This window comes from Schistocerca americana, chromosome 2 (genome assembly GCF_021461395.2).
Source record: "Schistocerca americana isolate TAMUIC-IGC-003095 chromosome 2, iqSchAmer2.1, whole genome shotgun sequence".
NCBI classification, from domain to species: Eukaryota; Metazoa; Arthropoda; class Insecta; order Orthoptera; family Acrididae; genus Schistocerca; species Schistocerca americana.
Window position 1 is genome coordinate 778,567,393 of NC_060120.1, and position 72,089 is coordinate 778,639,481.

The 72,089-nt window shown below is 43.0% G+C and overlaps 1 pseudogene; it reads left to right on the forward strand.

Annotated features, from left to right (window-relative positions):
- The first annotated feature begins 28,666 nt into the window (after positions 1 to 28,666).
- LOC124596921 lies at positions 28,667 to 28,784 on the forward strand (annotated as a pseudogene).
- Positions 28,785 to 72,089: the final 43,305 nt, after the last annotated feature.

Genomic DNA, 72,089 nt, shown 5'->3' on the forward strand with positions numbered 1-72,089 from the left:
ACTCTGATGCATGAAGAGAGTCTCATCAAGCATCGGCAGTTTCAGATCTTCAATGAAGAAAGCAAAAGAAACGTACACCCTGTTGTATTTATCCGTAATTTAAAATGTGTTCTCCAAAAATCATGATCGGATGAACAAAAGATACAATTTGTGGTATCACATATCTCTGGTGATGCGTCATTATGGGCACTAAACACCGCAGAAACTTTTAAAATCTTTCATGACTTTGAAAAGGCGTTTTTAGACCAACTTTGGCCGGCGTCTATTCAAGAGCGACTTCGTAAAATAGTATACAATGCCGTAATCCATAATCCGAAATCAGATTCATTAAGGAAATATTTTGAAAAATATGTTAACATGACCAGATACTGGGATGAGCCAGTTACCACTAGCGATTTGTTACGAGTACTAAAAGCCAGACTACCAATCCACATTAGAGAGAAACTTTCAATGTTACAGACACCGACTTAAAAGAATTTCTGTCTCTAATTGATTCCTTGGATCTTGTGCAGGAGGACGCCAGAAAAACTTCTGATGTCACCAGCAATACAAACAGTCCGAACAGAAGGAATTCATGGAATTCAAACAAGGGAAATAGGGGCGAAGCTAGTCCTAAACAAAATAAAAATAAATCTTATGGAAACAACAATTACAACAATAACAGTAATAGAAACCAATACAACCAAGACTGTGGTTACAACGATAATAATAACAAGGATTATAGGAAAGCCGAAGAATGCCAACAGCCGATTGGTAATCCAAGGCAGCACCACAATCAGAATTCAAATTTTCATAGTGACATTAATAACCGAGAAAGACGGAATGACCACAGACCAAACAGTCCGTACAAAGATAAGCCAAAGAATATGCGCGGAGATAACGAATATTAGCGGCAACCAGGACCAAGCCACTGGCAACCGTCGCAAGGTTCTTTTAGTACAGTATGTCCAAGCTATTCCGATGTCAAACAGCCAATATCCACCGTGGTGGGATACAAGCAGGCCACCTACAACTACAACAGAAAATTCACAAAATGTGAAAATAACAGAGATATTTCTGACACCGAACAAAACTCACAGAAGCCGACAAACTAATTGCGGTCCCTGTAGGCCTTCGCCAGGCGACCGAGGGCAACAAGGAAGGCAATAGGTCGAAGAAGCACAATACCAACATGATTCGATATCAGGATGGAAATAAATTAGAAGATGAGCTATATCAAGAACCTGGTATTTCTGATAAGATAGAAAAGGCAATAATTCAAGCAAGTGTCACCGGGAGTATAAATGGGATACCAACTACAATTCTGCTCGATACAGGTGCAAATGTATCCGTAATGAATATGCAATTTTTCAAGAAGGTTTCGCAACTAGGAAAATTACCGATCTTACCCGTCGCAAATTGCATGGTTATTGGAGCATTGGGAAATAAGACACAAACAGTAAAATTCCAGACACATGCAGAAGTTGCCTTATGAAATGATTGCTTGCAGGCACCTTCCTATTGATAGATAACTTATCCGTACCAGTGCTACTTGGACTTGAATTCCCTTGGGTAAAGGAAGGTATACTTAATCTCGCCCAGGGGACGTGAGATCTTAATCACCAACAGCGACCGATAACTTTGATGTTGAATCGTGAGTTCGGTGCAAACCTTCTATTAATGCAAAAGGTACACCTTTCTGTCAGAAAACAGAAGATGTTAATGTTGAACCAAGAGCACCTGCAGATATGTAGTCAAAATCGAAATAACGATGTACCCAGTAATGCGAATGACATCGCGGCAACAATAAAAGAAATAATAAAGGGGACAACTTGCATTAATACTTCTGAAGCTAAGCAATTGACCGAATTGTTGTCTGAATATCATGAAGTATTCGTTGAACAACATGGTATCATAAAAGATTATCAATATAAAATGAATGTATTCCCGCACAAGACCTATTGTAGAGCAGCTTACTCGGTTCCCTGGACTAGGGGCTATATTGCCATAAAGACATGAAAAAATATTTACAATAAAATGTTTGTATTTAGAAAGGACTAATAAGAGGTGCTAATGTACCGAACATTAATAAATGTGATGTTTAGGTTAGTAATGCAATATTATATGTTTGTTAGTTTGTAGATTTACACCTCAATATTCTTGAATTATTTGTGAAAGGAATAAAGAATCTCCATGATAAACGCATTTTAATAAAAGAAATCAGTATCTGCATAAAAGTTCACTTAAATATTATTGTATTAGATGTAGTAAATTTTATTATTTTTTAATGTAGCATACATATCAATGAAATTCATAAAATATTTTAAATGAAATTGAGTCATATACTACCATAAATGCAACGAGCGTTGGTCATGTGTGAGCTGTGTGATCATGTCAGCCACCTCTCGAATAGTATCTGACTATGAAATAATTAATGTACACATTTCAGTATGAATTTATATAAAATGACTTATCAGGGACATTCCGGTAAAAAGAAGTCAAACATGGATCTCTGTCCCAAGAAATAATAAAATATGTGTATTTGCCATGAACATGGAAATTTACTGTTATCTCGATTGTTCGAGAATGGTTTAATGATCACAACAATGTAGCAGATTCCTAAAGTTTTATACTGTATTATGTTTACGTAACTGGATAAAATTTTGATCTTGTTATTCAGTTACTGTAATGCGAAAATATGTGCAAATGTACCGGATCTCTTTTCATGAAAGATGTCGTTCGCATATAGACTGTGTGTAGGTACTATGGACATGTATTCACAGCAATCAGAAAGTTGATCTGTGTCTTACAAGAACTGCACAAAAGTCTAGTGGACACTGATTTATTTAGCGAAAAATGTGAACACTGATAAACTGAGATCAAGAAACCTTAAGAACACTCATGTAGTGCCGAAGGTAACAGCAACGCTATGGACGTTAAGTTCTGTTGCCAATATTAGCAGTTAAAAGGAACTCGTGACCTCTAATAATTCGATTCGGAGCGTCTTTGCGGGTAAAATACACTCCTGGAAATTGAAATAAGAACACCGTGAATTCATTGTCCCAGGAAGGGGAAGCTTTATTGACACATTACTGGGGTCAGATACATCACATGATCACACTGACAGAACCACAGGCACATAGACACAGGCAACAGAGCATGCACAATGTCGGCACTAGTACAGTGTATATCCACCTTTCGCAGCAATGCAGGCTGCTATTCTCCCATGGAGACGATCGTAGAGATGCTGGATGTAGTCCTGTGGAACGGCTTGCCATGCCATTTCCACCTGGCGCCTCAGTTGGACCAGCGTTCGTGCTGGACGTGCAGACCGCGTGAGACGACGCTTCATCCAGTCCCAAACATGCTCAATGGGGGACAGATCCGGAGATCTTGCTGGCCAGGGTAGTTGACTTACACCTTCTAGAGCACGTTGGATGGCACGGGATACATGCGGACGTGCATTGTCCTGTTGGAACAGCAAGTTCCCTTGCCGGTCTAGGAATGGTAGAACGATGGGTTCGATGACGGTTTGGATGTACCGTGCACTATTCAGTGTCCCCTCGACGATCACCAGTCGTGTACGGCCAGTGTAGGAGATCGCTCCCCACACCATGATGTCGGGTGTTGGCCCTGTGTGCCTCGGTCGTGTGCAGTCCTGATTGTGGCGCTCCCCTGCACGGCGCCAAACACGCATACGACCATCATTGGCACCAAGGCAGAAGCGACTCTCATCGCTGAAGACGACACGTCTCCATTCGTCCCTCCATTCACGCCTGTCGCGACACCACTGGAGGCGGGCTGCACGATGTTGTGGCGTGAGCGGAAGACGGCCTAACGGTGTGCGGGACCGTAGCCCAGCTTCATGGAGACGGTTGCGAATGGTCCTCGCCGATACCCCAGGAGCAACAGTGTCCCTAATTTGCTGGGAAGTGGCGGTGCGGTCCCCTACGGCACTGCGTAGGATCCTACGGTCTTGGCGTGCATCCGTGCGTCGCTGCGGTCCGGTCCCAGGTCGACGGGCACGTGCACCTTCCGCCGACCACTGGCGACAACATCGATGTACTGTGGAGACCTCACGCCCCACGTGTTGAGCAATTCGGCAGTACGTCCACCCGGCCTCCCGCATGCCCACTATACGCCCTCGCTCAAAGTCCGTCAACTGCACATACGGTTCACGTCCACGCTGTCGCGGCATGCTACCAGTGTTAAAGACTGCGATGGAGCTCCGTATGCCACGGCAAACTGGCTGACACTGACGGCGGCGGTGCACAAATGCTGCGCAGCTAGCGCCATTCGACGGCCAACACCGCGGTTCCTGGTGTGTCCGCTGTGCCGTGCGTGTGATCATTGCTTGTACAGCCCTCTGGCAGTGTCCGGAGCAAGTATGGTGGGTCTGACACACCGGTGTCAATGTGTTCTTTTTTCCATTTCCAGGAGTGTATTATGTGAATGACTGTAGAGCCAGCCGCGCCGCCCAAAAGAAATGCAACGTTGGCTTCGCAGCGCGTCGCGAGAGAGAGAGTGTAATCGCATTCTCCGAGTATACACCAAGCACGCTACGGACACGTGTGCGATTAACAGTGCCGTGATTGAAATGTGCATATTGTGATGAATTCCTAAATGAATCACTACATTGTATTGAACAGTGTCAAGATACAGGACAAAATTGATTCCTTCTGTGTGAATGCGAGTGATATGGACACAAACAAATTTTCTCCACAGGATGGTTGTAAGTAGGCTGTTTATGTTTTCTTATTGGCATCGTTACGTAGCGCTCTGTATGAAAATCACTGCTGGATGTGAACAGCGCGTAGCGTTGCGCAGTTGGAGGTGAGCCGCCAGCAGTGGTGGATGTGGGGAGAGAAATGGCGGAGTTTTGAAATTTGTAAGACTGGATGTCATGAACTGCTATGTATGTTATGATTTTTCAACACTATTAAGGTAAATACATTGTTTGTTCTCTATTAAAATCTTTTATTTGTTAACTACGCCTATCAGTAGTTAGTGCCTTCCGTAGTTTGAATCTTTTATTTAGCTGGCAGTAGTGGCGCTCGCTGTATTGCAGTAGTTCGAGTAACAGAGATTTTTGTGAGGTGAGTGATTTGTGAAAGGTATAGGTTAATGTTATTCAGGGCCATTCTTTTGTAGGGATTATTGAAAGTCAGATTGCGTTGCGCTAAAAAATATTGTGTGTCAGTTTAAGCACAGTCATGTATAATTGATCTAAGGGGACGTTGCATGTGTCGACCCCTAGCCGAGGATACCTCACTGGAGTCCTCTTATGGTAAGAGTGTTTATCTTGTCACTCACACATGTATTTTGACATTTCATGTACACGTCTTGAACTGAATGACGAGGCACAAGAGAATCCGGAGCTGCAGCAGGGGTAGTTCCGGCCGGCAGCAGATCGCAATCACGACGCAGCCGACGGCAGTTGACGCTACGCCGACGCGGCCAGGGGCGGACCGGCGGCAGTCACTACCTGACTGCGTTCCGACCAGTCGACGTGGAAGAAATTTCTGTCATACACAAAAAATATATTAAAACTGTTAAAAAAATCATAAAACTTCAATGTGTTTCGCACATACGACAGAAACATAAATTCGGTGAGTGTATTGTCTTGAAGCCCCTTGGACGGTTTTGATCCCGGTTTTCCGATTCCAGCTAACCCGAATGGGGGGGAATAAGATAATCCGGGAAGTATCCGAAGCAATTTCCGAGGCAATACAGTCACGGAGATTTTTTTTTTCATTGCTCAATTCAAATACAAATCAAATATTCGGACATTAAAAACAATGAATCTTCGTGGATTATGTGGACTGATAAAAAAAAGGGCGACAAGAAATAAACATTGTGAATAAAGTATTTTTTTTTTCAGCCCAAGGGGCAATATAACGTCCATGATTAGTAATTGCACTATCCCGTTCGTTTAAAGTTTGATTGATCTGGCGGACAATTTCCTCATCTCTTTTAAGAAATATGTTGTTGATACGTTCAACTAATTTCCTTTCCATTTCTTGGTCTTTAATTTCTTGTTCCTGTCTCTCTCTAGCCCTTTCTACCCTCTGCTGGATGGTAAATTTTTCGATTAATGCTGTTAACATATCCTGTAACGGCATATCTTGTGCGTTGTGCACTTGTACCCCTGGGCCGGTACAAATGATGTCTCTATTTTCTGATTGACTGGTGGAGTGCCAGTTTGCTTCGGCAGCTCTTCAGTCTCACTACCTGTCGGAACATCATCTACAAAATTGTCGTCGGTAATTACGTTCTCTAATGACTGAGTAGGGGTGTGAACAGATTGTTCTACTAGAGGACCTGATACCATTTCTACCTCCGTATCCTCACTAGGTTTAACCAGTTTCCTTGGCCTAAACATTTTATACTCAATATGACACAATAAGTCTATATGTATCACTGACACATATACATCAACACAAAATAATCTTATAATTGTAAACTCTTTAGATCCGTGTAGAGAATCATTTGCAAATTTTTAACATTTAGCAGTAACTTTCTCGCAGCCGTTTATTGGATTTGTACTATTTAACACTGCTGGTGATGAATCTATTGAGTGCATCTATGAGGTTCATTTAAATGAACAAATGTGCATTGCTGGTCTCTGTTCGGGCGCCAATGTGGCGGTTTGAAATTTATCATCAACATGGACAAATACAATGGATATAGATGATACTCTATGGTATTCTGCGGTTTGAATTCACTCTTTTTTTACCAGTTTCATTGATTTGATTTTGTTAATGATACTAACAATATTAAACACACGTATAATGCATTATTCGTACTTCAAATTCTTCCGGATAATTATTTTGTTCAAATTGCTCAAGAATTTCACCTGACGTAGTGTAATAATGTTGACTGTAAGTTGTGTTCATATCACTAAAATTACAGATCGTACATCAGAGCTTTTATAATTTTTGTCTTCGATGGATTTAATTATTCTTAGCAAATTGATCATGAAAAGGAACCACAGAATACCATCCACACACAACACTGATGTATGCTACCAGAAAAAATTTTCTCCGTGATTTGTGCGTATTTTAATTTTGGTCTCATACATCTGCAATGAAATCTTGTTCAACAATAAATACCATCAGCATTGTTCTTAGAAAATCCAGTCTGATTCGATTAATTTTTTCTTTTATAAATAGAGTTCAGTACCACCGGTGCACATTTATTTCTTACACATTGCAATATTGTTTGCAGTTTCAAATAATTTAAATTTGCCACTGTGATAAAAGTTAAGATGATGGCCATCAAAGGATAGAGGATTTCCTCTTTAATTAAGATTTTCCTTTGCTCAAAAAATAATTAATTATTTAAATTGAAGCCACCAATAAAAAAATTATTTAATTGTTTTGCAAATTAGTTTAACACAAACCCACGTTATTTTCAACTAGAAGTACAGACGAAGTTGCTATATAATCGCAACTAACAATGGCTGCACTTCTTGCAGCTATGATAAAACAATTAACACAAAATTATAATTAAAAGAGGAAGTGTTTTTTTAATAATTAATCATAAATAGTTTTAACGGATTTGGCTCTATTTGTTTCTTACCAGCAAATGAACATAAAAGTACAACAATTTTACAATAAATGTTTTTCATTGAACAGACCTCAAATCGATTAGCGTCTTGGTTCAGCTACGTACATCAGAAGATGATGACAAAAGGGTACAAAGCAAAAGAAAAGAATGACATAGATTAACAAAGAATGTGACACAAATATTATCTCTGTTTTACATAATTATCATCTTTTTAAGGAATAATTACATAACTGAGTGAATATTATTGATTTGCGTAATTTTCCACACGTTCATATTCCACTCGTAATAAAAAAATATATATATCGTGGATGTTATACCCTGTCTGCTGACGATTTAGGAGAGACAGGGGATCCAGAATTAGAATTCAGAATTTAAAAGAGCTTTGGAAGGCTAAAGATCAAATAAGACAGAAAGGATAGTTAACATTCCATCACAATTTCTAAAAATCATTGGGGGAAATGGCAACAAAATGACTATTCACGAAGGTGTGTCTAATGTGTGTGTGGCAATGTACCAACAGACTTTCGGAGAAACTTCATCCACACGAACCTTACAAGAGCTGAAAACTGCGAGAATTATTGCACAATCAGCTTGATAGCCCGTGCTTCAAAGTTGCTGACAAGAATAATATGCAAAAGAATCGAAAAGAAAACTTACGATGTGTTAAATAATAATCGGTTTGGCTTTAGGAAAGGTAAAGGCACCATAGAGGTAATTCTGACGTTGCGGTTAATAATGGAGGCAAGACTAAACGAAAATAAAGAAACGTTTGTAAGATTTTTCGAACGGGAGAAAGCGTCGGACAGCGTAAAATGGTGCAAAATGTTCGAAATTCTGAGAAAAATAGTGGTAAGCTGTAAGGAAAGAGAGATAATTTACAATTTGTACAAGAGCCAAGAAGGAACAATAAGAGTGGAAGAGCAAGAACGAATTGCTCGAATTAAAATGGGTGTAAGGCAGAGATGTAGTCTTTCGCGCCTACTGTTCAATCTATATGTGGTAGAAGCAAAATAAATGAAATATGTAAGAGTGGGATTAAAATTCAAGGCGAAAGGATAACAGCGACAAGATTCACTGATATTTCTATCATTAGTGAAAGTGAAGAAGAATTACAGGATCTGCTCAACAGAATAAACTATCTCATAAATATGAAATGTGGATTGATAGTAAATGTAAGAAAGACAGAAGTAATGAGAAGTAGCTGATCACAAAGGAGATGAAGAATTCTGCTACCCAGGCAGCAAAATAACCAATGATGGACGGAGCAAGGAGGGCGTCAAAAGCAGACCTGTGGTAGAAAGGGCATTCCTTGCCAAGAGAAGTCTGCTAGTATCGAACATAAGCTTTAATTTGAGGAAGAAATTTCTGAGAATGTACGTTTGGAGCCCTCCATTGTATGGTAGTGTGGGAAAATCGAAACAGAAGATAATACAAGCATTTGAGATGAGGTGCTACAGAAGGATGTTGAAACTAGATGGACGGACAAAGTACGGAATGAGGTGGTTTTCGACAGAATCGGCTAGGAAAGAAATATATGGAAAACGCTGACAAGGAAAAGGGGCAGGAGTGTAGGACGTCTGTTAAGACGTCACGGAATAACTTCCGTAGTACTAGAGGGAGCTGTAGAGCGTAAAAACTGTAGACGAAGACATAGATTGAAATACATCCAGCAAGTAATTGAGACGGAGGTTACAAGCTCTACTCTGAATTCTGAGATGAAGAGGTTGGCACAGGAAAGGAATTCGTGGCGGGCCACATCAAATAAGTGAGAAGACGACTAAAAAATGCTCTCAGACCCATTGACTTATTGTGGTGCGGTGCTGAATTCTTCGGAAGCTTTTTAGTATTTCCCTTGTACGACTAAAAGGAAGTATGTTTACGTCAGTGAAAAGAATGCGCAGGTCAGACAGGTGGCCGTTCAGCAGAGCGAAATGTGTTCCTTTCTTTAGCGCCATAACTCAGAGTTTTTCTCCTTCTGCCCATTCCACTAGCTTCTCTCCGTGTCTGTCACTGTTTTTATAACCCCAGGTTATGTGATGCCTGTTGAAGTTACCTGAGCACATATCCGGCTGAAATACAGGTGGTGAGACTAGAGCAAGCAACATTCCGTTCGGTATTCTGTAGTCTATAGTCTGAAACATCACTTAAGCTATCCAGCTCCTGAGGGATCACTTCTTTGCCGCGGGTTCGTGACGACACATTCCCCTATTATCAGAGAGGCTATTGCTTACATATACACTGTCATCCAAAATTAAAGCAACAATCCGCTATTTCTCTGTGATGCGTCTAATTCACGATATAATTACACAGCCTGTTAACAGAGTCCGTACGATCACGCTCTGCACGGAAGATGCTTCCCGTCAACGGACAACAATCCTAACGGCGACGTCAAGGCACCTGTCAAACGCGGTAGGGTTTACCGGATCGTTCTACCGGAACAGAGAAGACGTCTACCAGACTCTCTGCGGTGAAGGACCATAGAAAGCATGGAAGCATGACAGTCGCAAAGTGATGTGGCCCATTGGCTTACTCTGAATGGTTCTCTTGTTTTTCTGACGTTGCGACAGTTTATAGAAACCGAAACTGTATCCCGGAGACCAGAGTAGGGTCGGACAGAATGTGACATCAGAAAGACAGGACCGTTATTTGTCTGTAAGTGCACGATGATACCGCCTTAGTATTGTACAGCGACTGCCATATGACCCCCGCAGCATACACTGGGCGTGTTTTAACGAGGAAAACGGTGTCCAGAAGGCTTCAGCAGAGTGGACTGCTGTATGTGCATCTCTGACGCATCTTCACAGAAGGGAACGCGTAGATAGGAGCCGAATTGTGCGACAATGTTCTTTACACAGATGAGCCCCAATTTGGTCTGGAGGTGGTGTATTCGTATCTGGAACACGATTTCGGGACCCAAACATTGTGGATAGTAACCGATATGGAGGAGGATCCCCAATGGCGTGGGCAAGGATTACGTTGACCACACGAACACACCCCGATGCAATTGTACCGGTGAACCGATAAGTTTCAACTGCTTTCAAGTATCGCGACGAGCTTTTGGGACCTCGTGTGCAGCTGTTGCGAGTTGCTGTGGGCCCAGACTTCGTATTAGTGGACGAAAATTCTCGACCTCATAGAACACGGATTGTTGATGTTTTCTTGGAAAATGAAGATATGGCGTGAATGGCACGGCCTGCTTGCTCTTCCGACTTGAATCTTATTGAGCATGTCTGGGATACACTAGGGAGACGGCTTGCATCACGTCAGCATCCACCAATCACTCTCCAAGACTTGCGAGCAGCTTTGCATGACGAATGGTCGTTATTGCCTCCCATGAACCATGGACCTTGCCGTTGGTGGGGAGGCTTGCGTGCCTCAACGATACAGATAGCCGTACCGTAGGTGCAACCACAACGAAGGGGTATCTGTTGAGAGGCCAGACAAACGTGTTGTTCCTGAAGAGGGGCAGCAGCCTTTTCAGTAGTTGCAGGGGCAACAGTCTGGATGATTGACTGATCTGGCCTTGTAACACTAACCAAAACGACCTTGCTGTTGTGGTACTGCGAACGGCTGGAAGCAAGGGGAAACTACAGTCGTAATTTTTCCCGAGGGCATGCAGCTTTACTGTATGGTTAAATGATGATGGCGTCCTCTTGGGTAAAATATTCCGGGGGTAAAATAGTCCCCCATTCGGATCTCCGGGCGGGGACTACTCAGGAGGACGTCGTTATCAGGAGATGTAAACTGGCATTCTATGGATCAGAGTGTGGAATGTCAGATCCCTTAAACGGGCAGGTAGGTTAGAAAATTTAAAAAGGGAAATGGATAGGTTACAGTTAGATATAGTGGGAATTAGTGAAGTTCGGTGGCAGGAGGAACAAGACTTCTGGTCAGGTGAATACAGGATTATAATTACAAACTCAAATAGGGGTAATGCAGGAGTAGGTTAAATAATGAATAAAAAAATAGGAGTGCGGGTAAGCTACTACAAACAGCATAGTGAACGTATTATAGTGGCCAAGATAGACGCGAAGCCCATGCCTACTACAGTAGTACAAGTTTATATGCCAACTAGCTCTGCAGATGAAGAAATTGAAGAAATGTATGATGAGATAAAAGAAACTATTCAGGTAGTGAAGGGAGACGAAAATTTAATAGTCGTGGGTGACTGGAATTCGAGAGTAGGAAAATGGAGAGAAGGAAACATAGTAGGTGAATATGGATTGAGGCTAAGAAATGAAAGAGGAAGCCGTCTGGTGGAATTTTGCACAGAGCATAACTTAATCATAGGTAACACTTGGTTCAAGAATCATAAAAGAAGGTTGTATACATGGAAGAATCCTGGAGATACTAAAAGGTATCAGGTAGATTATATAATGGTAAGACAGAGATTTAGGAACCAGGTTTTAAGTTGTAGGACATTTCCAGGGGCAGATGTGGACTCTGACCACAATCTATTGGTTATGAACTATAGATTAATACTGAAGAAATTGCAAAAAGGTGGAAATTTAAGGAGATGGAACATGGATAAACTGACTAAACCAGGGAAAGCATAAGCGAACAATTGACAGGAATGGGGGAAAGAAATACAGTAGAAGACAAATGGGTAGCTCTGAGGGATGAAGTAGTGAAGGCAGCAGAGGATTAAGTAGGTAAAAAGACGAGGGCTAGTAGAAATCCTTGGGTAACAGAAGAAATATTGAATTTAATTGATAAAAGGAGAAATTATAAAAATGAAGTAAATGAAGCAGGCAAAAAGGAATACAAACGTCTCAAAAATGAGATCGACAGAAAGTGCAAAATGGCTAAGCAGGCATGGCTAGAGGACAAATGTAAGGATGTAGAGGCTTATCTCACTAGGGGTAAGATAGATACAGCCTACAGGAAAATTAAAGAGACCTTTGGAGAAAAAAGAGCCACTTGTATGAATATCAAGAGCTCAGATGGAAACCCAGTTCTAAGCAAAGAAGGGAAAGCAGAAAAGTGGAAGGAGTTTATAGAGGGTCTATACAAGGGCGATGTACTTGAGGACAATATTATGGAAATGGAAGAGGGTGTAGATGAAGATGAAATGGGAGATACGATACTGCGTGAAGAGTTTGACAGAGCACTGAAAGACCTGAGTCGAAACAAGGCCCCAGGAGCAGACAACATTCCATTAGAACGACAGCCTTGGGAGAGCCAGTCCTGACAAAACTCTACCATCTGGTGAGCAAGATGTACGAGACAGGCGCAATACCTAACTAACCTAAGGACATCACACACATCCATGCCCGAGGCAGGATTCGAACCTGCGACCGTAGCAGTCACGCGGCTCCAGACTGAAGTGCTTAGAACCGCTCGGCCACTCCGGCCGGCTAGACAGGAAACGTGTCCAGGCTCTACAGTACGGGACGTTCACAGCGTACAATACCACAAGAAGACCGATATCTCACCATCAGTGCCCGCAGACTGCCACGGAGTACTGCAGGTAGCCTTGCTCGGGACATTACCACAGCCACTGGAACGGTTGTCTCCAGACACACAGTCTACAGACGATTGAACAGACATGGTTTATTCGCCCAGAGACCTGCAAGGTGCATTCCACTGAACCCTGGTCACAGGAGAGCCCGTAAAGCCTGGTGTCAAGAACACAGTACATGGTCATTGGAACAGTGGTCCCACGTTATGTTCATGGACGGGTCCACATATAGTCTGAACAGTGATTCTCGTCGGGTTTTCATCTGGCGTGTACCAGGAACCAGATACTAACCCCTAAATGTCCTTGAAAGGGACCTGTATGGAGGTCGTAGTTTGATGGTGTGGTGTGGGATTATGATTGGTGCACGTACACCCATGCATGTCTTTGACAGATAAATTGTAACAGGTCAGGTGTATCGGAACGTCTTTTTGTACCAGTATGACAACCTTTTCAGGGGTGCAATTGGTCCCACCTTCCTCCTGATGGAGGCCCCACCGAGCTGCCATCGCGGAGGAGTACCTTAAAACAGAAGATATTAGGCGAATGGAGTGGCCTGCCTGTTCTCAGATCTAAACCCAATAGAGCACGTCCGGGATGCTCTCGATCGACGTATCGCTGCACGCCTTCAAACCCCTACGACACTTCAGGAGCTCAGACAGGCACTGGTGCAAAAATGGGAGGATATACCTCAGCAGCTGCTCGACCACCTGATCCAGAGTATGCCTACCCGTTGTGCGGCCTGTGTACGTGTGCACATGGTGATTATATCTATTATTGATGTCGGGGTACATGAGTAGGAAACAGTGTCATTTTGTAGCACATGTGTTTCGGGACGGTTTTCCCAACTTATCACCAATACTGTGGACTCAAAGATCTGTGTCGTCTGTGTTCCATATCTGCCTACACTGTTAATGCCAGTTCTGTGTAGTGCCTCGTTGAGTGGCACCACATTCTGCAGTTAACCTTAATTTATGAGCATGAGTGTAGTACGGCTGCCGGTAGTACAGACTTCTCGTAGTCCTGCCTTAGCAGTCCTCCATCGTGGAGGTTCTCTATACTTCACATCCCCATCCACCATTTTAAGCGATCTTAAGCTCCTGCCGAGTACACGAAGTTGTTATCAACGTACCGGTCTCTGGGTTGTCTTACCGGGACTTGCTTGGGCCATTCTTCTTTGACGGCACAGTTACCTGTGAGGTGTACCTTCAGAAGCTTCAGTCACCATTTTACCTGCCATCCGAGACTTGTATGGAGACTGAAGAGTTTACTTTCAACAAGATGGTGCCCCAGCCCACTACCAAAACCGTGTTAAGGCGTATCTCGACGAAAATCTACCAGGAAGATGGATAGGCCGTAGAGGTGCTGTCGAGTATCCACCACGTTCGACAGACCTAGCTCCTATGGACTTTTATCTGTGGGGAACACCAAAGGACGTCGTTTATCGACAAACGCCACGCACATTGGATGAACTTCGAGAATCCATCGTACACTGATGTGCAAATATCCAACTGAACACGTGGCAGTCAGTAATTCGTGCTGCAGTTCGGCAGCATCGTTTGTGTGTGGGTTTTAATGGTGATCATGGTGAACACCTACAGTGATATCTTTAAGTTGGACTTTAAGCTACACTTTCACCAAACATGAGACAACTCCGTCAACTAGTTTGTAAGTTATGGACGAACTACTGACTGTCACGTGTTCAGTTGGATATTTGCACATCAATGTACGAAGTTCATCCAATGTCACAAAGAAACTGGCTGGCACATCCTGTGGTGCTGAAGCATGCAGTCTACGGACTGCAGCTTTGACACTGGAGTGACGAGTAGGTGAATGTGTGCTCCAGTATAGCAGCCCAGGAAAGTAGACGTACACCTGAATGAATCAATGAGAGGGCAGTTATACTAAAATCCGCATCGATGCCTTGGCTGCACGCCATCAGTAACATTTCAGCAACTGAATTGCGAGGCCAAGAAGCAACCAGTCGAGAATGGAGGAAGTTGCGTCACCCCGAAGACTTTCCAATTCAAACAGCCTTAATTGACACTCCTCCAGATCGCTCGATATCATGCGCTCCACTACGCCATAATGAAAGAAACAACAGGAAGTCTGACATTAAAGAAGCGTGGTGCAAGAGAAGCAATGCTGTAACAATAAAACATCAAGGCATTCAAGATCCATCTGCCAGCCTACCCGGATTTGATCTGAAGATAAGTGAGTGGACAAGACAGAGAAGGATAAGGACGAGTAATGCCAGGTGCAGTGCTATGATGCTCATGTGGGGACTCCGAAGCTGTCCAGCTTGCGAGTATGGGGTCCAAGAACAAACTGTTCAGCATGTTGTTAGAGATTGCCAACTGAGAAAGTATGCAGGGCCATACAGTGACTTCATTAATGATGCTCCGCCTGCTGTCAATTTGCTTCATTCACTAGAAATTAAAACTGTGATTAATATTTTATCACTGTGTTTTATTGTTATTTTAATAACAGTCCTTATTTTACAGTTTAAATGTTCCCCTTGTTAGCGTTATTGAATTATTAATTTTTCAGAACCAACTGACAACTCTCTCTCTCTCTCTCTCTCTCTCTCTCTCTCTCTCTCTATATATATATATATATATATATATATATATATATATATATATATATATATATATATATATATGTTGCCGTCGCCTTACGATAACTAATAACTAAATAAATAAACAGTGGATGCGTATGAGGCAAATTCTCGGAAGTATAATATACTGTAACCAAATTAACGATGTTGAATTTGTATTGGAGGTGCGACAATTAATGTTTTCAGCATGTAATTCATTACTTGAGAGACATATTGGTAATTGCAACTTAGGTACAAGGGTTTACGTTGCTGAATGATTGGTGCCGTGGTATGTCAAGTAAAAGGTCCATGAATGTTGCGAGAGGAATTCAGACTCAGGGTGTGAGTGTTAAAGCCAATCCCTCGCACTGTTCGTCCTGTATATAAGAAAAGCGGTAGACATCGGCACCCAGGTTGATGCTGTGTTTATTCACTTCTGGATGGCGTTTGACACAATTCCGGTCTGCTGCCCAATGAACGAAATACAAGGGTTCGAAACGTCTCGTTCTTTTTTTTCCTCAGGACGCCTGACGTCCACCCGTGGATAATAGCCTGATGAACCAAAATCAGTCGTGAGTTCTAATCTAAAAGGAAACGTGCAACTGGTGCGTACTACATCTGGGGAACCTGCATCAAGATGCTCCGCATGTTTGGACAAGAGATTGAAATCTACAAATGATTTAAATCTATAAATGATCTTGTGATAACGTCTGAAGTTCGGTGAGACTTTTTGCGGATGACGCTGTTGTATACAGAGAAGTCACTGTGCTAGAAAATACAGGAAGACCTGCAGAAGGTAGACGCTTGGTGCAGGCAGTGAAAATGGACCCTCAACATAAACAAATGTAAGATACTGAGCATGACTCATTACTGTATGATTACACGATTGCAGAACAATCACAGGAATTAGTTAATCCTATAAAATACCTAAGGTGCGGAGCGATTTCAGCAAACTTATAAAACTAAACTCTGGCAAGATAAATTTCCGACTGAGGTTCATTGGAAGAATCCTCAACAAAAGTAAACCATCCGCAAACAAGGTAGCTTACAAAATTTTCGTTTATTAAATAGCTGAATATTGCTCGTCAGTGTCGGATCCCTACCAGACAAGACTGACAGAGAGAATCGAAAGAAGAGCAGCGTATTTAGTTGCAGATTCATGTAGCAAGCACGAAAACGTTACGGAAAACTCCAGTGGTAGGCACTACAATAGAGGAGTTTTTCAGTACGGTGTGGTGTAGGGATCAAATTGTGAGAGTGTACGTTTCTAGAAGAGTCAACCAATATATTGCTTCCTCCTGCATGTATCTCGCGAGAGGGCCACAACGACATTCGAATTCACAATGAAGCTTACCAGCATGCGTTCTTACAAGAAAATTGGGAAGGCACAGTAGTAATGAAAAGTGCCCTTTGCCCTATATTGTAAGATGGCTCTCAGAGTACAGATGCAGATACAGAACTAGGCGTAGAACCGAATAAATTTCCAGTGTTTCGGTTACTATCAAAAGCTCTATCCTGCAACAATACTATTTACCTAAATTTAGTGAGAATATATATATTTTTTAATTGGCTTCCGTAGTGTGTGCTCTCTTTAGCCATCTGAAACACATGGCTACATTGTGCAATGAATGTTATGAAAAGAATACGTAACTCCATATCTACAGGTATGAGAACTAAAGCTGTCAGAATTTTTACTACCATAAATTGATAACAAATACGTTACGCAATACAATTATTAGGTCACTATTTTTAAAACCCGCAAATGCCTCCAATCGCGATCCAGAAGTGTCAAATTTAGCTCAAAGGTGCTGAATCGAAACAAGCGCTGTATAGTGTGTGAGATACAGTGGCGGGCGAGTGTGCCGGCAACTACCCTGGTTCACTGCTAGTAGAGCCACGTCGCCTTAACGCGTCTGCGTGTAGCGCAGAAGCAATGCACCATAATTAAGTATAAAATTAAAAGCCAACATTTCATATTCAAACATTGTCAATATACATTTTATTGTAATAAAGTTTTAAATATCGAGGCCGGCCGCTGTGGCCGAGCAGTTCTAGGCACTTCAGTCGGGCACCACGCTGCTGCTACGGTCGCAGCTTCGAATCCTGCCTCGGGCATGTATGTGTGTGATGTCCTTAGGTTAGTAGGGTTGAAGTAGTTCTAAGTCTAGGGGACTTATGACCTCAGATCTTAAGTCCCATAGTGCTTAGAGCCATTTGAACCATTAAATATCAATTCTTAATGTAATTAAACCAATAGTTTTCGTAAAAATGCAGTTTTAAGAAAAAAACAAGTGGCGCTAAATAATAAAGCTAGAAAGCCAGAATTTGGTCAGAATGTGCTTATGGAGGTCAGAAATAAGTGGTGCAAGTTTCAAAGTAAAAGAACGAAAATTACAACCGGAATCCAAGTTTTTAAGAAAAATTAAGGGCGCTAAATATTGGACTTTGCAATGTAAAAATTTGTTTTCTCTTCAGTTCACACTAAAAATAATAACTGAAAGACCACGTTATGCTACCTCTTATAGTTTTTGAGTAATTTAATGAAAACCAAATTTGTAACTAAAATATACCCATTTGTAGTAGATTAAGTACCTGTAATTTTAATGATAGAAAATTTTGGTTACAGCACATGATAAAACCTAGTAAATAACAAAACTGTACCAAATTTTAGAACCGTAATAGTAATAACGTCCAATACAAGATTAGTAAAGGTATGCTTCAGAGGTAACGATCTACACTCAGTTCCACTATAAAAGTTCTAGAAGGCAAGTGAGCTGAAACTTTTTATGTGCTTTCAAACAACTTACCTAGATACATGTAGGAATTAAGAAGATTCTAAATTAATTCATAACTTTGTTATTAAAGACTGTGTCCGAGAAAGTGGTCGTTCAGAGGCTGCTGCCGTATACATAAGACAGATGAAAACAGATGCTCCCTCAGCCGTCCGCTGCGGCACATATATAAATATTGCCCGAGAAGCAGGAAGAACGTCCCCGTGCGCGCCGACGACGGGACGTCGACAGAGTGTCCCACTGCAGCTGCGGTACCGCAAGGGTCCGTCATCGGCCCCTTGCGCTACTCGTTATACATCGCCGCGTCCCGAAGAGACACGGCGTGTTTGTTGCGCTCTACGCGGACGATACGGTGCTATACGGAAGAAGCATCAACTCCAGGCTGATGCGTCACCGCCTGCAATCAGCTTGCGACGTCCTTGGAGCTAGGGCCGCCAAATGGCGGCTCAAGTTAAACGCAGCCAAAAGTCAGTCGGTGATCTTCACAAGGAAGAAGATTCCTGCCGACCTGCAGCCACTCAGCATCATGGGAAGCTCCATCCCTTGGTCGAACACCGGACGCTATCTAGGCGTCACTATGGACTGGCGCCTGACGTGAAAGGCGCACATCAGGGAAGTAAGGGTTAAAGCGCTTGGCAGATTGCGCTTGTTATACCCCTTACTCAACCCAGCGACGACCCCGCCCCCACACTGCGGCATTACCCTGTACCTGACACTAGTCAGGCCAGTGTTAGAGTACGCTGCTGTGGTGTGGGGCAACGCGGCAGACACGCCAATTGAAAAGCTGCAGATGCTCCAGAACAAGGCGCTTGGGTTAGCGCTTCACCTGCCAAGAGACTTCAGCACCGGAGAAGTCTACAGATTAGCAGGAGTACCGATGCTGAAACACCGATTCCGACAAGTGGCGCAGCGTTTTTATGCAGCCACGCGGACGTCGGTGAACGCCCTCGTCCGAGACTTGGGCAACCAAGTGCACTGGCGCCCGACCACGAGATGACCAGACCTGTTGCTTGTGCAACGGAACGCCGCAACACGAGCAAATAAGACCTACTAGCAGCCAGGCAACCGTGAAGAGAAGACCACATTTCAACACCCCCAGGGAGAAGTAGGAAAGGCGTGATCCGCCCATCCCACAACTCACCGGAGCCTGAAGCTCCGTGAATTTGCGAAGCGAAGCGAAGCAGGAAGGATGTTTACTCCGGACTCACTATACGATCCACGTCTGTTAAACCTCGGATTGTACCCTGTCTCGGATGACATGATACCGGACTGTGACAAATTGCGTATTTGAGATAAAAACTGATAGTGGACTCGCGAAAACTGTACACCGTCCTGGATCGCTTAGATTTTGCGGAAGTAACTGTTAGTGTGTCGTCCGTGATAATCACAAATCCGCGTGACAAGTGCTGAATATTATTTCCACTTTTGCGGCTAGCAATTATTTCAACATTTATTTGACTATTATTAGTCAGGGCGAAAGGCAATTTGGTAGGAACGTACCGTAGAGGTAGCCTCTGAGTTCATAAAGGTGCTGTTTAAGGTAGAAAGATTTACTGTCAGAGGAACGTGGTTACTTTCAAAGTGTTGTACGTGAAATATTTTACTCAATATATGTTTGAACTAAAGCTTTATACCGTCATTTATAATCATAGTCCTGATTCCGCTAAACAGAGAGAGAATAGATATATTTCTTTCAATGGGTTGAACCAAAATGTGGCCGCGCAGACTGGAAACTAAGGTCAGTACGTTTTCCATCGCATCCTGGCTGACCACCAAAATGGTTGCCAGGCTCGCGTGATAAAGACGGCGTGCTAAACAACCATCTCTAATCATAAATAAACCTGCCACCCCACAGTGCCTACAGCCTTCCTTTGTAATGGTACAAAAGCGTAGCACCCTGACACGTCACTTTCGGCCTCGGCGACGCTTCAGATGTCGACACACGCGAGAAAATGGCACAGCTCGGTGCTTCATGTCAGATGTAAGGTAGGTCTAATGATACTTCCTGGAATACTCAAACTTTGTGCCGGACCGAGACCAGAACTCGGGATCTTTGACTTTCGCAAGTAAGTGCTGTACCGTCTAAGCTGCCTAAGCACGGCTCACGACACATACTCACAACTTTACTTCCGCCATTACCTCGTCTGGAAACATCTCTCAAACGTGCTTAAGTACTAGGTGATCAAAAAGTCAGTATAAATTTGATAACTTAATAAACCACGGAATAATGTAGATAGAGAGGTAAAAATTGACACATATGCTTGGAATGACATGGGGTTTTATTAGAACAAAAAAAAAAAAAAAGTTCACAAAATGTCCGACAGATGGCGCTGGACAGCAAAACGGCAGTGACAGCGCATGACTATCGTGTATAAAAGGAGCTGTAATGAGAGAGAGAATCAGATGCGCCAGCAGTCGCAGCATGTTGACGTTACCTGAAAAGGCGCTTTTAGTGACGCTGTATTATCAGAATGGGGAATGTGTTAGTTCAGCGTTACGATCCTATCGCCATAGGAATGGGATTCGAATGGGTAAAGGTCCGTTGGCAAATGCAGTTGTGGCGAGAATAATTTCGAAGTTCGAAGCCACGGGTTGTTTAGACGATAGACCCCATAGTGGCCGACCGAGCACAAGGCGTAATGCTGCTGAGACAGTTCAGGAAGAAATGGCGACTGTAGTGGGTTCGTCTATGCACGGGGAAGTCAGCGCTCGTACAGTCGCACGTCGCACCGGCATTCCATACACTACTCTTTCGTTGGCACTGAGGCGTACCCTCCGATGCTACCCGTACAAAATCCATCGGCATCATGAACTGTTACCTGGCGATTTAGTGAAGTGGAGGGCATTTGCGGTGTGGGCGTTTCAAAAGATGGCAGAAGATGACGATTGGTTGAGTAACGTGTTGTGGACCGACGAAGCTCATTTCACGCTCCGAGGGTCTGTCAATGCCTACAACTGCAGAATTTGGGCTACCGAAAACCCTAGATCTGTCGTGGAAACTCCACTGCACGACGAGAAAGTCACGGTATGGGTTGGATCTACCACATCTACCGTTATTGGGCCTTTTTTCTTCGAGGAAATGCGTGATTCTGGTTTTGTAACTGCTACCGTGACGGGTGAGAGGTACGCCGATATGTTACAGAATCGCATCATCCCCAGCCTGGCTGATAAATACCTGCTGAAACGTACGATGTTTATGCAGGATGGCGCTCCACCCCATATTGCTAGACGCATGAAAGATCTCTTGCGCGCGTCGTTTGGTGATGATCGTGTGCTCAGCCGCCACTTTCGTCATGCTTGGCCTCCCAGGTCCCCAGACCTCAGTCCGTGCGATTGTTGGCTTTCGGGTTACCTGAAGTCGCAAGTGTATCGTGATCGACCGACATCTCTAGGGATGCCGAAAGACAACATCCGAAGCCAATGCCTCACCATAACTCCGGACATGCTTTGCAGTGCTGTTCACAACATTATTCCTCGACTGCAGCTATTGTTGGTGAATGATGGTGGACATATTGAGCATTTCCTGTGAAGAACATCATCTTTGCTTTGTCTTACTTTCTTATGCTAATTATTGCTATGCTGATCAGATGAAGCGCCATCTGTCGGACATTTTTGAACTTTTGTATTTTTTGGTTCTAATAAAACACCATGTCATTCCAAGCATGTGTGTCAATTTGTACCTCTCTATCTACATTATTCCGTGATTTATTCAGTTGTCAAATTTATACTGACTTTTTGATCACCCGGTAGCTTAGTCGATAGAGCACCAGGACAAGAAAAGCACAGTTCCCTAGGTCGGGTCTCGGTCCGGCACACAAATTAAGACTTGCAAGAAGTTTCATATCAGCGCACACTCTGTGGCAGAGTGAAATTTTCATTCTGGAAACATCCCACAGGTTGTGGCTAAGCCCTATCTCCGCGATATCCTATCTTCCTGGAGTGCTAGTTCAGTAAGGTTCGCTGAAGAGCTTCGGTGAAGTTTGGAAGGTAGGAGACAAGGTACCGCTGGACGTAAAGCTAGGAGGAGTAGTCGCGAATCGTGCTTGGGTACCTCAGTCGGTAGAGTACCTGTCCGCGAAAGGCAAAGTTCCTGTATTCGAGTCTCCGTCCGGAACACAGTTTTAATGTGCCAGGCAGTTTCGCATCAGCTCATGGTCCGCTGCAGAGTGAAATTTTCTTGCTGGGTTAATGTTACTACATTGGCACCTCAGTTCACTGCAGTTCTGCCAAAACCTACCGTGGACGACTAGCACGATGAGAAAATCGTCACACTTCTTGTTATCCACATTTCATCTTTCAATTTGTCGCCTCTGCGATTGAGGTCAGAATCCCGATGCCCTGGGTAGATGTTAAGCGATTTTCTTATGGATAGCCAAGGAAAACGTTTCAGATACACCGCCGCTTACTATCGACATGAAGAATCCTTGCCAGGTGGCATAAAATGCGCCAATGAAATAACCCCTTCCCTTGCAGTGTTGATTTCCACACATTTTGTGGTCGAAATCGACAATACGCAATGCGATGAGCGACAAGACGACAATCTTGACAACCTTTGACACTGCTGATACCCCTGATCGACTAAACACTTCACTAAGGACACTGTGCGCTTGCTGAACGTAGTCGCACCCCTTTTGATTGTAGGGCGACCATAATTTTTGCTCTAGTATAAAGTGTAGAACCACTAGGGATCGTTCAAACTATTCGACGAAATTTGAATGTGATAGGAAGCAGCACAGGAAGCTTATGCATTATCAGGCCTCCTGTTTGATGCCCTTCTGTGGTGGCGTGCGCTAGTATAACAACAAAGGATCCCACTAAGATCCCCCCCTCCCATTTTTCCATACAGGCCGAAGTTACGGTCGCACTGGCAGTATCCCTGAACTTAAAATAACACAAACTCACCCAACGTCACTCACCTAGTATTGCCATCTTAAACTGCTGGTCTGTACCCTCCTTTTAGTGGCGAAATATTGCTTCTAGTGTCTGGTGGATTGTATAATGCTTTAGTAGAATTCAGATTAAGTTACTATCTCTCAACCACTAATCTATTTATATGTTTCGAAATATGTTATATCTACTTTATTTTATTTCAGGAATATTTAACTTTTACTGCGAAGACAACACTGATGCTTTAGAATGTGACATCAAACAACCATCACACTCAATAGACTACATGCGGGGATTTCCTGTAGAATGAACAGTAATTAGTTCAATTTACAAGCGAAGGTTTGCGCTGGTGCTGGCAGTGCATCATTCGGTTTCAAACAATGGGTTCTCACTTATTTCATTGTCGCTTCGAACAACCACTGATCGCTTGTTGGCTCATGCAGGGTGCTTAATGTCAGATGCGCAGAAAATGTAACTCGACTGTCGTCGCTCGTGGTGTGCGCTATACAATTGTGATTCTCAGTGTATGCTATTATTTCACGACTTCATACGTAAATAACTGTACCGAAACCACAATATACGCAAAAGTTTCGAGATTCTTGGCTTCAAGACCCACACTTAAAAGATTAGCTTCAAGTTATTGAAAGTACTACAGGTCAGGTAGCGAAGTGCAAATTTTGTGGTGCAGTTTTAAGGAGTCACTATGGAGATTTGAAGTCTCATGGGAGGTCAAAGAAGCATCAACAAAATAAAAAGGTAAAGGACCTTTTTTAATTGATTAGTCATTCATTGATCAGTTTTGTATTTTTGATAACTCTTTGACTAAGTGAATTGTTGCACGTTGTAACTCTGCAGTCTAAAATTGTTTTTAAGTCAGAGCCCATTGGGAAAAAAAAGGAAGAAGCAAGACTTCCATTATTCACAGCCATGCATACTAGTAGACCTGTAGTAGAACATTTGGGAGAGGTAATTAATTACAGCCAAGAAAAGAGATCGAGAATGTTCAGGTGCACCGAACTAAGTGCACCTCAGTTGCAAAAATCGTGTTATCACCGCATTTCACTGACGTTCTAAAACATGACTGCAAAGATCAACCATTTGTCTTTTTAACTGATGAATCTGCTGCTATTTCTGTACTTAAATACTTGGGATTGATTACAATTTATTACAGTAAATTACACCAAAAAAACAGTATCTACATACCTTGACCTTGCTGAACTGCAAGAGTGTAATGCTCAAGTCGTTATCCCTGCTATAAAGAAGTCACTTCAGCGATCCGATTAGTGACTCAGAAATTTAATGGGCATTGGTACAGATAATGCGTCTGTCACGGTTGGAATAAATAACGGAGTACTTACGAAATTGGAAGACGAGGTACCACACCTGGTTTTAGTACCTTGCTTGTGCCATTTCTTGCAACTGTTTCAGCTGCTGCAAAAGAATTTTTACCGAGAAATTTTGAGATTTTAATTAAAGAGAGATATGATTGGTTTAGTCGCTCCTCTTCCAGACAATCTCTAATAAGGAGCTATACAAAACTATCGATGGACACAAACCTTTAAAAATAGTTCAGGCGTGCCAGATAAGGTGGTATCAATAGAATATACATGCAATTTTCAGAGCTAAAAACACGTTTTCTCGTAGATAAAGTGCGAGAAAGGTATCACATGGCAGAGTTATTGCCGCTATGTACACGAACTAGATTAATTACGCATATATTTCGTTTTCATATCCAATGTTAATTGAAATAAACAGAGTCAATAAAATGTTCGAGTCGAAAGATATAGATCACAAGAAACCCTTTGATGATTTGACTAACCTTATAGATACGTTTGCCAGAAAAGGTACGTTACCTGCAAATAAAGTTAGTATTTTTCTCAAAATATTCATGATTCCTTCGACAGAAGATGTTGCTTCGGAATCCGCTTTGAAAATCAGTTACTTGAAATGGGAAAAAAAGATTACCACGGGAAGACGAAGAAATGTTGTGTAATCGGTGCATAACATTTATAATAAGTCTGACTGAAGAAAAAAAACAGGGTATCAGAAAATTTGACGTTGGTGCAAAAATTTTCCAGAACAAGTGTTGAACAAGCACTTAAACATAACAAAGAAAATCTGATTGATATAAGGGCTCAGTTCAATAAAAGTGTCGAATTTATAGCAAAAGTGGATACTCAGTGGTGACTGATTCATTTGTTGAACTGGAACGAAACCAAAGATTAAAAAAAAAAATTGAATGATGTACTGCATTTCAATGATGCTCAAGGGGAATCCAGATTTGAAGAATTAGCGACTTTTGCGACTACTCTCCTGATACTGCCTCATTCCAATTCCAATGGTGAGAGACTATTTATCAGTAAGGCTGTAAAAAAAAAAAAAACAAGCAGAGGAATAGAATGAAGTTAAATCTTTTAACTGCTCTATTAAGAATATGCTGTGGTTTAAAATTGGAAAGAAAATGCTACAACGAATATGAAATTCCAATAAACGTTGTAAAACGAATCGGTACCAAAGAATCATAACAATGTGAAACCGACGATGATGATGATGATGATGATGATGCAGACAAAAATTATTCATCTGAAGAAGACGAATTCATTTAAATAATTAGCTGTTGTTACAGAACTTTTGGTTTGTTCCCATCCTTGATTTTGCGATTCATTTATTGTATGTTAATTTAATGACTATGAATATTTTATTATTCAATAATAATGGAAACTAATTACTTATATACTTATTTTCTTTCATAATAATTAAAAAATTAGTGGAAATTGTAGCGATTATGGGTGTAGAAGCATTTTTCTCAGTGGTTTTCTGGTGGTTTTTGCACTTGAAACTGGTGGGGAGCTCACTTTAACTGTTGGCAACACTGCACTCAACTCTCCAGGTAATCAGTGCGCCGAAAAGTTTGGCACACTTCGAAAAGCAGTCGAAAGGAAGGAGATTACTATCGTAGCTTGCTCCTTAAGCCTACATTGAGAAGTAAATTAGTCTTACGATCGACTTTTCATGAGGATTGTGGTGAATTACTCAGCTAAGTTTATCAAATGGGTAGGAACATAATAATATGTTCTTCAGTTTAAAATAATAAAATTTTTAATATATATGGGCTTCTGCGAATTGTATACGGTTAAAAATTTTTTGACGAAGAGTAATGAGTATATAGAATTACGAAACTTTGGTAAACGGTGTGAAACGCACTGGAATGGTGACGAAAAATAATTAAGGCCACAGTGTGAGTTAATAAGAGAAAAATTACCCTGTTCAGAACTGAATCAGACGTAAACAGTCGTGGCCCTTTAATGGCTGCCCATGCGGAAAATAGAACAAGAAGAGAGAGAAAATAGCAATTCCACAAGGTAAAACGGTAATTAATAAAATCTGTAAGACGTTAAAAATTTTATAGTATTGACAATGAATTATTGTTGAGTGGGTGCAAAAGGAAGACAAGAATATCACAGAATTTCAGCTAGGCTGGAAGAAATCTGTGAACAGAAGTTTACGTTATTCGTAATACATTTCAATCTGTGAGAAGTTTAGATCATAGAGGACAACGACGTAGACAGAAAAGAGAAACAGGGATTAGAAGGTGTTCGCTGGACTATAACACGATATTAAATACATGTATAAATGATTTTGGAATATAAACAGTAACGAGAAGGTGATACAAATTCACGGCAGAAACTAGGAAATTAGAAATCTGAAATCTATTTGAATGGTAACATGAAATGTTTTATTACTTCTATTTCCATGTTTCAATAGTTCTGAGTGTGTTCATTTCGTGGATAAGCATTCGTCGCCAATATGGTCTCTGGCTGTCTTTTCCGGCACATATAGCATGATTCCAAGCAGACCCCTCAAAAGAGCACGAAACTCACCTGTTCCACAAGTCTTTGTCTTTAACTACATCTCCACAAATGCATCAGAACGCACTAGGTTCTTTACTAGGTGTCAATGCGCTAGTAAATGTTTGTCTCAATAATCCTTCCTACGACTTCGACGTTTCTTCCTCACTTATGGTTGTGTCACTCTTTTTTTTATGGCTTCTCGGTAAAGCACCGAAGCACAGCTTTACCACTCTTGTTCTTCCATCCACTCTGTTGTTTGATTTCATTAAGTACTTTTTTCTTCATTTCAGCTTCTTTTCTCGCTGTTGCAGACATGTTCGCTCTCAGCGAAGCAGTCTAAGGAGCTGCAGTCATGGACTGTGCGGCTGGTCCTGGCGGAGGTTTGAGTCCTCCCTCGGGCATGGGTGTGTGTGTGTGTGTTTGTCCTTAGGATAATTTAGGTTACGTAGTGTGTAAGCTTAGGGACTGATGACCTTAGCAGTTAAGTCCCAAAAGATTTCACACACATTTGAGCATTTTTTTTTGTTCGCTCTAAGCGCATCATAACTTCAGTCTGCTACCACATACTAACGCTATCAGATTCTGTCTGCTAAACTGGTCTATTTAAAATGGAAATCCGTACAACAATGCAAAGAACAGCAGGTTTTAATAACATAAACTGACAGGAAAATTTCAGTACCATGAAGGACATGTGCGGTATAAACGAAAGTTAGTAGACGTATTTCTACATTGAAAGATGATGTCTATTCAAATTTCGCTCCAGTCGAACAAGGGTGGCGCTGGTAACCACACTGTGAGGATGAAAATCAGGTTTGTTTTAAATACATCCAGCCATTGTGTCCGAATGGTTCTAGGCGCTTCTGTCTGGAACCGCGCGACCGCTACGGTTGCAGGTTCGAATCCTGCCTCGAGCATGGATGTGTATGCTGTCCTTACGTTAGTTAGATTTAAGTAGTTCTAAGTTCTAGGGGACTGATGTGTTTGTCTTTAGGATAATTTAGGTTACGTAGTGCGTAAGCTTAGGGACTGATGACCTTAGCAGTTAAGTCCCAAAAGATTACACACACATTTGAGCATTTTTCTTTGTTCGCTCTAAGCGCATCATAACTTCAGTCTGCTGCCACATACTAACGCTATCAGATTCTGTCTGCTAAACTGGTGTATTTAAAAAGCAAATCCGTACAACGATGCAAAGAACAGCCGGTTTTAATAACATAAACTGACAGAAAAATTTCAGTACCATGAAGGACACGTGCGGCATAAACGAAAGTTAGTTGACGCATTTCTACATTGAAAGATGATGTCTATTCAAATTTCGCTCCAGTCGAACAAGAGTGGCGCTGGTAACCACACTATGAGGATGCAAATCAGGTTTGTTTTAAATACATCCAGCCATTGTGTCCGAGCGGTTCTAGGCGCTTCAGTCTGGAACCGCGTGACCGTTACGGTGGCAGGTTCGAATCCTGCCTCGGACATTGATGTGTGTGGTGTCCTTAGGTTAGTTATGTTTAAGTAGTCCTAAGTGCTAGGGGGCAACGACTTTGCCACAGTGGATACACCGGTTCCCGTGAGATCACCGAAGTTAATTGCTGTCGGGCGTGGTCAGCACTTGAATGGGTGACCATCCGGGCCGCCATGTGCTGTTGCCAGTTTTCGGGGTGCACTCAGCCTCGTGATGCCAATTGAGGAGCTACTCGACCGAATAGTAGCGGCTTCGGGCAAGAATACTATCATAACGACCGGGAGAGCGGTGTGCTGATCAGACGCCCCTCCTATCCGCATCCTCGACTGAGCATGACAACGCGGTCGGATGGTCCCGATGGGCCACTTGTGGCCTGAAGACGGAGTGCTTTTTTTAAGTTCAAGGGGACTGATGACCTCAGATGTTAAGTCCCTTAGTGCTCAGAGCCATTTCAACAATTCTTTTTAATACACGCTGCAATGGTCGTGAGCGTTACATGCCTTTGATCCTGGACATGGTGAGTTGATGTAGGTCAAGAATGCATTTAAGACGACAAAGACGGCATTATTACCACCTCACTGAGTGCGAACGACGTTGTGTGATAATTCTACGAGAAGCTGACTTCAAACAACCCCCATAAGGCAAGCGAGAGCTCATTGGAGGGCAGAGTGGAAGTCTATTGTGGTTTCTGATGAAAACTGGGTCTGCCTTGGTGTCAGTGATGGTCCTGTTTTGATCAGAGGGAGGCCAGTTGAGGGTCTGAAAACGTCCTGTCTGCCTGATAGACACACTGAATCTGCGCCTAAAGTTAAGATCTGGGGTGTAATTTCGAACAACTGTAGGAGCACTTCCGTAATTATCCCACGCAATTTTCCTGCAAATTTGTGCGTCCGTCCGGTGATTCGGCCTGTTGTACTGCCATTCATGAACAACATTCCAGTGTGTGTTTCCCCATAGGATGAAGCTCACCCACATACTGCTGTTGCGACCCAGCATGCCGTGCAGAGTGTCGACGTGTTGCCTTGGCCTGCTCTAATCGAGCACATGTGGGACATTATCGCACGAAAACTCCAGCGTCATTCACAAACAGCGTTAATTGTCCCTGTATTGACCGACCAAGTGTAATAGACATGGAGCTCCATCCCGCGAACTGACATCCGACCTATACAACACAATTTATTCAATATTATGTCGGTTACACCGCGTATTAATGTACCACTGTTTTACATTTGCAAAGATTTATATTGTGCTCTTATTAACCTGTGATCTTGCAGTGTTAGTCACTTAAATATGTTACCTAGACAAATATATTCCCGAAATTTCATTACTCTAGCTATTTTTTGATGTTGCTACTTTTTTCTCGTCAATATCATTAGATAAATGTATTTTAATAATAATTAAAAAAAACCTTCTTATTTTCTGTCAGCTGAAAGTAATAAGAAAGTGGCCAGTTGTAGTTGTCTCATATTCGAGCATTCGACACCTCAAACGGTGCCTGTCTCCTTATTCTCGATTGTTACTTGCAGTTATTACAATAGGACAATGTAGTAGGAAGCCGTTGCTTACTATAAACTTCAAATACGAAATCGTACGATTACCCACTGCACGCAGTTACCCAACTGTTTTTACACGAAACATAACTAATAGAAAAATGTGGACAAACTACAATAAAAATAGTTGGTAAGCTGATACATGTACCATTGAACCAATGATTTTTAAAATGTTCATTTGACACAACAAACGGATGTCAAGCCACAGTCACTAAAGCAATGAACTTTTAAAAAGGTTGCGTAACTAGTTTCAAAGCTCTGAGTCGTCATTTTCAGTGCGTCGTAACTAATTACGTAAGCTTTATAAAGTTTCATTTTTTTTAGTGACTGGCTTGACAACCATTTTTGGTGTCAAATAAACATTTTGAATTTCATTCATTCACACTCCTTGATCATGTCAGAATAAACAACCAATGATGTTAGACACTAATCATTGGAAGTTACCAAAACTTTGACAGGGTTGACATTCGTAGATCAACTAAATCGTCAGTTAGTGCAACAGATTTTCTCACTAACACGTAAGAATAGCGCCGCATTCTTTACATGGTGTTTGGAACATGCGAGTTCTAAAAACCCTGTCCAGCACACTATACATCGCATGGAGATATAAAGATAACAAATGACTAGCACATTGAATAAAAGTAATGTGTAAATCACCCGGAAAATTTCTTCACAGTAGGACCTCATCGCTACCATCCTTCCCTTCGACTATAATAAGGGTGGAGGAGTAATGGAAAACAAAGGACTATACGCAGTTACACAAAAGTAAAAAAAAACAATGACTGTAGTAGAGGGCAGTTAAGGGCCTTATGGACGTGGCAGCTAGTACTCACTTTGTACAATTACAATGCAAATCACAGATTACGGCAGGTGTGCTATCCCCGTGTTGAGGTGCGCAAATCCACGGCACTCATTCACGTTGGCCAGTTTATTTGCCCCTGTCTAACACGGACCGATACTGTGTTTGCAAACTGTATAACCGTAATTAAATTTCTGCATGTGTCAGCTTAATTCGCCGTTAAATCCCTTCATGCACCCCGTTTAACCTGCATGCATCGAGAAAGTCGTTTTGGATTTCACAGCTACCTCCATGCATGCGAGTAATTAGATCGCGCTGTTCGATATTTGCACAACATCGAAATTAAATTCCGACGCCCGCCATTTTGAATTTAAGCTGCTAATACTGGTTTCCATAACCGAATCAAATCAAGTGCTGAGGAGTATGAATGCTGATGCTGGCCGAGGGAGCAAAAGTAGGTGTATTTAAACGTACGAATTTCTGCCTGCTTAAGGACATATATTTCGAATTTTAGTTTTATTTAAATCGTGATGTTTCCGACTGCAAAATTGTATTAGCAAATAATCTATTCACTGTAATGATATCGTATCTATCTTTCATATATGGAGTGATCCATCTGCTTTATCGAGCGCTTAGAAGAGGGCAACCTTCTGTAAGACATGATGTATCATTTATCTGCGGACGGTAAGCGTGCTAATTTAATTGGTACCTCGGAGACAGCGGACTGAGGTTGGCGAAAAGGAAGCCCATGTGCAAATGTTAACCAGGTACCTGAAAGCGAGTGTTCCTCGAAGGACAGCTAGCATAGCTGAACGTAAGCTAACACCCAAAACTCCAGATGTCAGACACTCAGGTTTGTATGTCGATAGAGTATCGACCAAAAAGAGTATCAATTTAGTTTGCGCTGTGTGCTGTCATCCAGTAGAAGATGCGTAAATGCTAATTCAAAGTAACACCAGAACTATGAAGTATAAGCAAACTATATCTGTGAGAGATGAATGTGAATACCTATGGTAGATGAGTTTGTAGAGCGAAAGATGATCGTGCTAAAGGTGCCGAGTTCGAAACCCACTGATTGTGTGTGTGTTTTTTAAACAGATTACGTGTGAAATTGTTAAATGGGAGAACATTATTCTTCCTTTAGTTGAAAGTAGGAAACCTATAAAGAACATTTGTATAGATAACGCCACACCTAGCTATACAAATGTACCCTGCTACTTTCAACTAACGAAGGCAAAGCAGACTGCCAAAAGAACATTGCTACAAATTCTAGAACGTCCCTATTTACGAAAGAAAAATGTTCTCTCATAAAACAATTTCACGCGTAATCTGTTAAAATAATTGGCAATTAGTGTTTTTTTTGTGGGTTTGGAACTTGTGACCTTTTGTACAATGATCCGATGCTCCACCAGCTCACCTACCACAGATTTTCAGATTCAGAGCTCACAGATACAGTTTGCCGAACCTCCATAGTTCCCGTCTTACTTTTAATTACCGTTTATGCATCTTATACTGGACGACAGCACACAGCACGAAGTAAATAGGTTAAACTTCTTGGCAGATTAAAACTATGTGCCAGCGCGAGACTCGAACTCGGGACCTTTGCCTTTCCCGGGCAAGTGCTCTACCGTCTGAGCTACCCAAGCACGACTCAAGCCCCGTCCTCACAGCTTTACTTCCGCCAGTACCTCGTCTCCTACCTTCCAGACTTTACAGAAGCTCTCCTGCGAAACCTTGCAGGACTAGCACTCTAGAAAGAAAAAATATAGCGGAGACATGGCTTAGCCACAGCCTGGGGGATATTTCCAGAATGTGTAACTTACTTCCTGAAGTGCCTAAGTAAATCATCATATCAGCTGGCGATTAAAAATGCTTTTATTTTCTCTACTGTTTGCGTCCAAAAGGCAGCTTAACGTAAGACGTACCTTGGAATTTGTGGAATGATTTGGCAGATATCCATACTGCTCAGTAGCATGAAGTCTCATACCTGGCTTCGTGATAAGTGGAGATTTCGATATAACACAATGAAATGGCAGCGCAGCGGATGAGGGGAGTGGTAAGTTGCTGGCAGGAAAAAACACTGAACACCAAAACAAAAATATTTTTATTCAGACAACTTCCCAAAAATTTTTAAATCTTCCTTTTGTATTAATTCTTCTTCGGTATAACCAGTTTTTATGAAATCATTAAAAGTTCTCTTTAACCAAAACATTAGTCGTACTAGCCCAGATCACTGGCCTAAAACCCATCAAACTTTACTATACAAAAGTATTCCAAAACTTAGACGGACAAGCACATCCCTTAAACTAAATGGGCATTTACTCTACCAGCATCAAAGCCCTTAAACAAAATGTGCGTTTACTTTAACAGAATAAAAGTACAATTTATGAAGACGTGACATGTGTCACCTTGTAGAAAGGCAAGATTTCACCTAAACGAATCGAAGATACCAAATAGCCAAATGTGAGATATGTCAGTCTTAAGAGACAGGAATTGCTTAAATAGGACCAAAGAGAGACAACTTGACTAGGCATAACGCATGTCACTTTTAAAAAAAACAGAAATTTACTTAAACAGTATTAAAAGGTATAATATGGCTTAAAGGTGACGTACATCAGCTAAAGATATAAAGAAACACAGCATCTTTAATTAAAATGACCTCAAGTTACACATTAACTGGCCGTGAGGTGCGATGCCATTAAAGGGATTAAGCCCTCCCTGCTTACTCATATTCAAACAATATATACCCGTGCCAGTCGAGGAAAATAACATGACGTCGCCCGCGCTTCAATAGGAAAGAGCGAGCAATATTTAACAGCCAAGGCTATCTGTGAGACATGCAACGCTAAATGTAAAATACAGAGCCAACATTAAAGCAGTCTGTCAAAATTTTGGAATAATCACCATTCCACGCAAGAGCTTTAGCAATAAAGGGTTATTGCCAGGTACTTCAGTGGGGTGATAAAATATTAGAAGAAGTTTTGGTTAAGGCATAAGTTTTAACTGAACTGGTACAACGCCTAGTGCTGAAGTAAGATGTTAAAGAATATATTAAATCCTGAAGATAGTCCTGTTCAAGGAAGTAAATTACTCACCGGGTCAACTGTATCCGAGCCTCAATATGGCTATACACAAGCACCTTAATTGCAGCTGTTAATTCCAGGGATGAGGGAGCACGTTGCACTGCAAGGCAGAATGGCACTGATGATACACAAATTTGGACTGAGCCAAGGATCAGCTGCAGCCTGGTCTCAACTGTCCCTTGTTAACTTACAACCGTGCTTTGTCAAGTAACTGCCGGTCGGAGTGGCCGAGCGTTTCTAGGTGCTTCAGTTTGGAACCGCGCGACCGCTACGGTCGCAGGTTCGAATCCTGCCTCGCGCATGGATGTGTGTGATGTCCTCAGGTTAGTTAGGTTTAAGTAGTTCTAAGTTCTAGGGGACTGATGACCTCAGACGTTAAGTCCCATAGTGCTCAGAGCCATTTGTCAAGTAACTCGGTGTACACAACAAATTACTGTAATGAAGTAAAATACAAAGAACAGATCACAATCACCTTAGCACAAAGTACTGACTCCAGTGGACACAGTTCTGCGTTAATACGGTCGCTGCAAGTGCGTCTGAACATTAACAACCTTCATGGCAACAACAGGTACGTAAATCTTGTACAGATGAGTGACTCGTGTGCTTTCGGACCAAATTAAACAGAAGTCACGTGAAATTTACAACTACAGTTAAACACAGCACAAAATATTTTAACAGTAAACATGACATAACACGCTGATAACGGACTTAGACTCTGCAGGCACCAGCAGGAGTGGCTTATCCCGGACGCGCGCTGTAGTCTAATTAGCAGCGCGCTCCGTTAGTGCGTCCGGGCCCTGGCGCCGAGCCCAGTCGGGCGGGTTGCGTCACCGACTCGCTAGGCGCTCAGCGGGCAGTGCGGCACTATGTCTTGGAATTTTTTCAAACTGTTGCATCCTTGAGCCCCCCGTTCGCGATGTACGCTCCCCAGTTACAGGGGTCAAGGATCACACTTAATTAATAATTATAGTACAAAGTAATATCTCCAGTAACAGTTACATTTTCTGCAAGTACATCAAGTCCTTTCATCCATACATGTATTTTTTCAATACCACAATGCCACATCTTGTATGCGATGACATCTCTATCGGCGAAAGATTCAAGTCCAGGAAGGGAGGCATTTTCACAACGAACGATGGCTAGGGTAAACCAACCACTGCAAGAATTTCCAGTAGCGACAGTAGGACTTTGTGTACTTGCAGAAAATGTAACTGTTAGAATGAAATATTCACAATACAGCGGAGTGTGCGCTGATATGAAACTGCCGGCCGCAGTGGCCGAGTTGTTCTAGGCACTACAGTCTGGAACCGCGCGACTTCTACGGTCGCAGGTTCAAATCCTGCCTCGGGCATGGATGTGTGTGATGTCCTTAGGTTAGTTAGGTTTAAGTAGTTGTAAGTTCTAGGGGACTGATGACCACAGCAGGTAGGAGACGAGGTACTGGCGGAATTAAAGGTGTGAGGACGGGGCGTGAGTCGTGCTTGGGTAGATCAGTCGGTAGAGCACTTGCCGGTGAAAGGCAAAGGTCCCGAGTTCGAGTCTCGGTCCGGCACACAGTTTTAATCTGCCAGGAAGTTTCGCTGTAACTGTTACTGGAGACATTACTTTGTACTATAATTATTAATAAAGTGTTATCCTTGACCCCTGAAGCCAGGGAGCGTACATCGCGAACCGGGGGCTCAAGGTTGCAACAGTTTGAAAAAATTCCGAGACATAGTGCCGCTCTGCCCGCTGAGCGCCTAGCGAGTCGGTGACGCAACCCGCCCGACTGGGCTCGGCGCCAGGGCCCGGACGCACTAACGGATCGCGCTGCTAATTAGACTACAGCGCGCGTCCGGGATAAGCCACTCCTGCTGGTGCCTGCAGAGTCTAAGTCCGTTATCAGCGCGTTACGTAATCAAGGTCACTCGTCTTCTATACAAGCGGGCAGTGCACGCCAGCGGAACCATTCCGCTGTGACTTCTATCTGCAACAGCATTGAAGCACTATACCTCGTCGACGTGTGTATCGTCAACGCCGCCGTCGCATGCCTGTCTACAAACATGTTATTAGCCTCGAGAATAACCTTGGAGGAAATGGAACAGCCCAAGCGGTCATGTTTGCCCCAAGGGGCAACATTAAATACAGCTTTTTGAGATGCTGGAAGTGACTGATGTTAAGCACTAGATAAGATTCACTTATCTTAGTTAACGAGCACTACTTGCACATAATCGTGTTTCAGAATATCTGACCATACATACTTCAAGCAATAAACTGGCAGGCAGTCCGCGCTAGTGTGGCACTGGCAGTGAACAGGAAGGCGAGCGAAATCTACGGGGCTGACTCTTGGGTATTTCTAAAAGTGAGCTTTTCGTTAGACTGGTAACTTCACAACTGCAGTATTGATTAGCCCGGACTTGCCCTATGTCTCTACTAACAGAACTAAGCGTGCCTCCGCTACGTGCAGCCCAAACATCGGCTGCCGCCACCAGCACTCACTAGTCCACACTGAAACGCTCACGAACGACGTGTGATTCATACTGGTTATAGCAAATGGCTAGATGGCGCTTTCAGGAAAAAAATATTCACGATAAAGAGATATAAAAAATATTTTTCCCAAATGGGAACAGAATCTGTTTTGATTGTAGTGGTTCCAGAATACGCATGAGAGACAACTGAAAATTACAACTTAGAAGAAACTATTCGGGACGAGTTTTCGGAAAGATCGTGGAATGCATGGATGTGGGAGGAGCTCTACGAGAAGCAGCGAAAGAAGGCTCTAGCGGCAGCGCTGGAGCAACTGGAAAGATGCCTGGAGTATGTTAATAAGTAAGAAGTGCCTGATAGTTCGTTTATTGTACGGAACGAGACAGAATGTTGCTGTGAGTTGTAATAATGGAGTGGACGTGAGAATAGAGTATATCAGTGGGAGATGTTTACAGCTTCGATGTTGTTGTTCTTTTGGTCTTCAGTCCTGAGACTGGTTTGATGCAGCTCTCCATGCTACTCTATCCTGTGCAAGCTTCTTCAGCTCCCAGTACTTACTGCAACCTACATCCCTCTGCCGGCCGAAGTGGCCGTGCGGTTAAAGGCGCTGCAGTCTGGAACCGCAAGACCGCTACGGTCGCAGGTTCGAATCCTGCCTCGGGCATGGATGTTTGTGATGTCCTTAGGTTAGTTAGGTTTAACTAGTTCTAAGTTCTAGGGGACTAATGACCTCAGCAGTTGAGTCCCATAGTGCTCAGAGCCATTTGAACCATTTGAACCTACATCCCTCTGAATCCGCTTAGTGTATTCATCTCTTGGTCTCCCTCTACGATTTTTACCCTCCACGGCGCCCTCCAGTGCTAAATTTGTGATCCCTTGATGCCTCAGAACATGTCCTACCAACCTGTCCCTTCTTCTTGTCAAGTTGTGCCACAAATTTCTCTTTTCTCCAATTCTATTCAATACCTCCTTATTAGTTATGTGATCTACCCATCTAATCTTCAGCATTATTCTGCAGCACCACATTTCGAAAGCTTCTATTCTCTTCTTGTCCAAACTATTTACCGTCCATGTTTCACTTCCATACATGGCTACACTCCATACAAATACTTTCAGAAACGACTTCCTGACACTTTAATCTATACTCGATGTGAACAAATTTCTCTTCTTCAGAAACGCTTTTCTTGCCATTGCCAGTCTACGTTTTATATCCTCTCTACCTCGACCATCATGTTATTTTGCTCCCCAAATAGCAAAACTCTTTTACTACTTTAAGTGTCTCATTTCCTGATCTAATTCCCTCAGCATCACCCAACTTAATTCGACTACATTCCATTATCCTCGTTTTACTTTTGTTGACGGTCATCTTATATCCTCCTTTCAAGACACTGTCCATTCCATTCAACTGCTCTTCCAAGTCCTTTGCTGCCTCTGAACAGAATTACAATGTCATCGGCGAACCTCAAAGTTTTTATTTCTTCTCCATGGATTTTAATACCTACTCCGAATGGGACTGTAAAGGCAGGATTTCAAATGTGTTTCCAGAACTAACATAGTGATGCGAGAGATGACTGGAAACCGAGACAAATCATCAAACATTCGCGATAGTCTACTCATAATCCTAAAATTTTTGTATGCTGAGGGAAAAAATAGCAATACCAAAAAGTAATTAATGTGGATAAGCAAATTTCGGAAGTAGATTTTTATAGGTAACATATTTAACTTATTGACACTAGAAGATCTCTGGTTAATTTAAGAACGAGATAAGCCATTGCAAATGTGAGATGCTGGTACGTTGCAAGTGGCCTGTTCGTATGTTGACAGCGCTAGAGTTTGTATTCATATCACTGACTGCGCTCTGCGCCCTCTGTAAGAGACTCTGTGGTTGGACCTTCTAATGCATTGTTACTGCAGTTAATTCAAAAATTTGATCAAACAGAGAAATAAACACAGCAACAAATGGAACAAAATCACGAACGAATACAGCAACAGCTTCAAAAGCTAGACACAATGGAACAAAACCAGAAACGAACGCAGCAACAACTGGAACAAAATATGGAACGTATACAGCAACAAATGGAACATAATCAGGAACGAATACGGCAACAAATGGAACAAAATCAGAAAGAAAGACAGCAACAACTTCAAAAGGTGACGAAATTAAAGAAACACTCGAACAAACACGTGAAGATTTAACAGCTGAGATACTCAAAATCCAGTCGAACTATCAAAAAATTTCTTAAGATGTAAAAACACAAATTTGTGAGCATTTTCAGCCTATTATTTCTCGACATGAAAACACATTACAGAATAATCAAGCAGCCATGAAAGAACTGCAGACCACTGTACACGAAAATCACGACACCTTGCAGGCTCAAATTGGCTCAGTTGCATGTACCGAAACAGTCACGCAACTTGTAAAAAATCCGGAAAACTTTAAGGACACAGTAGATACGATTACGACACAAATGGGCGCTCTAAACCTTGGTTCAGAAAAACACACAGAGGCAATCAGCACATTATTGGAAAAAGTTGCCGTAGTTTCAGATCAGTTAACAAATTTATCTACGAAGGTAGATGATGATTTGAATGATACAAGACCGGTAGCCCTTACTGACACAGAGGATTACGAGGAAACTAGGAAATTCAAACATAGTCAGAAAAAAAATCATAACGCAGCACAAAAGAGATAGGTGGGAAGTACAAGATCAGTTGGCACTGGTGATACAAGAATTACATATTTCAGAGGATACTCACGCTCCAACACGGGAAGAAGGATTCAGAAATACGGAAAAGCCACAAAGTAATAACACATGGTAATTCGGAGATTTTGAAAGGAGTTGGCAAGGTGCACCGAGGCTTGACATGGAACCTCTGCCACGACGTAAGAATAATCGATTTGCGACTCTAGTCACGACGACTTTAACTATAAGCTCTTAATTGGAAAAATGGAAATAAAGTCCCTTGCTTCTTTATAGAGCGTAGGGGAACGATGCGGGAGACCCGCACCTTCTTACTAGGGTGAAGATAATTTGCCATTGCTTTCCTCTGACCGTAATGGGGATAAATGATGATGACGAAGACGACACAACAACACCCAATCATCTCGAGACTGACCCCGCCGGGAATCGAACCCGGGACCCCGTGCTCGGCAAGCGATAACGTTACCGCGAGACCACGAGCAGCGCACAAGCTCTTCACTACAAGGCGTAAATTTAAAACATTCAAGAATTTCAGTAATGACATACATCCACAAGCTTGGCTTCATCAATTTTCCACTGTTTTCCTCCTAATAGGTCATTAGAGCATAGATTAAAATTTATGTGTGGCTATTTAGAAAATGAGCCAGCGGTATGAATGCGATAGATTATTCGCGAATGTCACAGTGAAGGAGATTTTTATCATGCATATCTGCATATTGGTCTCAGGTACTCAAGATCGAGTAAAATACAATATTAAAATGATGAAACATTTCGAACAGTCTGAATTGTACAGCCCTGTAAAATATTTTGAAGATATGTTGCACAAGAATCAGTTTTTGTCAAACCCATACATCCCCTCGGAACTTATGCGCATTTGCTTAATTAAATTGACTGAACACTTTTAAGACATATTATTTTGGCTGGAGGTTGTAAAGTTGATGTCGAAACTTTTCAGGGACATTTGCAAGAATTGGAAAACGAAAGGAAAACAATAACAGGACACGACAAGGCTAATAACGCAAATCTTGACCAAAACAGATATCACCTGTACGACAAACGTTGACAGAATAACAATACTTACAGAGAAAGATAACATTTCTGTGGTAATGACTATGACAGAGACAACCGTAGAAATAAACAATATGGGAACCAGAATCATAATTATCAAGGGAAACAAAATAACGTCAGATGCAACAGTCCACGTCGTAATTACGATTCCGCGAGAAATTCTCCACCACTTAATCGACAAGAAATAAATTACAGAAATTACCGACAAGATGACAGACGCTATAGTCATGGCAACAGACATGAATTTAATCAGAACTGGCGGAATTCAAATAGGGCAGGGCCCTCTAGACAAGATGATATTGTAGAAATTACACCTCCAAATGCCAGGAACGACGCGCGACAACAAAGAGATAATAGACAATGACTCGCACCGCAGGCAGCAACAACACGTACTTGTGAAGTGGACGCCGTAGCTGCCATGACTATCAATTACGTGAAAATGGAAGACATTAGGGACATTTTACTCCAGGAACATGACATGAAATAGAACAATACTGCGCATCCTGTAATTCACATCACAACAAATGACAGAAAATTTGCCACAGTACTTGACTCCGGCAGTCCTATTTTGGTAATTAGTGAAGCAGCTTTCAGTAAATGTAACAAATCGAACGATTGCCCCACATGTACTTTATGTAAGATAAAATTACAAGGTGCAATTTTTGAAAAAAAGTGTAGATGTACGCCAACACACTAGCTTAGAATTCATTTGTCAAAGCCACTGGTTTATTATGAATTTTCTTATTGTTCCATTGTTGTCGACATAGATTATATTAGGTGTAGAGTTTTTGAATTTGAATGAGTGTAAAGCAATTTTAAACTTTCACGACGCTGAAATAAATTTAGGCAACGAATGTAAGTCAATATCTTCTGGTAAACCTTCCAGGATGTAAGGTCGTGGTCCATGAAACTCTTCAGCTCCTAACGTTTCGTCCAGAGCTTCGCTGGACATCTTCAGAGGGGTGATTCTCCTCCGGTGAGTCTTGCCGAGTCTTAGCTCACCGAGATCTGTCACAAGACTTTTGCCTTAGCGTAGAATCTTCTAAAGTTGGTCTTGGTGCTCATTTATCTCAGTAAGCCATAGAAAATGACATTACTGTTCAGAAAACTATCGCTTTTGCTAGCCGCGTGCTAACAAAATATGAGAAAAATTATTCCGTCACTGTTTAGGAAGCTCTAGCTATCGTTTGAGCATTTGACAAATTTAGTTTCTTTCTTTCTGGCAAACATGTAAAAGTTTATAGTGATCATCGAGTATCACAATTTCTAATGTCATCAAAATTAAATCATGAGAGATTGAAAAGTTGGGCACAGTTTCTGCAAGAATTCCGCTTCACAATAATCTACATTCCTGCTACGGAAAACTTCGTTGCGGACGCACTATCACTTGCACCGGCTGGCCTTAAGAAAAGCAACACAAAAGCTAACCTTGAGAAAAATTTCAGTATTCTTTGCATTCAAAAAATAGCCTTTGAAAATTTCCTCACTGCATCTTTAAAGGACATTGCTCATGAGCAAGACAAGGATCCGGTTTGGAAAGATATTAAAAGTAAATGGCATGAGAAGACACACACGCAGATTCGTCATTATTATCTGGTTAGAAATAACATACTCTCCAAACGTTGCACTGTTGATGACAGGATGTGGGTATTTTGTATTCCGGACGATTTTGTCAATAAGCTTGTCTGGTAAATTTATTTCAGCTACGCACATTCTGGTACACGAAAATGTTATCATCTTCTTCGGGCGACTTGTTATTTTAACAATATGGAAAAGAAAATTAGGACAGTATTGTCTGTTTGTAAACTTTGCCAAAAAGCTAAACCACCTTCCATCTCACATCGTGCTCCATTGTTTCCTATTTGGCCTGCTACATTAAAAGAAATAGCTGCTCCTGATCTTCTGAGACCCCTTGTCAAAAGACTTAATGGATTTTCGTACGTTCTCGTCGCTGTTGAACTCACATCAAAATTTGTTTCTTTCACACCGTTACGCAACGCCACTAGACGGTCTGTATCCAACGCCTTTGTTAAAAATTTCTGACATGAAGTTGGACACGTTGCCAAGGTCATTTCAGATGCAGGATACACGATTATATTACGACGCTACTGAAGAGTGACACAATTTTCATTATTGCTTTTACACTGTATCTGTTTTTCGTTGGCACAGTCTCACATCAATACCTTAGAGTACTGTCTTCTCAAGGTCACGACAATGAACGTAATAACTACGATATTTATACGTTTATACGCATAGCACTTTATTTTTGTATATGACAAGGTAAGTACATGGATTTTTTGAGAACTTTCCTTATGGACGACGATAACTACGACACTTGGCGCATTTTTACCGCAAAGCAATGACAGAAATTTTCTTACAGCAAGAAGCATAGTTTAGCGCTAATGACAGTTATTTGAGGTTTTTGGTGATACATTTCATTCCGCAGGTTTAATCTGTTAAATCTGAGGTATAATTACATTTTCCCTCACAGGGGTGCACCTACTTTGTGTTACATGAGTGTGGCATGCGCAAGGAGCCCTAGCTAATACGGTATTTGCTTATACAGTTTTATATATCAAATGGTTCAAATGGCTCTGAGCGCTATGGGACTTAACATCTGAAGTCATCAGTCCCCTAGAACTTAGAACTACTTAAACCTAACTAATCTAAGGACAGCACACACATCCATGCCCGAGGCAGGATTCGAACCTGCGACCGTAGCGGTCGCGCGGTTCCAGACTGTAGCGCCTAGAAACGCTCAGCCACAACGGCCGGCTTTTATATATCGGTACCATGTTCTACAACACAGAATTACACAGCTGTCAGGTCATTTAACGGACAGAAATAAAGACTCTTACTACATCTCTGACATATGTCTAGTTAACCTCACAGTGGTATTACTTCACATTTAGAAAATTGTACTTTGGATTTTGTGAACTTTTCAGATTTACTTTAGGAACCATTGTGACATCATGAAAGCTTTGAGTGATGTATTTTGTATGTGACCTTGATGTAATGTTCTGCTGCGCTCAGCTGCATGCTAGCTGTCTTGAAATACTCCTTTTGTTGTGTGAGCGCTCCCGCAAGCACTCGCACAGCTGCAGAAAAGAATGGCCGTCGACCTCGCTATTGACATTTCTTTGCAGACCACACCACAAACACGACATACACTATTACTTGGAAACATATGATTACACTTTGGAGTTTGTACTTTGTGCTGCTTACTGCTTATGAATTTAAAAATATACTTATGCATACCCACCTGATTATGACTAGTGTATCTCTATGAGAGTTGAGAGAATTTCTTCTGACTTGTGAAATGCCACAAGGCTACTGAGTGATATTTTTATGCTTTGCTTTGTACATATTTGCTTATTTTGATATCTGGTTTCTGGCTGCGCTGCAGCATTGGGTTTGTAAAATAAAATTTAATACATATGCTAATGTGAACACTTTCTGTCAACAGATTCATTAAATAATAATTTTATGATCCACATCCTTGAAAGAAGAGCACTTGGAAAGGAAAGAACAATAATTTTCTTTTGAAGAACTTGGGAATTTTTTTTGGTAGAATAAGTTGTTGTGGTGCACCACTTTAATGTTAACATGTGACATAGAATCGTTGCATTTAACATGGGAGATAGTATGGATCTTGTTCCTTGTGCTGGCACTTTCCATAGTTTTCATGATCACAGATGCACACATGCTATTGTTAACTTACACATATATTTCTCTTGTCTGCATTGCTGTCTTTACTGTAATATTTCTTCTGCTTGTGCTTTGTCATGTTTAGGTATAAGTTATTGCATTTCCTGCTGCAATTTCTCAGGCAGTGCCCTACTGAAATTGTACTTTGTATTACTGTGCTAAGCCACTTTTACCACTGATTTATTTTCTTGTTTGCTGCATATTACCTTATATTAATTGTATTGTTGTATTCACTTTACTAATTTAGATATGTTGCTCCTTGCTTTGTCAATTTGCATTTTTGTCATTCGTGTTAATTATTTTGTGGTGCTTCATTGCTTCGTTCTCTAGTTTATTTATCAGAACTGAGTAGATTTAAGTTAGCTTAAGAGGAAGTATGCTATATAAGAAAACGAATTGTGATGAGTTGGGAAGAAATGCATTGGGAAGCTATAATGAAAAGCTCTGGTCAAAGAGTATTGTATAATGAAGAAGAAATTTTTAAAGACGAATTGAATAGATATAAGTAGGTTATAGTGGAAACAAGTTTAGATAGGTTTTTCTTGGAAACGAACGATGCGGTAAGAAAAATATGGAAGTATAAGCACTGGTTGGAAGTATAGATACAGACAGTAGGCCTAGGTAGGATATTTGTGGAAACAAATGTTGAAAAAATAGAGGTCTGCGAGAATTAAATGAAGTTTTGGTTGGGAATGAAGTAGTTTTGGTTGAAAGTAAAGGATGTATGAGTATGAGGGATTTTACTGAAAAGAGGAAAATGAAACAGAGTTATACAATGTACATTACAAGCACTGCAGTATCAAATGTTACACTTACACTTTGACATATTTACACTTGAAAACAGATCCTGTCCTTTCCTTTTGTGTCATTCCGATATGTTCGTCTGTACTTTTGAGTCTTTGGGTTCTTCGTATCTCTTTGTGTTTACTTGATAAGATAAATTTGGTACAATTTTTTTTCCTTCTAATACCAGCTGTATTCACTATGATGAGGAATACCGTTATACTCATACCTAATCTATTTTTGAACCATGTCCTTCATTTTAGGAAGATGTTCAGACAGAATTTATCCTGTTATGTTCTCTTTTAATATTCATGTGTCAAATTGCTTCTGCTGATATTTTCATTTTTCTTTTATTTACTTATGTCATAATTCCTGTAGTACTCGTGTATATGCTTATTTCTATTCTTTTTGTAAAGCCTATATTGCTACAAATGTTGTTTGTATTATCATGTCCTTTACTATAATAACGTTTTCTTTACATTTATATTCTTATGCTGTAAAACAGTAATTATATAGACAGCAGTTCTCAAAGTTAGATAAATAGTATTAATTCTTTTTACTGCACACATTTTTCTGTTTTTCATACTAGATGTATCAAATTTCAGAGATTATATGACTGTGTTAGTGCTTACACGTGTGTTGATAATTCAGCAACGGACTGGTGCCACGCAGGGCCTTGTCACGGTCCGCGCGGCTCCCTTCATCGGAGGTTCGAGTCCTCCCTCGGGCATGAGTGTGTGTGTGTGTGTGTGTGTGTGTGTGTGTGTGTGTGTTGTCCTTAGCGTAAGTTAGTTTAAGTTAGATTAAGTAGTGCATAAGCTTAGGGATCGATGACCTCAGCAGTTTGGTCCCATGAGACCTTACCACAAATTTCCAAAGGGACTGGTTAACAGCATTGCTGGTTGTAAGGATATTCCAAAACAAAACAAAACAAAACTGTACGTACATAAGTGGTGGCTCAGGGACTTGTAATAGGCATCAGTACTGATTACACAGTGCGGGCTCATGGACTTGCTATATTATCCTGATTCAGTTGTGATAGTGCACCTCCAATGGATAGCTGCTGACCATCTCTACAAGGACTACATTGGGTCTGCACCTTTGGTGGCCCACTATCATAATCTCTACTAAGACTACAGTCGGTCTGCTCTGTCATGACCCACCAATTCTACCAATGTTCTTCAGGATTCGACTGATACTGCTGTGGGTGTGCGCTGTTGTGGTCGATTACCAATCTTAAGGTACCATTTCAAAACATCATGTGAAGAGTGAACACTGTTTTTCCCTGTGGAGGACAACACTGCTTCAAGACTGCATGGTTGTGCACTGCTTATTTGTGCAGTTTCATGTACTGCTCAACCTTTGTACATAAAACTGGGGTAGAATCCTCTTCTGACGAATTATTAGGATTGTGAGAATTTTTACTTTATGGACCAGCAGCATGTTACTTAACCTTTGTGTGCATCTGCTCTATTTGATATTGTTAATATAAAAATTTTAACGACTTAGTCCTGACCACTGCCCAAAACACTTTGTAAAATTTTTTGAGGAGAGCAGGGGGCTATGTAAGTAGCCTGTTCCTATGTTGACAGCGCTATAGACTGTATTAATGTCACTGAAAGCGCTCTGTGCCTCCGTAAGAGACTCTGTGGTTGGACGGACTTGCGATTAGCAGTTAGCGAGAGAACTGTTTGGACGAGCATACTTCATGGAGATTCAGTGGTGGTAGGACATCTATTGTAAAATGATGATTGTTGTATTTGCTAATGTTTGGGTAGCGGAATTATTGACGACCATATAATTTTTGGAACTGGATGTCACATGATTAAGGTAAAAGCTGATAAATACATTGTTTACTCTTCAAGAAAATCTTTCTTTTGATAACCATTTGCCTACTAGTAGCTAGAGCCTATAGTAGTTAAAATCTTTTTATTTAGCTGGCTGTAGTTGTTGCTTGCTGTAATTGCTGTAGTCCGTGTTATGAAGATTCTCTGTGAGGTAAGTGACTTATGAAGTGTATGGGTTATTGTTAACATTTCTTCTAATTAAGGGCCATTCATTTGAGTTCGTCATTTGAAGTCATGTCGTCACTACAGAGCAGTCAGATTGCGTTGGGCTTGTATTTTGGGGTAATGAATGAATAGGTTAAGTTTGAGTTGTCTTTGTCAGGGAAAATTCCGTAGCTGTGTTGAAATGAAAAAAATAAGTAACGAGACAGTAGACTCAGTTGCATTCAGTAGAAGACACACAAACGTTACACTTATGCAGTTATTTCAGTACATCTACATCTACATGATTACTCTGCTATTCACAATAAAGTGCCTGGCAGAGGGTTCAAATAACCACCTTCAAGCTGTCTCTCTACCCTTCCACTCTCGAAAGGCGCGCAGGAAAAACGAGCACTTAAATTTTTCTGTGCGAGCCCTGGTTTCTCTTATTTTATAGTGATGAACATTTGTCCTTATCTAGCTGGGTGCCAACATAATGTTTTCGCAGTCGCACGAGAGAACTGGTGATTGAAATGTCATGAGAAGATCGCGTCGCAACGAAGAACGACTTTTCCATTAAGTTTCGGGTGTGCAGCCGCAAGAAATCTCCCTCTTCTTCTAATATTTCGGCTGTAAAACGTTCAGCCATCTTCAGAATGAGCCGCAAGACTGCCGCTCCAGTCTTTTTTTTTTTTCTTTATTGTATTTCAATTCCCCATCGGGGCGGGCTGGCAGCAGCATAGGCGCTGCTCTTCAGCCGAAAGACATAGAACAAAACAATAGAAGACATTTAAAAACAGCAAAGGAGAGAATAAGGTGAACATTTTTTTTTTTTTTTTTTTTTTTTTTTTTGCCGCTCTATTGCTTGCTTCGTCCCTTTATACTGTTATCCCGCGCGACTGCGCATACGGCCACAGATACAAATGCGCCAGAGACGTTGGTCGGCGGCAGAGACGTGCATAATGCGCGAGTTATATCTATGACTCTGCAGTTGATCTTTGTTGGCATATCGATATATCATTGTGAGCTGCACTGTGACGACGTCTTTGCGAGTTTATTACAGCAAGTGCCGGATTACAGGATTTATCAAGATTGAAACCACTGTCTCTATTAATTAAGTTCATCGTCAAGCGAATTTCAATTGCCTCCTTTACTATCGAGTCCCAAAATGACAATGTAGTTGCCAAAATTTCGACGTTGTCATACAACATACTGTGACAATTATCAATACAGTGCTCTGCCACAGCCGACTTGTTTTGGCAACTACATCGTCATTTTGGGACTCGATAGTAAAGGAGGCAATTGAAATTCGTTTGACGATGAACTTAATTAATAGAGACAGTGGTCTCAATCTTGATAAATCCTGGAATCCGGCACTTGCTGTAATAAACTCGCAAAGACGTCGTCACAGTGCAGCTCACAATGATATATCGATATGCCAACAAAGATCAACTGCGGAGTCATAGATATAACTCGCGCATTATGCACGTCTCTGCCGCCGACCAAAGTCTCTGGCGCATTTGCATCTGTGGCCGCATGCGCAGTCGCGCGGGACAACAGTATAACGGGACGAAGCAAGCACTGGAGCGGCCATTCGAGGGTTGGATTCCCTCTCTTCTTCATCGAAGCGTATTACTGCCTGGGCTACTCTCAGGGTGCACCTTCGACGTGGAAGATTCCCGCCGTTTCCCTGCCGTGTCGTCTGCTTGCCGTCCATACTGCCTGCCGGTGCTCGCCGCCGCCGCTGCCGATGGGTCGCCGCCGCCGCCGTCGCCGCCTGCCGGTGCTCGCCGCCGCCACCGCCGCCGCCGCCGCCTGCCGGTCGCCGCCATGGCCGTCTGGTCGCCGCCGCCGCCCTTCTCGCGCGCCGCCGCCATGTCCCAACCCACCACCACTACCACTATCATTTTCACCTCTCCCTCTGCTGCTCCAACCACCATCACATGGAGCTCATCCTCCACCCCACTTCCCGTCCTTCCTTCTCTCCCTGTCCACCCCACCCCTGCGCCACTTTCGGCTGTACCCACCCCCAACTCCTCTTCCCCTATCACTGTCGCCCCATCGACAGCTACAGATTTTCCGCCGCTCCCCGCACCGCCTCCGACAGGCTCCAAGCCAGCACGGATCTCTGCTCGACGTTCCACAGTCTCAGTGACACCCACGCCCCCACCGTCTGCGTCTTCCGCTGCTCAGGGTGGTCCTGCCCCCCGCCATCTCCCCCTGCAACCCGTCCCCCTGCCCCCTCCCCACCCAGTGGTGTCCACAAAACCTTCCAAGCGCCCGAATGCTGACCCTTCCCCCGAAGTCTCCTCCAAAAAAACCCCCAATCCCCGTGACCCACCCACTCCCATGGACGCGGCCCCGACCCCCGCCCCCGCCACGCCTGCCACCCACACCTTTGTCCTCTCCAATCCTGACCCTCAATTCCTTGATGCCCGCTCCCTCACTCTCGCCATCCGGAAATACTGCCCCAATGCTCCCATCTCCCAACTGATTCCTCGCAAGGACTCGTTCCTCATAAAATCCCCCAATGCTTCCTTCCACACCGACCTCCTCTCCCGCATCCCTCGTATCCAATTTGGCCAACGTGCAACCCTCACCCCCTACCACACCCCGTCCTCTCCCAGTCAGCCTCAACCTCCCCGACGTCCGCCGACCTTCACCGCTGTGATCACGAAGCTTAGCCCCGTGATCATGGAGGCTGAGGTGTTGGCGGAACTCAACTCCCGGCCCGACATCGAAATCCGCTCGGCCCGTCGCATCTTCAATGATGCCGGGCCGACTTTTCTCATGCGGATATTCACTGAATCCTCCTCCTCCATTGACCGCCTCCTCACCGAGGGAGCCCTCATCTACAATCAGCGCCATAAGGTGGACCCCTCCCGTTCCCCAGTCCAATCCTACCGCTGCCAACGCTGTCTCACCTACAACGACCACGTTACCTCTGCCTGCAAGAACCCCCCTACTTGTCCCCACTGCAAAGCTTCCCACTTCCTCAAGCATTGCCCCAACCTCACCTCTCCCCCCTCCTGCAACACTTGTAATGAACCCCATCCTACCTACTCCTCGAAGTGTAAAGCGAAACCTCCACCAGTAACCCCTGAGCTCACCGTCCCTGTCCGTCCTGTTGATGACCCCATCCACCCCAACAACTTGCTCCGTCCTCCCCCTACTGCTGAGGACATCATCCGTTTCACCACCATTGTGCTCCAAAACATCCACCCCTTCCAGCGCTCCCACACTCTTTCCCAAATCGCCCTCGCTGCCCGTTCCATCTTCCATCTTACCACCTATGCCACTTACTCCCACAACCAGGCCCACTTCACCTTCACCCCCCTCACCACCCTTGTCTAACTCTCCACTCCCATGGCCCAACAACCATACCGTATCCTGTACCACAACATTCGCTCCCTGCCCACCCACAAACTCCTCTTCCTCCACACCCTACGTCAGCACCGCGTGGATGCCTTCGTCCTAAATGAAACCTTCCTTCAACCCCGTCTCTCCGTCTCCACGGCTCCTTACACTCTACACCGCACCGATAACCCGTACCCTCTCGCGCGTGGCGGAGTTGCTATTGGCCACCTCAAGCACCTCCCTGTCTGGCCCCAACCTCTCCTTAACAATCCTGCCGAGCATCTCACCCTCAGCCTCTTCTTCCCCACCCTTACCATCACCTGTGCCACCATTTATGTCCGCCCTCGCACCCCCATCCCATACGATTTCCTGGCCCACATTGACCGCACCTTCTCCACCTACGTGATTGCCGCTGACCTCAATATCCACAGCCGTGATCCTGCCGACCTCCGGCGGTGGCATCAGTTTCTCACCACTCTCCAGGGAGACCTGGTTCCCCTGCCTCAGCACACCCGGCCCGCATCCAACACCACTCCTGATGTGGTCCTTGCCTCTCCGAACCTCCTTGGGCGCATCACCGCGGATGTCCTTGACCTCATTGGCAGTGACCATGCTCCTGTCCTCCTCACTATCTCTAACGGTCGCCATCCCCGCCACGCTCCTCGCCCTGACGTCCCTCCTAAACTTGTCCATGATTACTCCCGTGACAACTGGGACGCCTACCGGGATTCCATTCACACCCAGGTTGACGGCCACGACCTTACCCTCCAGTCTCCTGATGACATCGCTTGCGCTGCTGCCTTCCTGCACCAGACATTGTCTGACGCCGTCGCCACCCATATCCCCACCAAAGCCATCCACCCTCACCACCCCGCCCTGCCTCCACAGGCCGTCCTTCTCCTTCGAGAGTCCCGCCGCCTCTACCGCTCTTTTCTCCGCACTCATGACCGGGATACACTTCCCGCCACCGGCAATTACAGCGACACATCCGCAACCTGCTTGTTGCGAAGAAACGCCGAGCCTGGCGCCAGACATGTACACGACTCAACACCACACTCCCCATCAACTCTTCCAAGTATTGGTCTGCCTTCCACCGCCTTACTGGGAACCGCCCCACCCCCCAGTACCCTCTCCTCCTTAATGACCGTCCCTTTCCTGACAACCTCAGTAAGGCCAACCACTTTGCCTCCCACCTCTCTGATGTTTTTTCCATCCCAGATGATCCCCACTTTGATTATTCCCTCTTCCCTGATGTCATGGACCGTACGAATACCTCTGTTCCTCCCCTTGCTCCTAGCTTCCAGTACTTGGGCCACACCCCACCTTCTGCACTTAACACTCCCATCACTACACAGGACATCAGCCTCACACTCCGCACTAAACGCAACACTGCTCCCGGCCACGACTGCGTTACCTACCGCCACCTCAAACACTGCCCTCCCTCCTTCCTTTCCCTCCTTGCCACCCTCTACAATGTCATCCTTGCCACTGGCTTCTATCCCGACCTGTGGAAAACCTCCCGTATCCTGATGTTCTCCAAACCCAATAAGCCTCCATCTGATGCCTCTTCCTATCGTCCTATCTGTCTCACATCGGTGTTCAGCAAGCTCTTGGAATCCATCCTTTCCCGGCACATCCATCTCCACCTCCACCAAAACCACCTCCTCCCAAACACCCAATGTGGCTTTCGACCTTCCTTCTCTGCTGATGACCAACTGCTCTGCCTCACTCATCTCCTCTCCCTCCAGCTTAACTCCCGTCGCTCCGCCATTTTTGTCTCACTTGACCTCGAAAAGGCCTACGACCGTGTCTGGCATCCCGGTCTCCTGTTTAAACTCCAAACCTACGCCCTTCCTATCAACTACATCCGTCTGGTGGCCTCCTTCCTCTCCCACCGCCCTTCCTATGTTACCATCCATCATGCCACTTCCCACACCTTCTACCCCTCTGCCGGTGTGCCCCAGGGCTCTGTCCTCTCCCCTCTCCTCTACCTCCTGTACACGGCAGATATACCCCAACCCCCCCCCCCCCCCTCCAGTACACCTCTTGCAATATGCTGATGACACCGCATTCCTCGCCCTCGCTCCTACCCTCCAACGGTCCCAACGCCTTCTCCAGAATCACCTTGACCTATTTGCTGCATGGTGTAACCAATGGCTCCTGAAACTCAATCCTTCCAAGACCCAGGCAATCATCGTAGGTCGTACCACTCGCTCCTTCCGGCTCCTGGATTTCTCCCTTACTGTCTGTGCACGTCCTGTCCGCCTCACCCCCACCCTCACCTACCTTGGCCTCACCATTGACCGTCACCTCACCTGGATACCTCATCTCCGCTCCATCCAATCCAAAGCCCACAACCGCCTCCGACTCCTCAAACTCCTCTCTGGCCGGACATGGGGGTTGCACCCCTCTACCATCCTCCACACCTACAAATCCTTCATCCGTCCCATCCTCTGTTATGCCAGTCCTGCCTGGATATCTGCCCCCCCCCCCCAAATTCTATCAGTCCCTCCAGATCCTTGAGCGTCATGCACTCCGCCTCGCCTTCCGTATCCGCCTCCCGTCCCCCACGCGGATCCTCTATGATCTCATTCCTTTCCCCCATCTGCTCCTATTCCTCGAACATATCCGCATCCTCTACACCTCCCGCCGTCTCGAACCCCCTCACCCCCTGGTTGCTCCTCTCCTCTCCCATCCCCGCCCCCTGCCACGTCTTCACTGTTGTGTCCCCCCTACCCTCCATCTCTCCACCCTCCATCTCCTTTCCCAAGGTGGCTTCCGTCAACTCCCCCTCCCGGATGATGCCCTCTCTCCCTCCATTTATCCTTCCTATCAACTCTGATCCTCAATCCCCCTCCTTTCCTCTGTCCTTTCCCTGGGCTCCCTCTTCCCCCCTCCCTTCCGTCCTGTTTTCTCCCCACTCAACCTCTCCCTACCTCCCTTCTCCCCCCCAGTCCTTTTGTATTCCCCTCCTCTGCCTACCCCACTCCCTGTCGCGTCTGCCCCCCACCCCTCTTATGGGTCCTCATCCTCCTTCAACTCCTTTCCCGGCTCCCCCCTTCGCTTTTCCTCTCCTTTCCCCCCTTTTTTGTTTTCCCCTCTTCTGTCCAGTTTCCCCCCACCTGCTCTCGACTGTGGTGTCACATTTGCCCACTTTTTAGTGCAGTGTTCCAGTGACTATTCAGTGTTGTTTGTCTTTCTCGTGTTGCGAACAGAAACCATGCTGTCGTTAGGTGTGACTTTTATGTCCTTTGCGAACAGAATCCAGACTGTCGCCGTGTTTTTTTTAATTGTCTATTGTTTTCCCTGTCTGCTTCGTATGTATTTTTCTTAGCATCATCATCCCTCTGTTGTTGTTTTAAGTTCCACGATTTCTTTTCGCCTTGTTACTCTCTAAGTCTCCGATTTTATCGCCTGTTTTTTTTATTATTTGTTCTCTTGATCTTTATCACAAAATCTGTCGGCTGAAGAGCGGCATACTAAGCTGCTGCCAGCCCGCCCCCTTCGGGGGGAGTTGAAATTCAATAAATGAAAAAAAAAAAAAAAAAAAAAATGGAGCGGCAGTCTTGCGGCTCACTCTGAAGATGGCTGAACGTTTTACAGCCGAAGTATTAGAAGAAGAAGGAGATTTCTTGCGGCTGCACACCAGAAACTTAATGGAACAGTCTTTGCGCCGCCAAAACCTGAAGTTTCACATCAAGAACGACTTTGTTTTAGTGGTGCCATTCCAATTCACGTATCATGTCTGTAGCACTATCTCCCTATTTCGCGATAATACAAAACGAGCCGCCCTTCTTTGCACTTTTTCGATGTCATCCGTCAGTGCCACCTCACGTGGATCCCACACCGCACAGCAATACTCCAGAATAGGGCGGACAAGCTTGGTGTAAGCAGTCTCTTTAGTAGAACTGTTGCACTTTCTAAGTGTTCTCCCAATGAATCGCTGTTATGGATTTGCTCTACCCACAAGTTTATCTATGCGATCGTTTCAATTTAGGTTATTTGTGATTGTGATTCCTAAGTATTTAGTTGAATTTACAGCCTTCAGATTTGTGTGACATCGCGTAATCGAAATTTAGTGGATTTCTTTTTGTACTCAAGTGAATAACTTCACAATTTTCTTTATTCAGGGTCAATTGCCACTTTTCACACCATACAGATATCTAAATCATTCTGCAATTCGTTTTGGAAATCTGATGATTTTACAAGACGGTAAATGACAGCATCATGTGCAAACAATGTAAGACGGCTACTAAGCGTGTCTCCTGTATCGTTAATATAGATGAGAAACAATAGAGGGCCTGGCCTATAACACTTCCATGAGGAACGCCGGGTATTACTTCTGTTTTACTCGATGACTTTCTGTCTAAGAACTGTGATCTTTGTGACAGAAAATAACCAATCCAGTCGGACAACTGAAGCGATATTCCATAGGCACGCGGTTTGGTTAGAGGACGCTTGTAAGAAACGGTATCGAAACGGCACGCGGTTTGGTTAGAGGACGCTTGTAAGGAACGGTATTGAAACCCTTCTGGAAATCTGAAAATATGGAATCAATTTGACATCTCCTGTCGATAGCACTCATTACTTCATAAGTATAAAGAGCTAGTTGTGTATCGCCAGAACGACGCAAATACACTAAAAAGTTTCAACGTTATTATTATTAACTGCTATAACCACCAGAATGTAGAATACAAGCACACAAACGTGCATTCATTGTCTAGTACAGGTGCAGATATCAGTTTTTGGGATGGAGCTCCATGCCTATTGCACTGGGTCTGTCAGTATGGGGACCATTAACTTTGTTTGTGGCTGACGATGGAATTGTCGTCCGATCATGTATCATATGTGTTCCATTGCAGACAGGTCTGGTTATCAAGGAGGCCAGCGCAACATGTCGACACTCTGTACAGCATCTTGGATTACAGCAGCTGTATGTGGCTGCGCGTTATCCTGTTCGAAAACACGCCCTGGAAGGCTGTTCATGAATGACAATGTAAAGGGTCGAACCACTGTCGACGCATAATTTTACATTCAGGGTGCGTAGGATAACCAGGAGACTGCTCCTGCTGTCATGCAAAATTGCACCTCATACCATGACTCCAGGTACAGGTCCAGTGTGTTGTTGTGTACATAGTTCCGCGGAGTCAGCGCATACACAACTTTCCCACTAGAGCGCGCCCCGCTAAGCACAACAGTGCAGGCGCAGCACTCGTCCGTCTCCGCACCACTAGATGGCGCTCCCAAATTCTCCTTCCGCCGATCCGCGTATTAATATGTAACACAGACAATGAGATTGCTGCTAACGTAGAACCTTTTCTCCTCATGGATCACACTCGCGCAGTGATACATGAACGCGCGAGGTATTATAACGAGTGTACAGACCTCCGATTAGTAGTCTGCATTTGTCTGCCCCAGTCTGTACGAGTTCTACATTTGTCTGTACTAGTCTATAGTCAAGATTCAGTCTGTGCCTAATAAGATTACCATATTCCTTTACATAGGCATGAAGATAAATTTATAGACACTTTTGTCAAGTATCAGAGGTATATGTGAGAATAAGATTAACGTACCAATACCAAAGGAACTTCAGATTGTCAATTGTAAATAGCATACAGAACCAAGTTAAGTAATTTTATGATTGTAATTACACTCCTGGAAATGGAAAAAAGAACACATTGACACCGGTGTGTCAGACCCACCATACTTGCTCCGGACACTGCAAGAGGGCTGTACAAGCAATGATCACACGCACGGCACAGCGGACACACCAGGAACCGCGGTGCTGGCCGTCGAATGGCTCTAGCTGCGCAGCATTTGTGCACCGCCGCCGTCAGTGTCAGCCAGTTTGCCGTGGCATACGGAGCTCCATCGCAGTCTTTAACACTGGTAGCATGCCGCGACAGCGTGGACGTGAACCGTATGTGCAGTTGACGGACTTTGAGCGAGGGCGTATAGTGGGCATGCGGGAGGCCGGGTGGACGTACCGCCGAATTGCTCAACACGTGGGGCGTGAGGTCTCCACAGTACATCGATGTTGTCGCCAGTGGTCGGCGGAAGGTGCACGTGCCCGTCGACCTGGGACCGGACCGCAGCGACGCACGGATGCACGCCAAGACCGTAGGATCCTACGCAGTGCCGTAGGGGACCGCACCGCCACTTCCCAGCAAATTTGGGACACTGTTGCTCCTGGGGTATCGGCGAGGACCATTCGCAACCGTCTCCATGAAGCTGGGCTACGGTCCCGCACACCGTTAGGCCGTCTTCCGCTCACGCCCCAACATCGTGCAAGCCGCCTCCAGTGGTGTCGCGACAGGCGTGAATGGAGGGACGAATGGAGACGTGTCGTCTTCAGCGATGAGAGTCGCTTCTGCCTTGGTGCCAATGATGGTCGTATGCGTGTTTGGCGCCGTGCAGGTGAGCGCCACAATCAGGACTGCATACGACCGAGGCACACAGAGCCAACACCCGGCATCATGGTGTGGGGAGCGATCTCCTACACTGGCCGTACACCACTGGTGATCGTCGAGGGGACACTGAATAGCGCACGGTACATCCAAACCGTCATCGAACCCATCGTTCTACCATTCCTAGACCGGCAAGGGAACTTGCTGTTCCAACAGGACAATGCACGTCCGCATGTATCCCGTGCCACCCAACGTGCTCTAGAAGGTGTAAGTCAACTACCCTGGCCAGCAAGATCTCCGGATCTGTCCCCCATTGAGCATGTTTGGGACTGGATGAAGCGTCGTCTCACGCGGTCTGCACGTCCAGCACGAACGCTGGTCCAACTGAGGCGCCAGGTGGAAATGGCATGGCAAGCCGTTCCACAGGACTACATCCAGCATCTCTACGATCGTCTCCATGGGAGAATAGCAGCCTGCATTGCTGCGAAAGGTGGATATACACTGTACTAGTGCCGACATTGTGCATGCTCTGTTGCCTGTGTCTATGTGCCTGTGGTTCTGTCAGTGTGATCATGTGATGTATCTGACCCCAGGAATGTGTCAATAAAGTTTCGCCTTCCTGGGACAATGAATTCACGGTGTTCTTATTTCAATTTCCAGGAGTGTATTTTAATAAATGTGTGTGAAAATTAATCAAGTTCTGTTTGAAGTTGGTCACCGTCAATCTGCTACTCTACGCGTGCAAGTGGCATTTCTATCGTCTGACCTAATGGCAGAAGATAAACACGCCACTATAAGACCGCGAGACATATTGCTGACACTCGCCTACTTCGTTAGAGCGACAATTTAAATAATCTGATGGTGTGTGTACTGAAGGTCTTACAGTACGCACCCCACACGTGTCTAGCACACAGACAGGTTCTTTGTATGCCGTGAACTGGCCTCCTTTTAACCAACACAGGGCGATCGCTGGGACCGATACAGAACCAGTTTTACCAGAAAGCACAAAGCCCTCCATCCTGCCCTCCAATGAGCTCTCGTTTAACATCACAGAAGTCATGGTTTGGGGTCTGTGGAATGCACGCTAGAAGATGTCTGGCTCGGAGCTTTCTTTGAAAAACCGGTTTGAAACAGTTAGTTTTCTCACGGTGGTACCAAATGATACTAAAATTGCTGCTGCTGATTCATTACGATGCGCCAGAGCCATGTGCCGAACACTATGGTCTTACCTCTCGGTAGTGCCACGTGACCGTTCAGAGCCCGGTCTTCTTGCGACCGTGCAGTTTCGTGACCTCTGCTGTCAGCAGTCATGTACAAAGAACACATTCCTGCCAAGTCTTTATCCAAAATCGCAAAAGCCGTATTGCTCGACCTCTTTAAATCTCAGTGAGGCGTATTTGTCGCCTTCAAGGCACTCATGACTAACACCAATTCTCCACGTCCAGTCTAAACGATATCTACCGCTCACGACCGTGCGATTAGTGCCAGTCTTAAGCGACTGGCGTGAGACTTGAACACACATAATTTTTCAGATGTAGAAACACGTCTTCCAACTTTCGTTTAGGTCGTACAACTACGTATTGAACTACGATTTTCTTTCCATCACTGTATTTCGTTTGATTGCCTTGGTACCTGCCTACGTGTGTTGTTTTTAGGTATATCGCTAAATCCAACACTTTTCGTACTTCTTGAAGCAATCCATCTAAACCTACGCTCTGCACGTCACCTTAAGATGTGACGCCGAATGAAAATCGGAAGGCTCTAACATTTCCCCCCTTTGACCTTCTATTCCCGAATGAGGAGCACTAAGAACGAATGTAGTCCTTCAAACGATTTCTTTCATGCTCATTTCGCGAACTGCGTTTCAATGGACATAATATGTCTCACTGGGACGTAGTTATGTAACAGCAAGGCTCTCAGAGACACACGAGCCTCTCTTTGATCGTCTGTCACAGAAATTGATTGACATTTCCTTTATCTTGTCCTTATAAAATGAACCCGTGACGAAACGTGCTGCTCTCTATCGATGTCTATCTGCTGTATCAATCCTGTCCAATCAGGCTCCTGGCTGACAAACATAATTCGAGAACTGGACGATTGTTCTATGAGAACCAAAGAGAGGAGCATTCGTAATGGCTGACAATTTAGGCTTATTATTTAAGTTGGAATTGAGCACTGTCGTCAACGGCAAATTATTGACCAAAAGAAAATTGTGTACTATTCACATCTCATTCAGATCAACGTTTGGATGTAACAGGATGGCCATAAACAATCTGAAAATCTTGTAAGCATGCTACAGGGTTGGTTGAGCTGAGAAATAATTGTTAAGAAAAAACTGGATACTTTACGTCATTTCCGAGTTAATAAGCATGGAAGTTAGTCAATCGGGCTCTTGAGCGTACAGATTCAAGCGACCTGCCGGATACAATTAGTGCCAGTAGTTATCATAATCTAGATGATAACGCACGAGACTGCTCAGTCTTTGGCTAGGATTCGATCGTCACAACCAGCACATGTCTAGTTTTTATATCGCTCTCTTGTTCGAGGAATAAGTTTGGCACCTCGTCTCTGCCGCGCGGGGGTCTGCGCGGCTGCCCCCGTCGAAGGTTCGAGTCCTCCGTCGAGCATGGGTGTGTGTGTCGATTTAGCGTAAGTTAGTTTAAGTTAGATTATGTAGTGTGTAAACTCAGGGACCGATGACCTCAGTAGTTTGATCCCATAATATCTTACCACAAATAAAAAAAAAAAAACAAGAAAAGTCGTCTCTGGTGAACCGCTTGAAGTTGCCTGAATGGTCCAACTTCCACACCAATTAACTCGGAACCGGCGCAACGTATCGATTTTGTTTCTTGGCAATTATTTATAGCACAACTTACCCTGCAGCACCCTTACAAGCTATTCACACTGCGTCTGTTCACTCCGTATAGTTCTGTTGACACTTTAATCTGCAGATTTAAGATGCAGAAATAGTATATGAAGATTTGTTTGGCATAAACCACCACGTATCGTTCAAACGAACTCAAAATATGTTGGAATAAGACGTGGAGAGAAGATACTCGAAGACTACAACAATGGAGACATTTTGATCATTTTGATGCTTACCCACCCACACCCACGCAAATATACATCGATGTACACGTGGAGAAGAAACGAATTTTCATCATAGATACGGAAATCTTTTGTTTTTGAGGGTCATCAGTCTTCTGATTGGTCTGATGCGGCCCGCCACGAATTGCTCTCCTGTGCTAACCTCTTCAGTTCGGAGTAGCACTTGCAACCTGCGCCCTCAATTATTTGCTGGATGTATTCCAGTCTCTGTCTTCCTCCAGAGTTTTTGCCCTCTACAGCTCCCTCTAGTGCCATGGAAGTCTTAACAGATGTCCTATCATCCTATCCTTTCTCCTTGTCAGTATTTTCCACATATTCCTTTCCTCTCAGCTTCTGCGGAGAACCTCCTAATTCATTATCTTATAGTCCACGTAATTTCCAACATTAGACTGTAGCACCACATCTCAAATAATTCGACTCTTACCCGTTCCGGTTTTCCCACAGTCCATGTTTTACTGCCATATAATGCTGTACTCCAGACATGCATTCTCAGAAATTTCTTCCTCAAATTAAGGCCTACGTTTGATATTTCTCAGAAATTTCTTTCTCAGATTAAAGCCTATGTTTGATACTAGTAGACTCCTCTTGTACAGGAATGCCCTTTTTGCCAGTGCTAGTCTACTTTTGATGTCCTCCTTGCTCCGTCCGTTAATGGTTATTTAGCTGCCTAGGTAGCAGATTTCCTTAACTTTATCTACCCGTATGTTAAAAAGATTGCTCAATACTGAACTTTGCAAAATAGATCCTGAAATGGGTATTAAATTTGCAATATCAGCTCACTGTGAGGAAATAACGGAAAGAGGAAAGATACACGCACAAAAATTAATGCAAGAAAATTCAGAACAAACAATGTAGAAACGCAAGATAATCTTAAACAGTCCAGGTACACCGACTGCAAGCGATCATCAGAACCAAAATCGTAATTTCCATGAGTGCATCATCAGTCTGTCTGGTATAAATCTCACGAAACAAGAAGAGTAATTACTTAAAAATGACGAAAACACAACATTAACACTCACATAACACCCAAAAGAATAGAGGACATCATGAAAAAATCTGAACACTTTATAAAGGAACAGGAATGACTCAGCACAACAAACTTTAATGCAACCTTAAGAAGAGAATTGGTAGCTGTAGAAACAACACAAATAATCAGAAATAATCACCGATCCATCATAAATCCTATAACAGAACACCTGTTGTAATCACATCTAAGAAGCTAAAACAATATAAAACAATGTTATGCTGAAACTAAATTTTCTTCAGGACAACTACACCATAAAATTGAGCAGTGATCCAGCAATAAGTTAGCAGATAAACATCCAGAAACCACTGGAAAGCATTAAACATACATTCACAAAAGGATATAAAAAATGAATGACACATTAACATCCTAAAGAACTCGCTCTAATTTGCCTGCCGAAAGTGCGCAAACAAAATTTATCATAATGGGCAGTCATTACCTTCAGAAATGCTTCATCCTATCACACAGCCCTACACTCAAATACACATTACTAATGAAAACACATGTTAAGGAAAACAATGGCAATCTGAGAAACTGAAAGAAATTAATAGACAGAACCAAGAACATAGACGTACTCGACCTAGGAAGCCTTATAAGATTTGATGTCACATCAATATACACTTGCATTTCAGTAGATAAAACAATTAAATCATCACACAAAGCCTAAAACAACAACGCAACACACCGGACACACAAAAAGTAATGCAAGGAAATTGACGACTTAGCTACCATACTCAGGACCATAAGGACAAGAAACTAATTTTTGTTGAACACGCAGGAATGCCAATTAAATCATCGACTAGCAGTCTTTTAGTCAACATATTTATGGACAACATAGGAGAACAGGATCTTCAAACAAATAGTAAATTAAAAAAAAAAAAACAGTAGAGAGTTAGGTGCTGGTATCATTATCAAGACATAAAATGCGTGGTAGATGAACCATATACACACATAAAACAGCTATGCAATGAAATTAGCAGCTTTCCGCCAAAAATTCACTTCACATAAAAAAAAGAAACACACAACACATTAAATTTTCCTGTTCATACCATAAAAACAATAAACAACACTTATTACTGTACAAAAGTCAGGAAAGTGACAACCACAGGCTCCGCCATTCACAATCAATCAAACAACACATTAACACACAAGCAGTCTAGCTCCAGACTCATGTCCCACAGTTAAACAGAACGCCCTTAAGCAAGCTGAACATCACGCAGGAACTAAACGCAACGAAAGAAATTGTGGTGGAAAATGCTTGTAACTGAATGAAATTTGGATTCCGATGCTGAAGAAGATGTGTACCATTCTCCCACCATTGGATGATAGTAACAGCGGACGACGGCAGTCGACAACGGCCAGTTGCGTTCACGTATTCAAAACATGTGATGTCACGCCACTGCCCCGAAGCGCGCGGAAGCGGAATTTTGCTGTAGTCAATAGCGAACCAGGGTGTAAATGGGACATTCAACAAAACTACGACCCCCCTTGAAACTGTCCTCCGCAGACGTGGACGAGACGTCGCTTTTAGAAGTGAAATTCCTTAGATGACGGCGTAATAGCCCATAGTGGTTCAAATGGCTCTACGAACTATGGGGCTTAACATCTGTGGTCATCAGTCCCCTACACTTAAAACTACTTACATCTAGCTAACCTAAGGACATAACACAGATCCATGTCCGAGGCAGGATTCGAACCTGCGACGGCAGCAGCAGCGCGGTTCCGGACTGAAGCACCTAGAACCTATCGGTCACAACAGCCGGCTAGCCCGTAATCTATGTATTACCAATTGTGACATTTTCCACATTTCACAATACAGTGCTTCCGTAATGACATAGAATGAGTGATTTTACATGCTATTAATTTAATTAGAGTTTAAATGTGGTTCCACGCCATATAGCGATGTCTACACGTACTCTAAAAGATAATTTTGTTCACTGCACAGGTAAGAATATAATACTGTTGCACTAAGTAAACTACAGCATTCAAAGGAAACTGCTGTGGAATAAAATGAGTTCCTCAGGAACAATTTTCTTAATCTATCTTCAAATTTAGGCTCTTTTCCTCTGTAAGGGATTTAATACAACAGGGTAATATTCATGATTTTGGTTTGCTGCTCTTGCATTGTCTGTGTTTCTAGAAATATTTTTGTAGCACCTTTGTGTCATTGACCGTTAATTTGTTTTTCTTGAAATTGATGGTGTTAGTGCTTGAAATCTGTAAAGTTGCACATGTTTTTGTGATTACTATAGGGTCTAAAACAGATTTTGTTTCTTGTTGTCATTATCTTAATTTTCTATTATGTGGTTATTCAGTATCCTCCACACATTATGAGGTTCTGATAGGTTGTCATCTGCAATTTGGTTGGCGAATGAACACAACATGTTATATCTAACCGTAATTTTGTTATTAGGAGTAAGAGTAAATGTATACACGGTCTTGTAAACCGGCAATCTTGATCTTCTTGTAAATCTTCTCCTCCTGTACGGCATGGCTGTGTGCTCAGTGCGGCTGTGTGCTCAGTGACGTATAGTTAGAACTACAGCGCGATCCTCGCAGCTCTAGCGGCGGCCGAGCGAAACTCGTTCAAGGTCACCCGCCAATATGGAGGCACACACAGCCATATAAAACACCCACCCACCTCCCCAGGGGTCGTAGCCCCTGCAACCCACAAGAGAGACAGATGTTTCAGTAGCTGATTAATGTTTTCAATTAAAAAAAAAATCTCACAGGATAGATAAGGATGGTTTGTTTTATTAAGGATGATAATATACAGTCACATCTCCTTGCACTTTAATATAATTTGTTAGTGCACCATCAATCTTAACCCAAATATTAATTCTTTCATTAGCATTAACACGTCTCCTGTTCTTTGTATATAAAGAAAATGGTTTATCAGTAACTACAATAGCTGTACCATAATTCCTGCCCCTTACAATCGCAATAGTTAACCAACTATTACCAGTTACAACCTCTGTAGTTGTACAAGAGAAATGAATCTTAACTCCTACAAAAGTAATAGGTCCATTTAGTAGCTCTTCTTGTGCTACGTTATTAGGAGTAACAGTAAATGTATCCACGGTCTTGTAAACCGGCAATCTTGATCTTCTTGTAAATCTTCTCCTCCTAATAACGTAGCACAAGAAGAACTACTAAATGGACCTATTACTTTTGTAGGAGCTAAGATTCATTTCTCTTGTACAACTAGAGAGGTTGTAACTGGTAATAGTTGGTTAACTATTGCGATTGTAAGGGGCAGTGATAAGCCTCCATTAGGTTTGGAGTCCTATTATGATAGGGACATTATTTGTTATCGTACCTGGTCTATTGGAGTTCAGGGCGACAGGAATTATGGTACAGCTATTGTAGTTACTGATAAACCATTTTCTTTATATACAAAGAACAGGAGACGTGTTAAAGTGCAAGGAGATGTGACTGTATATTATCATCCTTAATAAAACAAACCATCCTTATCTATCCCGTGAGATTTTTTTTTTTTGGCTGTGATAAGCCTCTATTAGGTTTGGAGTCCTATTATGATAGGGACATTATTCGTTATCGTACCTGTTCTATTGGAGTTCAGGGCGACAGGAATTATGGTACAGTTATTGTAGTTACTGATAAACCATTTTCTTTATATACAAAGAACAGGAGACGTGTTAATGCTAATGAAAGAATTAGTTTGCGATTACTTACATTTATCTTTCACAAATCCTTTTTTCATGTGTGTTCCCGTTAGTGAGAAGTATACAAAACACGACACATATTTTGCACAAATTCGTTTGCAAATAACACTTTTCAGATGTACCAAAACACAGGGTAAATACTGCTGTTGTGTCAAGTCCCAGTTGTCGTTCACTTGTTCTCAGCCGAATTTGTCGACAATTTTCAGTTTACTAAGGAAAACTGCCAAAAGCCGTATGGTTTGAGAAGTAATTTTATTCAGACAACCAGTTTCGTCATCTCAATAATCCCATCTTCAGGCCCCTATGCACTCCATGTACAGACAAACACATACATCGATACTTGCATAGAGTAGCCATCATTATCTGCGTTCCATGAATTCGTCTTCGGGGACTTGAGAACAAGTTGTGAAATTCCTTAGACCACGGCATAACAGCCCGGAATATTTTACTAATTGTGACAATTCCGGCGGTGAAGGTATACATTTTACAACGTGGGAAATGTAATTACTTAACTACCAACTGTAATAAATACAAGTAGATTTGACGAGTTAGAAAGTAGGACAGTGTTCTAAATCTTAAATACTTTGTAACTGTTATAAGGGAATAGAACCCATTGCTGATGTCCACAGATGAAAATTTCGGTACAGGCTACTAGAAATGAAAATTTATTATTTGGAATTGGCAGCATACTTAGCATAGATCTACGAAAGTACAGCCTGACGAAGAAAGTAACAGAAAATGACAGAAATGGAGCCGTCAGTGACAACTGTGATTCAGATATTGACTATGGGAAGGACACCTAAATACCCAATTTCATGAACACAATTTAAATAATTCTTGGTTTTAAAGAAAGAGAGGTCCCAAAAATTGTGAAATCATTTAAATGCAGGATAGATTTAAAGAATGAAATGCAGGATAGATTTAAAAAAAGTTGTTAAGAACCATGCCAAGGGAGAAAGTTTTTGCCAGTATTTAGAGGTGATGTTCATGGTAAGCTACAGATGCGAATCTAATTTCACTTGAAACGAGCCGTAACGAGGATAGTTTATTATAGTGAGGAGAATGAAAGGATGATGTTCACGTTGTTTTAGGCGCTAAGTGCAGCAGAAAATCAAATTGTTCAACTAATGCTGAATGTACCTTGTCTCATGAGGCAAAAGACTATAATCGAAATAAATTTAAAACACTGGTTTTCACATTTATTTGTGTGTAATTTCAGTATATTTACAAAAGTCGACATGTTTCAGAACATCAATAATAATAAGTCAACATTAAAAAAATTATTTCAGATGGCATACGCTCTCCATAAGTAGGGGTAAAACAGAGACCGCCGTTAGGTGCTTAAAGCTCCGCTGCTTCCTGACAAAGCTTTTACCTCGAGCGGGAGAACTCGACCTGGCTCAGCGATGGTCAAGAGTCCTTCACGAGCTCAGTGCTCTTCACTCTATCTAGAGAATTGTTTGTAGAGTTCTGTGGTGCTACGAGAGGCAACTCTCTGCCTGTGTTTCTCTCTTACTCTTTTCTACCGTCTCATTATTTTTTTCCATGGCCTTTATTTGTTCCATAGTATCTGGATCTTTTTCCCCACTTTCTTTATTATTGAGTACTTGCAAGAATGTTAAAAAAGGATAGTTTTCATCTTCATTCGGAGGAGTGCTAGGTCTAAAAGTAATCACCAGTTTATAAAAACACGTAATCTTAAATAAAAAGAAATAACTGTGGAAATGATGTGTCTGAAGTTTAATCGCGAACTGTCATCCTTGAGTATGTTAGTTTGAGTGAGAATGAACCTAACAGTGTAGAGGAAACGAGGACATACTATTTGTAACTACACTATGGAGACAGGAAACTTTTTAATAGCGGAAGGTATGACAGGTTATTGGTTGTAACTCTACAATATCAGTTTCCGATTAGATTAAAAATTCCACACAACTATTTCATAATCATACTAGTAATATGAAACTCATGTATATGATTGTGGATTTAAGTACAAGTTGAATGTTATTTTGTTGCAGAAAAAATTATTTGAAGATAAATGGTCTGAAAATTTTGAAACTAAAATAATACTGTACCCTAGCAATGTGAGTATATTTTATTGAGAAAATTAATTTGATACAATAAGGGTCTTCAAGCAGAACCGTACCTACATCGTGCAGTCCTGCAATTTACTCATCCACGAAAGCAATTCAATCTTGAACTGTTTATATTTAACGTTAAGGGGGAGGTTTCTGTGGCAAAGACCAAGCGCTGCTAAAATCGCCTTTTGATATTATAGTCCTAGATCAACTATTATCCTTGTGTTATTCGTCTGGAAAAGCAGCCAAGACATTAATAAGGCATACATCTATATCTACATACATAATCCGCAAGCTACCGTACGGTGCGTGGAGGAGGGTACCGCGTATGACTACTAGTCGCTTCCTTTCCTATCCCACTCGCAGATAGTGCGAGGGAAAAACGATTATCTATATTGAAATAAATAGTTGTCGATCCGTCATAAGTTGCACTGAGAAGTATCTTTCTTTATTTCTTGATGGTGAATAGTTTCGAAAAGCTGTGTCCTTTTTTATTCTTATCGTTAAGTGCGATAAATGCAGGCGATATAGCCTGTGTACAGGAAATGTCCCTGCAGCGATGATCAAAACGGCAGTATGGCCGACTGAACAACAGTAAATACACCACATAGGACGAATAGGATGAGTGTCCTAAATTATGTCCAATGTGGTATATTTAGTGTTGCTGAGCTGGCCATAGTACCACTTTGATCATCACTATAGAGGCAGTTTTTGTACCTAGGCATGTACGGATGGTTTGAAAATGGACACAGGTGCCCGAAATTAGTCACCATTAACAAATAAAGAAAGAGAACCCTCACTGCATCTTTTGACGGAGCTGCAACAATTTATTTCAATTGTAAGACAAGTTGTGGATCTATTTTTTTACCCATAGCATGCTGCAGGTACGTAGGCTGTCTATATGTCTCCTATGAGCCCCAGATTTTTGTACATTATCTTCGCGAAATGTACGTTGACAACAGTAGCTTCTGAATAGCTTCGATGTCTTCCTTTCATCCGACCTGATGTAGATCCCAAACTCGAACAATACTTAAGAAAGCACCAGCGTGCTATATGCTGTCTCCTTTACAAATGAACCACACTTTCCTAAAATTCTCCTAATGAGCCGAAGTGGAATATTCGCCTCCTCTAGCACAATATTCACATCCTTCTTCCATTTCGTGTGGCTTTAGTGCTGGCCGGAGTGGCCGATCGGTTCTAGGCGCTACATTCTGGAACCGCGGGACCGCTACGGTCGCGGGTTCGAATCCTGCCTCGGGCATGGATGTGTGTGATGTCCTTAGGTTAGTTAGGTTTAAGTAGTTCTAAGTTCTAGGGGACTGATGACCTCAGAAGTTAAGTCCCATAGTGCTCAGAGCCATCTGAACCTTTTTTTTTTTGTCGCTTTAGAACGTTATGTCCAGATATTTAAACGACGCGACTGTGTCAAACAGGACTCTGCTAATGCTGTATCCGAATATTACATATTTGTTTTCCTACTCATCTACATTAACTTACAGTTTTCTACATTAAGAGCCAACTGCTATTCATCACACGAACTAGAAATTTTGGCTAAGTCATGTTGTATTATCCTACAGTTACTCGCCTTCGACACCTTCTCGTACATCATAGCATCATCAACCTCAGTTTGCTGTCTACCCTATCCGTCAGATCATTTATGTATATAGAAAATAATAGTGGCCTTATCACACTGCACTGGGGCGCTACAGGCGATACCATTGTCTCTGATGAACACTCGGAGTCGAGGACAACATACTGGTGTCTATTACATAAGAAGTCTTCTAGCCATTCATTTATTTTGGAAACTATTCCTAATACACGTACCACCGTTAACAGCTCGGTACCGTGTCAAATGCTTTTCGGAAATCTAGAAATATGAAACCTGCCTGTTGTCCTACATCCGTAGTTCGCCGGATGTCATGTGAGAAAAGATCATCTGAATTTTACGAGAGCGATGCTTTCTAAAACGGAAATAATTCAGGGACAAGCTTTTCGATCTCTAGAAAATTGGACTGATAAGGTAAGGAATGATGAGATCCTGAGCAGAATCAGAGAAGGAAGGAATATGTGTAAAACACTGACAAGGAGAAGGGACAGGATGATATGACATCTGTTGAGACTTCCATTGTACTAGAGGGAGCCGTAGAGGACAAAAACTGTAGAGGAAGACAGATGGGAATACATCCAGCATATAAATGAGAACATTGGTTGCAAGCGGTATTCTGAGATGAAGAGGATGGCACGGCAAAGAAATTCGTCGCGGGCCGCATAAAACCGGTCAGAAGACTGATAACACAAAAAATAAAAAAGAAGGAAATTTATTATATTCGATCTAAGAAGCCGATGTTAAGGATGTTGGTTTGTAATTTTGCAGGTCCGTTCTTTTCGTCTTCTTTTACGCAGGAGTCTCCTGCGCTTTTTCCCAGCCGCTTGAGACTTTGCGGTGGGCAAGAGATTCGCGATAAACGCAAGATAATTAAGCTCTTTGCAAAACCGAGTTAGAATTCCATCAGGACCTGGCAAATTATTTGTTTTCAACTCTTTCAGTTGTTTCTCTACGCCTTCTTTCGTAGTCCAATTGAAGTACTTCTTCCGTTACCCAAGATATCTTGGGCATTACTTTCCTTGTATATATATTTGACGGCTCAACTTCGATGATTACTTTTCTTCTGAGCTACCTACTGTTGCACACATAGTCACCTTGTTTACAGTCCAAGAAAACTTCAAATGTACATCATTATTCCTCAGTATTTCGTGTTTCAATATCACGTTTCTTTCCACGTTGATTCTTCCGGACGAATCCCTTATACCTAAACCGACTCTTCATCGTTACTTAGCTGTTATCTGAGTCTATATTTGTTCCTGGACACGCCTTAAATCCAATAATTAATATCAGAATCTCTGACTAGCCATAATCTACCCATCCCCTGCTTGTGACATCGGCATGTATATCTGTATTATCGCTGGTTTGCTATCGATTGTGGTAAGAATGTTCCCATCACTGAACTGTCCAAAATAACTAACTTTCCGACCTACCTTCCTACTCATAACGAATTGTACTCCTATTAGCAGATACTCTGTTGCTATTGATTTTATCCCGTATTTGTCTGACCAGTAATGGTTACCTCCTTTCCAATTTTCTTTATTGACGTCCGCTACATTAATATTTAGCTTTTTGTATTTCCCTTTCCAGATTTTCTAGTTTCCCTACTATATCCAGACTTCTGACACTCTACGCTCCAACTCGTAGAATCTATCATTTCGTTGGTTATTCAAAGCATAGCGTTTTCAGAATTATGGTTAGTTTATACATTGTCAAGTATCTTAATGTGACCACCTGTCAACAGCCTGAACCACCTTTTACATTGCGAGATGTGCAGGAAGAGAGTCAACGACTTTCGGGAAGTTACAGACAGGAATATGGAGCCACGCTGAATCCAGTGCTGTGCCCAGCTACGCTATGATTCTCGGCTGAAGATCCATGGTGTGAACTGTTGTGACTGACAATTCGCTATTTTTCACAAACACAACATTTATTGATGTAAGTTCACAAGGTTGACGACTGAACAACAAACGACAGGTAACAATAACGATGGCCGTAAAAGCCTCCTAATTGAGGTAAACAAAAGTTCTAATTTTCCACAAAGGTTCGTGGTAACACAAACACACTAGTAAGCGCCCAATTCAGAGACGAAGACGTAATCTTAAGCGGTCGAAGTACAAGAGGTCGGCATCCGGAGTGAACTGAACTCTGGGGCTGGTTCTAGACCCTAAATAGCTGTCTCCAGCCAGTCAGGTTCTGGCTTAGTGATACTTCAGGCAGGCCGTGGCTCGAGCACCTCCTGCAGGGAGAAGTGCTCGGAATGTCTGTTTCTATTATCTTGTACGTAAATATCCAGTGTTTACCTTGGTGCTTTTGGTACGCCTTCGACATAGACAATCTGTGGTGTAATATGGGTTGCTAGCCCTCAGGGGCTACCTTAGCTCCGGCATAACACGAACTACGCGATCGAGGTGGTCCCACAGATTCTAGTCTTCGTTTAAATCCGGGAGTGTGGTGACGATGGGAGTACGGTAAACTCATCCTGGTGCTCTTCGAAGTAAGCTCGTACGAGTACAGTGCGACCTGTGTGACACGTTGCTTTGTCCTGCTGGTAGAGGATATCCTGCTGGGGAAAAGCAAACTGCATGCAGGGAGCCACTTCGGCCTCAAAGATAGATCCACTGTGCATTCCAGAAAGAAGGGATCAGCCAGAGAATTTCACGAAAACATTCCGCAAAGCATAGCGCTACCTACTGGTTGCAGCGTATTTGATTTGCTTTCAGACGTTTCAAGCCATACACGCCAACGTCCATCTGTCCAGTGCAGCACAAACCAGGTTTCATCTGAAGAGCCGACCTGTCGGCAAGCAGTGGACGACCACTAGTGCTACTGGCGTGCAAATCCCAGCCATCCTCGACGATGAAAAACAGTCAGCACGTATTTTTGAACCACGCGAATGCTGCGGAGATCCAAACGCAGCAACGTTCGTTGAACGCTCGTTCAGGAGAGTCTTTTGATACTCTCTCGGTTCATCGGGGCGGTCAGTCGCTTAACATTTGCACGTCTATGCGTCCGTACACACCTCCGCAGTAGTCACTCAGCCCTCGTGATCTATGGCCTGTGGTATACCACAGTTGTCTCTGAGCCGATTTGGATGGAGCTATTTTACCACTGGGGCACGCAAAGAGCTTACAAACATAGCCGCTTCGGAAGTTATTCCACCCTTGACCCGAAGGCCAATGATCATGTCCTTCTGTACGACATATAAACCGCTCCCTTTCTGCATTACGACAACGACTGCACTGTTCCCCGCGTCTCCCAGACACGCTTTATATACCCTCCACTGCTAGTACTGCCACTTTCCGTCTGTGAGTGGTTGTCACATGTCGACATCGAACATAGTTGATGCTCATATTAGTGTGACAAACCGTGAAAATAGCGATATTGGAGAGAGGCAAGGAAGTCAGGTGGGCAGGAAAGTAGTGGAAACAGAACATCCTGAAGTCCATATCATGAAGAGAAACAGAAGAAAACAGTTCTTTTTAGTACCTGCCATTGGGTTTTCGTTTATGCGGTATAATGGATGGCTTTGTTCAGGGCAGGTTCTTTATGTGGTGTCAGTAAGTTGCCCGATTCACTTGTATGAAACTTCATATTGGCTGCAGTAGATTTTGGGTGGACACACATGTTACTACGAAACTGTGCTCCAATGTTGTGAACTACACTAACTTAATAAAGTAATTTAAATATCGGAAATACCTGTGCGTAGTTGAGACTGTAGAAGCACGCAAGTAAATGCGGAATTAGTGAAAAAACTTTATCCAGAGTACCCAGGGATCTATTTGAGTCTAGGAATACAGAGTTCTCATTTTTTTCGTGACTAACATAATTCCTTCAAGGTTTATAGTGGGAAAACTGCACAGAAGTAAGCCTCCTAGGTTGGCATTTCGTATATACACAGGCCCTTGTGCGCCCATAGCTCTGTAGCTTCCTTACTTATCATGGAGTTTGTTCCTTCAGCAGTATATTTTATTTGTGATTCTGTAATACAGTTTCTCTTGCTTTATAACAAAAAAACTTCGTCACCCACGAGGACAGTAACACCTCCAGCTAGTTTTGGTTGACAATACGAAGACTGGACTACA